At 38.6% G+C, this 53,297-nt stretch overlaps 3 protein-coding genes across 6 annotated transcripts; 1 reads left to right on the top strand and 2 right to left on the bottom strand.

Moving 5' to 3' along the window:
• The first annotated feature begins 7,874 nt into the window (after positions 1-7,874).
• Positions 7,875-20,304, top strand: hmgcll1 (3-hydroxymethyl-3-methylglutaryl-CoA lyase like 1). Of its 4 annotated transcripts, none has more exons than XM_068568546.1 (9): positions 7,875-8,132; positions 9,924-10,001; positions 10,496-10,603; positions 10,990-11,085; positions 11,257-11,405; positions 12,103-12,166; positions 12,375-12,563; positions 18,815-18,940; positions 19,331-20,304. In XM_068568546.1, exons 1-9 carry the CDS (start codon positions 8,037-8,039, stop codon positions 19,433-19,435), a joined length of 1,011 nt encoding a protein of 336 aa, XP_068424647.1. In that variant the 5' UTR covers positions 7,875-8,036; the 3' UTR covers positions 19,436-20,304. The 4 variants fall into 4 exon arrangements, with proteins under 4 accessions (XP_068424647.1, XP_068424649.1, XP_068424648.1 ...); XM_068568548.1 differs by having other exon boundaries at positions 9,284-10,001; XM_068568549.1 differs by lacking the exon at positions 7,875-8,132 and adding an exon at positions 8,196-9,388.
• Positions 20,305-22,872: 2,568 nt separating this feature from the next.
• On the bottom strand, positions 22,873-27,521 carry gfral (GDNF family receptor alpha like). Its single transcript, XM_068567134.1, has 9 exons — positions 27,485-27,521; positions 27,075-27,206; positions 26,537-26,692; positions 26,311-26,367; positions 25,024-25,336; positions 23,588-23,847; positions 23,421-23,501; positions 23,042-23,123; positions 22,873-22,939 (listed from the first exon to the last, which is right to left on the bottom strand). Exons 1-9 carry the CDS (start codon positions 27,519-27,521, stop codon positions 22,873-22,875), a joined length of 1,185 nt encoding a protein of 394 aa, XP_068423235.1.
• Positions 27,522-33,263: 5,742 nt separating this feature from the next.
• hcrtr2 (hypocretin (orexin) receptor 2) lies at positions 33,264-52,906 on the bottom strand. Its single transcript, XM_068568573.1, has 7 exons — positions 52,690-52,906; positions 44,865-45,043; positions 38,162-38,405; positions 35,135-35,250; positions 34,830-35,044; positions 34,468-34,589; positions 33,264-33,418 (listed from the first exon to the last, which is right to left on the bottom strand). The coding sequence occupies exons 1-7, from the start codon at positions 52,904-52,906 to the stop codon at positions 33,264-33,266; spliced, it is 1,248 nt and encodes a 415-aa protein (XP_068424674.1).
• Between the last annotated feature and the right edge of the window lie 391 nt (positions 52,907-53,297).

The following is a 53,297-nucleotide window of genomic DNA, read 5'->3' as shown; positions in this document are numbered from 1 at the left end:
TCATAATGTTGAGTGTTCACTTATGAATGCTTTACAAATTATGTCATTTTTTAAACAATGGTTATGTAAATCTGTTCCATAAACACTGTTTTTCTTATTCCTCTGTGGGCAAGCTGCAAATGTCTTTGCGCCACACTAATTCTATCTTATGTTTGGGGAAAGTATATCTTCATGTAGAGTGCTGTGTATTTTAATAAATGTACCACTTGAAAACCTCTTTTGCTTTGCCTTTACTTGACCTCACAGCTTTTCTTGCTCCATATATCACCCACAACTGTATGGCTTTAATCCTGGGGCTCTTTCCTGCTCCAGCTGCAAGTCTTCCGGCCTTTTGAAATTCAAGTTGTCTTTTTGTATTTCTGTGGATGTTTTACACACTGTTGCCAGACTACCGTCTCAGATTTATAAATGTTTGACAAGAACGATATAAACTAGAGGTCCACCAACGAGGCCTGTCGACATGCTCTTGAGGAGTGGTATTGCTGCTGGTACAGAGCGAGCAGTGCTGTGACCTAGACAGCCCAAAAAGGGTGATTATCATGAGGCTGCAAGCAGAGGGAGGTATATCATTTTGAAAGTAATCCTTTCCTGATCATGGAACAAAAATACCATCCATCACATGATTGTGAATGGCCTGCACTCTGTATCATATTTTGGATGCAGCCATCTGCTCAGAGCTAAGATTCACCCCTGGTAACAAAGTGGTGACCAACTAAAAATGAACTAAACAAAAATAAACAAGTGTTGCCGCTTTCCTTCCTCATTAAGGATAAGCAGAATTTCCAGAAATTTGCGAGCAAACAAGTTATTTCCAGAGAAGCTCTCTGGTTACACTGGGATTTTCAATGGTCTTGGAAATCGAGGGATTAGGTTAAGGATTAATAATTATTTACACAACTGTGTTGACCTTAACTGAACACAGGATATGTACTGTTGCACTTTTTCTCCCCTCCCACCCTCCCACTTCTAAAACATTTTTTTCTCTGACATGGCAGAACATTGAGTGACTGTATTTCACTTAATTAAAAGCAGTGGCTGGCCTGCCCAGATGTTATGTGGGCTCCATCTAAAAGGAGTGTTGACATTCAGTGAATAGAAGAGGCCACCTGCTAACTTAACTCCTGGCTTGAGGGGTGATTTGCATTCCTGCGGCCTGTTGCCTGGCATGATTACTCCTCGCACTTCACAATCCCATCTACTGTTTAATATTATGGATTCTTTCCAGTACAGCTATATTTCTTCCTTTTCTGTTACGCAGGAGCTGCTATGAATGAGCTCCTATTTAAGTTCTCCGAAACTACACAGCCCTCTTGACAGCGACCTCCTGACCACATGAAAGGAAAGCGTAACAATTGACATACTCAGGGCAGATAAATGTAGTGGCCCCTTCTCCTTCGAGACCCCGTGGTCAAAAAAACAGGCTCCAGTGAGTCAGAGGTGCTTTTACATTCATTAGATTAGCGCTTCCATTTCTGAAACATCACAGTTTATGTGAAAGGATTTTTTGTGAATTATTCATTAATCATAATCTCACGCTTATAATATATGTTATAACATACTGTCGGCTTTACATAAACACAGAATATCAGGATGTGTTTCCAGGGCTGATATTTTAAAAAATAAATTCCACCACAAACGTGTTTATTCTCGCGGGATGATTGAGAAAACTCGTCCACACAAGCGGCTGTGAAGAACTTGTTCTTTTGTTCATTAAATGTGGTAATTTCAGTGAGGAGAGTTTATGCTGAAGCTCTTAGCAGGCAGAAGCTGGCTGGCTTTTAAAAGTTGCAAATGCTTGATGATTCAAATCCTTTTTCAAAATCTAATCTAAACCATCACGAGCAGAAAATGTTGACAAATAATAAAAAACAAAAGGCCTAAGTAACAAGCCGCCCCCATCTTGTCGGACCACCGACTGTGGAGTTCGTGCTGGAGGCTTCTCAGAGATGTCTTCACAGATTACATCACAGAGGGCGCAGCATTTTGTAGTCTTTATCCAATAATGATTAAAGCCCCCTTTTAGAATAATAATGCCTCATGTATATCGAATAGTCTTTAAACTAGTCTTTGAAGTAACTCAAGATAATTCCAAGTTTCAGTTTCTACGTGTGTGAACGCAAAGCATGCAATAGTAATGAAATATTGAAAGGAAAAAGTATGTTTTACGCATTATGTACGGGCAACCAAAAATAAATACATAGTAATAATAATAAATAAACCTCTTTTGAGCTTCCCACACTTTCCATAATGATTAATTTATAGTTCTAGTAGCTAATGATTTTGTAAACATGTGTTCTGCATGTGTAATTGTGTTTGAATAAAAATTGAATGTTGGTAGTCCATGGAAGAAAAGTTGAATTTTACACAAACTGTTTTTACATTAACTGTGAAACTAAACATTTGCTCACAGTCTTGATGCCAGGTTCTGTAAAGGCACTCTTTTCGTTAAGTGTATTTGCGATGTCGACTGTCATTAATTTGCTCAATTAGAGGTACAGTTGGCTCTAAGACAGGCCTGTAAGATGACTGACATGATGCTTATTTGTATCACATTTTGGTCACTCTAATACAAGTACAAAGCATAACAGTTATGGTTCATTTGGTTTAGTCATTTTATGTTTCACAGATTTACCCTGAGAGAAACCTTTCTTTCTGAGGCTCAACGTTTATTTTTAAAGTGTCACCTTGCAGTCCATGCACAAGGCAAGTGAAATTGTAGCTAATAAAAATGTTGTGCAGTTTACCTAACTCATCCCCCACATATGGTTCTCCTTATTTGTATGCAGTGGGTGGGCTGTGACTTCCATACAGCTCAATCAGGCCCTCTTGAAGAGGGAGACCATATGGGTCGCAATCTTACATGCTGTTTGGTATCACAAGGCTGCAGAAGGACCAGCGAGGAATGTGTCCCGACAAATGGCAACGCAGACGCGCTGTGACGTTTGCTTATTATTCACATATGCACATGAGCTTCCTCAGCCAGAGAAGAGAGGGTTTGGGGCTTTTGGTGTTACAACGGACCGTTTGTGAAGTCGATTGTCACTTCTCATTAACACTAGAGGTGGCACCTGGGCATGTAAAACATTTTTATATTTTTAAATAGTGTATCTTTTGGCTGGATTTAACACGTGCAATAAGTCTTCGTTTCATCATTAAATATGTCGTTCTGCAGTGCTTTGCTGAGATGATTGAATAAATAAACAAAGATTGTGAATTCAAGCCCTCTGTTTACGTTGAACTGAACAACTATATAAAGTACATTTAAACGCAGTTGGTTTTAAAGTGAGTCGAAGTTGGACTACTTTTTTTTCAATTGCATGCAACATGTATAAAAAATATTTTCCATGAGAATCCAAAAAAACATGTGTTTAAAGATTATTGTCTGAGTAGAAATAAAGTCTTCTGACATGATGTGCGAACATTGTCTGCTCTCTTCTTTTTGTGCAGCTTAGTTATGTCTTCCTGTCACCCATAAATTGTCAAAGATTGCATAAAATGTTGTAATGGAAAACAAACCAAAGCAGATGTGCAAGATATAAACCTGTGTCTGTGGCTGAGGGTGTCTCTATCCTGTACTAATCGTGCTGATTTACTGCATCACCAAGCTTTCAAACTGATGTTTAAAATGCTACAAAATAGGGTACAACAGAATAATCTGGTCATATCTGGACACAATTATAAACTAAGAAAATAATAAAGAACCAATGCAAGACACAAAAAAAGCCCAATTCACTCTATATGGGTAAACCCTTTCTATTAAAACCTGCTGCTCTGAACAAGAAAATCAAAGTTAAAAGACAATTTGCAGAATCAAACCATTAAATTATAGCCATTTTGATTAAATGTTTATGAATAAATTGGTCAAAGTTTTGATTACTGATTACTCAGTAATCAGTGAAAGCACTTGGAAAAAGTCCAATTTTGTATTTTTAGTCTGAGTTAATCATCATTCCTATGAAAAACACTTACAGGTATCTAGTATTCATACAGCAGATTGGAGGTTATAGTTTGCTGAGCACTATGTCTGAGTGACCGCTCCAGCTGATTACAGAAAAACACATCTTTCAATTAGTTCAATGAACTGCTTGATTCAATAGCTCTTAGGTGGTAATTGACAGCCTCTAACATTATGCATACCCGTTATTTACCGCAATATTTGACACGATCTGAAGGTAATTTTTCAGATATGTTCTGATTTAACTGCACTTTACACCGTATGTATTGTCGGGAGAGAGGTATAAGGTGATACGCTGTGTTTGATGTTGTCAGTCTCAAAAAAGTAAGGTCTGAAGCATACGGTTGGATCTGTACTGAAACTATTGACTCGTAGTAACACAATGATCCTTGGCCTTCGATAAAGATGCTTGTGACTTTACCAAGTTTAACTTTCCTGTCATCGTCTTGCACCAACATACAAATAACGAACTAAACATACTTCTGGACCAATTTACAGAACAAATAGAAATGTCAACACATAACCCAGTTCATGTGCATTCTGGTTGTTGTAAATTTTGCTGTGAAATTCAATTTCTCCAACCAAGGATTGGGATAAACTGAAGGAAATCACTATACTTTATGATCCATTGGAGCAGTAATCCAGGCATGAAGTCCTCTGCGGTACAATATAAAAATCTGCACGATAAATATCTGGCTGCTTAGAAACATCCGCTTGAATGTATCTGTGACAAAGTGGAGTTAACTAGAGCATTGTGAAGAAGAAAAAATGAAGACCGTAAAGCAGAATGCATGAATGACAAGGTCATATTACAGGCAAATGATTAATAACTGGTGAGGAGTTTTTTCTGCTCACTGTATCTAATATCCAACAGACCGGTGCCACAGCATTACATGAGGCTACATATTCAGAGCCAGCGATATCGCATTTTATCCATCGATGCTCAACAGTTTTGATCATATGTGGACACAACACACAGGTCAGAGGCTTTTGTGACTGAAAGCCACAGGACGCTCTGTGGTGTGATTACTGTGAGGATAATCTTTAACACACATGCTGTCTCTGAGGAGAGCTGTGGAAAGTTGGCTCAGAGCGGCCAGCCTTCCTGAAGAAACTGTAAGGTAGGCGGCTATATTTAACAGGGCTTTACATTTTATTTAAAAAAAAGTGTTTGTGGTCATTTTTTTCTCTTGGTACATAGTTGAATATATATGGAAATGAGAAAGGATGGTGATGCCTTTCCTTCCACAAGGACACACTTATTTATACACATTTATTCTTTGCCCTTTTGTACAGAAAGTCATATACATGATTCAGTTTCAAATACACACAAGCAAGTGGTCTGTTTTTATAGGACTGGGTGTAATTATTCTAACTATACATCCAACAAACCCTTCCATCTTCTCTGGGTAAGAAAAACTATATCATCATGATTATTGCTTCCAGGGTGATGATCATGGGCTAGCTCGGCATCAGGACTCTCTTGTTGTTACAGTTCAGTTAAATCCATGATGGAGAAATTGAAGACGGATGGAGGATGAAAATTGATTTAATCTGGATCCTGTTTTCTTTCACCCACTTTGTTTTCAGTATATATCTGAGAGCTTAAAGCTCTTTCAAACCCTGCCGAAACCTGTACTCGATAAAGAACTGTTTTTCACATCTGTTTCTTTCTTAGTTTCATTACAGAAACACGTTTGTGATATTTGCACCGTTTGATTTTTATTTAATATTATCAGGCATTCATCATGTGCTTGGTTTCCCAAATCCTCATGTGTAAAATATATTGTTCTCAGGAGGCAGCTTAAAACGAGCACCAAGACATCCTTTTTCCTGCCGAGGCGTATCTGTTTGCCTAATCTAAGCAAACGTAAAGAGTGTACCTCTATAGTTCACTTTGCCGGAAACATCTTCAGGTTTGTGCAGCTGTTCTATTTATTAGTTGCCTGATAACGACCCTAAACACCGTTATGTTTCACTTCATTTCATTACACTCTTCTTCTCTGTTTCTCGGAACAAATCGAACATGTGGACAGGGATGACAGAGGGGTTGAACTGGGCTACTTTGTTAATGCTCTTGTGATACAGATATCCTCCATTTGATTTGATTGACAAAAGCCAAATACTCCATCCTGTGAAGACTAAAAAAAAACTAATCAAAAGTGGTCATAGTCACACAACTCCCTGATTAATATGTAAGTAAAGCCAAAATATATGTTATTCTTACACAGTATTAAAAAATCTACTACAAGAAATGCTTATTATCGATGCTTTACATGTCAAGGCACATTTGAAACAACACCCAACTTGAAATCTTACAAAAAAAATCTTATTTTTCTTCCAGATAGAAGTAAAAAGTCAAATTTTCCTCCCCTTACGTACGTACATACCATCTTAGACTTTTAATTCTCAACTCACCTGCAGTACATTGACTCATACACGGAGGAAAGGCCCTGAAGGCCTGAAAGTGACCTTCTGCAGCTGGTATTTGTCAAGATAAACCGTAGCTGCCGAGTTTCTTTGAAAGTATAAATGTTAAAAGGCCAGTCAGGGTTAATTGGTTGATGCAGTTATCATTGATTGAAAAAGAGACATTGAGAAAGCAACTTTTTTTGGCAATACACATCAAATACAAACTTTTTGTTACGGGAATAACAACAGATTGTTGTTCATTATTACTAGTTCCCCAACATATTCATTTAAAAGGTTAAACATACAGATAACCAACACTGTGCGCTATGGTAGCCCACTTATTATAGAAATAATTTGCACTGTAAGTGCTTCTGCAAAATAACAGCTTTCATGATTTCCGGGCTCTGGCACATTAAAAGCACATTTACAGACATCTGAAAATAATTTGAAACTCTGAAACAAAGAAATTATTTCTCAGAATCAAGTATGTAAGGCAAATATAACTGAACAGAAATACTGATGAATGCAGATTTAATGTAATGTAAAAATCAAATTAAATGTGTTGCAATTTCTAACTCAAAGTTAAGTTATTCCAAATTCAACCATTTCAGAAGGCTACATAGCTTTTCTGTACCTAAGAGGACCATGCTTGAGTGATTATAAGCAATACAACATATTTTAGGGGGTGGCAACTGATAGCCATCAACCTTGAAGTCAACTACAAAAAAGGCTTTTTCAGGGCTGATCATATGAGTCGCCCTCCTCCCCTGAGAAAGGGGTCGGTAGAGGTCTCTCATCACAGAGCAGTTTAGCGTGGTGAGATGGTTGAATGCTAGGACTTCATTAAGCTCCTCTATTGTTAACATCTGGGTTCAGAAGAATGGTTCTTTCTCTGGTAAATGTTGCCCTGACTTAACAAGGGATTCTATTACACCATGCAGTTGACATTGGCAGCAGTGGCACGTCTGGCAATAGAAACCCTTCAACTGTTGAGGTCACAAGAGATCAACCAAAGCAGCCTGTTTCCCCGACGCCTTCCAATATTAGAACAGGGAGTTGAACGTGTATCTAATCTTTTTACCCACGATATAACACATCAACTGGAAGACTATTTAGTAGGATAAGAAAGCACTAAATTCTTATCCTGTTTATCCATCATTTAAAGTCAAACTGCGGTTGTACAAACTCTTCTTTCCTTATCGTATATTTTTTCTATGCCCTGCCTTTCCCTGGATGCACCAATATGGTAACATTCCACAAAATGCTTCCACAAGAATTCCCAGTCCAAAGTGCAGCACTAATCTCCCATATCGCTCCATTTGCTACACACCAATTCCCCCCTCCTCTCTCTCTCTCTCTCTCTCTCTCTCTCTCTCTCTCTCTCTCTCTCTCTCTCTCTCTCTCTCTCCATCCCTCTCTCTCTCTCCATCCCCCCATCCTCCTCTGTTTTGACCCCCTCCCTAGTACAGCAGGGCTGTGGCTGCCATGGCAACTGCTGAATCACCATCTGCAGCCGTCCTCTAATGCCATCTCCCCATGCAGCCGGGCCCTCCATCATTGCTAGGCCTCTGCATTAGCATATTTGCTTCGATTTGCTATATTGGTTGCAGCAGTCTGTGCAGGTCTTGGAGGACCCAGAGGTGCAGCAGGCTGAAGAGCAGCCATCCGGATGGGTAACGTACCCACGACAGTGAAGCACTGCCTGAGCTATGAACAACTCACCCAGGACTACCCATGGCTGAAACGCTGGCTGCTGGAGGAGAAGGTGGGCGTTGTTTTTCTTGTTTCTAATCCGCTGCACATGCTCTACCACATGACACTGTCATGACAGAGAGGATGCACAGCAGCCAACCTTCAGATGACAGCGGGTATGCTACAGTGCATGCTGCTTATGCAATGTCCTCTTCAATGGACATTTTGCTCTACTTTGACTTATGACTGCATTTTTAAGGATACATTACAGCATTTTTAAGGATTAATGAAAAAAGATAGGTAGATTGCACGCTATATGTGACTAAGCATGCAGACTTATGATTTTTGTGTTGTGTAACTGTTAGGCTGCCTCAAACCGATTGTTAAATATGAATTTAACAAGGAGGCAAGAAAGGCTATGTGTTGCAAGTGTGAAAAACAATCTGCCCGTAGTGTTTCCATTCAAATACCACTGATCAAACACGAAAGTAGTATGAAGTGTATGAAGTAGGCTAGTACTTTTTAGCCTCTTATTACCCATTGTTTTGGTATTATGGGCTGCACATTTCTTGAATGGCTGAATCTGAGCTGTTCTAAAAAGCTGGAAAACATGTCGTCTTCGTTGTCAATTGAATTAAATGTACTTAATGTGCAGTATTATCGTTACTGAAGCAACAGTAAGCAGCATAATGTCATATTTTTAACAATGACAAATACATATACTGTTGGGTAGTTAAATCTGACAACAAATTAATATTTTACAAATAAATATTGTTAATTAAAAAGAGCAAAATTAAAAAGGAAATAAAACTACTGAAGCAGCTAACAAACAAGTAGCATTGGCTCAACGGAGCAGCTTACTTCAGTCACATGCTCCATATATATTGTTACTCGTTACATCGGCTATTGAAGATGCAGAAGACCAGCAAGTGTTTCAGAAATTGGGGAGAATGGATGCAAAGGACACTTCAGTATGTGATTTGACATAAAATACTGCCAATGCAGCTCCATTAGCTTGCTGCCTTAGCGTTAGCTTATTTGGTTTTGATGTACCCAAATCGATTCTAAGAGCTATTTACTCATATTGTAAGTTTATTTTTATTCACAAGTAAGTTTATTTAGATTAGATTTAGTTGATGTATTAGGATAGGATAGGATTTTTTCTTTGATAGTAGTTTACTTAGTCTTTAAATGTGTTAACTTGGTAATGCTGTTGGCACCTAGTGTATAGGCCGGTACAGGACCGTGATGCACCTGGATAGGCCTATGACTTTGTACCAGCAACGACAGCAGCAGCAGTAACAGCAGCCGCACCAGCAACAACCACAGGTCAGGACGGGGTAGGCAGCATGGGGGGGTATTTTGTTCGTTTGTTTGTTTGATTGTTTTAAGTTACAATAAAACATCAGTAAAACCGAAACTCCTCATAGGCCCTGCATTTTTTTTTTTTTTTTTGATTTTGGTTTATTTTGTATTCATATTTATTTTCTTATTATTCACGGGACAATTGGCCACAACATCGATCTTAAATCTCTGTTAGGGACCTATGTTTGAACTCAATAAGGATTTGTCTCTAAAAATACGAGGTGCAGATCAGGAAAATACCCTGATTCTCAGTCTATCCCGTGTGGTTTGTCTGGAGTTACCCTCACCGTCTGTCCCGGTCTTCCCTCGATGAGACATTCAGAGTTTGCATCCTAGTGTCAAGACAGGCCTGTGTTTTGGTTCTCGAGTTTCATCTGGCTTTGAGGTACACACTTGTTCATGTTAAAAACATGTCCTGGAGCATCCCTTGCCAAAAGGATGACTGACTGCTTGTGTTCTCCTTGTCCTCTTCTCCTGATCCTCTTTGATATTGTTCCAGACCGTTACTGGACATAAGTATCCAGAGTTTGTTAAAATAGTTGAAGTTGGACCGAGAGATGGACTTCAAAATGAAAAGGTAAATTATACACTGGCATTTTAGTCAAAGATCTTATTTATATTCATAAATATGCACCCTTTTTTGTAGTACTATGCATGATCACCCCGGGGAAACCCCCATTTTCCGAACATGAAACAATAACATATGGGTTGTGTGCCATAATTGCCAGGAGCATATGTTTCACATTTTCTTTGAAATTGAATAGGAAAGATGACACGACTTCTGGCTTAGTATACTATGCTTAGCGTGTCACTGCTTTATTATTTACTTATTGCACACATGCAGTTTTACAGATTGCACTGGATGGAGGGATAATTGTTCTGCCCACAATGTGTTATAAAAAATATTATATATTTTGAGAAACCTTAAAGTAAAGTTAGTGCAAGACCTTGCATCTGAATATAGATAGCAATGTGAATTGCAAGCAGCGCAGCAACAATCTGCTTGTTATACCTCCCATCTTGAGTGGAATCAAATCCAGAAAGAGCAGTTTCAGTTTCATTGTTCCCCAGGAAATTGTTCCGACAGGGGTGAAAATCCAGCTGATAGACATGCTCTCAGGAACAGGCCTGCCTGTGATCGAGGCCACCAGCTTTGTCTCTTCAAAGTGGGTACCGCAGGTAATAACTCTTCTTTGTGCACAGCAAAAGAGTGCTGAGTGATTTATTAAGCTCTCTTTCTTGTCTGCATAACTACTGAGGGAACTCTGCTCCTCTGGCATCCTTGTTGGACCCACAGATGCTTTGGGAAAGAGTATTTTAAGAGTCCTTCATATAGTCGCCCTCTCATTCCCTGTCATAAATTGTACCACTATTTACTTCCAGAAAAAGAACAAACATGAACCATTTTGAACCCATTTAACTGATACGTGAAATGAAAAAGTATTTCTGTCCATTATGGAACGTCTGCTGCACGAGCTTGTGAAAACATTTGAGCAGGATGATGTATTCTCAGATGACTTGAAAGGTTTATTTTTCTACATCATATGTTTCCCCCCTTGATTTAGATGGCAGACCACACTGATGTCCTCAGAGGAATCCAGAGAGAACCTCATGTTCGGTACCCTGTTTTGACACCTAACATGCAAGGCTTTCAGGATGCTGTAAGCATTCATTTTCTATCCAGTGTTATGATTTCTGCTGCTATAAATCCACTATTTACCCATGCTTGTCAATCAAGTTAACTGTTGACATTACATTAGTTTGTTTTTCTCCAAATAATTCATGCACTTGTAAAACAGCTTTACAAGTAAATTATTCTCTCCTGTTTTAAGGTTGCAGCTGGTGCTACTGAAGTAGCGGTGTTTGGATCAGCGTCTGAAACCTTCAGTAAAAAAAATATTAACTGCTCTATTGATGAAAGCATGCTACGGTTTGAGGAAGTCATTAAAGCTGCCAAAGAGCGACAAATTCCAGTCCGTGGGTTAGTACTCTGGATATCGATTGTCACTTACCATAAGTGAAAACATACATATCTAATGTTTTTTTTTTTACTATAAATGAAAAATAAACTGTTGAAATAACTATAGTTTCTATAAGGAGAAAACACACAATTCACTAAGAAAGCTTTATATCAGACTTGCAGATATTCACCAGGTTCTATACAATACATGCTTTAGTGAATGACAAGGGAAGTTGGACATTAAAACAAACCAAACAGGGCAGGCTACTGTATATAGTTTAATTGTAGTGCATGTTATCTTAGATGAACCTCTCCATCCAAAAACATGGAAACATCAGTCCTTTGGTGTAAACGATGTTGCTTTCCAAGTGTCAAAATCGTTTTGATATGGCATCAAATCAAGATCTGGAGCACCATCAAGAGCTCATCTCCCATCTGACAACCAAATCTCATGTAAATGTGTACGCCTTTCAGACATCTCACTGACAAAAAGATAAACAGAGAAAATAACAAAACATATCAGAATCAACAGCAATCTTCTTCCTACCAGGAATACAGAAACCACAATGACAGAATAATCAGCAGCTTGAAGTTCTCCATGTTGATGAGAACCTTTGCTAACTACACAGCACTTCTTTAGTTTTTTTTCATATAGTTCTTCAAATGTTATTAAAAGGTATATAAAGACATTTAAATGCTCACAAACATCATCTTTCAGATATGTTTCGTGTGCCCTTGGATGCCCCCTCGAGGGACACATTGAACCTTCCAAAGTCTCTCAGGTGAAATACATATTTTTACATTCCTGTTATGCTTATTAAAGCTTTCCTGAAATTTTCAGTTGAGAAAATATGAATGAAATGTTATCACATTTACAAAATACAGGTTTTAGACATATGTACTGTAAATTTACAAGAGTTGAGGTTAATTCTTTTCTTGGATGATTTCCTGTTAATTAGCTCATTTGACTACATTTTGACTATTCTTTAGGTGACAAAGAGGTTGTATGATATGGGCTGCTACGAGATTTCCTTGGGGGATACCATCGGCGTCGGTACTCCAGGTTCCATGTTTAAGATGCTGCAGAGTGTGATGAACGAGGTGCCGACCAGCGCCCTAGCAGTTCACTGCCATGACATGTATGGACAAGCGCTGCCCAACATCCTGACTGCACTTCAGGTAAGAGTCGTCTCAGAACTACTCCAACTACTTTGGACCACAATGATTTGTAATGTCGTGATCATTATTATTAATAATCAGTATCACTAGTAGCAAAATAAATAATGTGTTTATATATTATTGTAGTAGCAGAAGTAGTGTTGAACAAATATTCTTATTAATATTTCTGTCAACACTTACAAACATGGACTTTAAAAATTTAAATTTTTTGGACAAAGACACAAGACATCAGCCAAATTCCCATTTACCGTACTTGCCAAAAATGCACAAACTTATTAAGTGTTTAATATACATTATTGAAGAAGATTTATTACGTAAAGGATAATTGTAAAGACTAAGAAGAACACACTTCACAGCAACACAGCCTCAAGGATGAACACTGAGAGTGACCTCATTTACGAGAGGGCCCTTAGAAACAAAGACATAATAACAAATCCAAACTTTTTTTGAAAATACACACACAAACAAATAAGCGCTTAATCCCAAACCCAGACGAATGACCATCAATCCATCTTTCTAAATGAATTTGCGGTAAAGGTTTACAAGGTGCTGCTCTCTCTGGCAGAACTTAGCTGCCTCACTAATCGCTCAAGGCACCTGGCATTTCTGGAAGTTGTGGAGAAACGTGAATTCTGGGAAATGTAGAGGAAGGAGTTTGAAAATTCTCATAATCTGGCAGTCATCAAAGACGTCTTTAAAAATCAGAGTGAAACAGAGAATTTGCATCTCTGCAGATTTTATCAAGTAATGTTAGATCTCTGAAAAAGGAGTAAAACTAATTCTGGCCCTGTTAGAGGATGATGCCCATTTATTTCAATATTTCTCCTTTGTCCAAGCAAAAGACAGGAATGCATCATCCTCTTGATCCTGCATTCTCTCATGTTGAGTTGTTTGACAGCTTTACTTTGGCAGGCACTCTCTGGGAATCTTCTCCTTCACATGCACATCTATCTCCATATGATGATTATGACCACTATTGCGAAGAATCACAAGCCGATTGTGGATAAATGCCCAGCCTTTAAATAAATCAATGTTCTTACTCGTGATGACATGAAGAGGAGCAACCAGATGTGGAAGCAAATTAGAGGTGATGATTTGTGTTCCAGGATATCTTTCATCCTCCTTAAGTAACTTATTGTAGAGATCACAAATATTCTCTGAGGTATAAATCAGTGTGCCTACTTGGGATAATCCTTTATTAAGCTTCTCCCAATCCATATCTTTAGACATCGTTTGGTGCAGAAGTTGCAGTACATTGAAAAACAAGACAGCGTCTTTTTTTAATTTCCTTCATTCATAAGAGCAAAGGATAAGTAATGCTGTTTTTCCACTGAATCAGGCACAATTAAGTTTGATTTGACTGATGGCCATTTATTCTGTTCATTTGAAATCATATCAAGTATTTAAGAGATTACACATACAAGTGATCATCTAATATATATCTCAAAAATGCTGTTGACATTCTTATCTTACCTAAATACTGTAATTGTGAGTATGAGGTGTAAAACAATCCAAATGTTTATGAAACTGACTGTAATGCAGAATCTGGCCTGAGCTTTAAAGACAAAATGTCAGTTTACAAAATTATGAATGTATCCTCTGTTTTGGGGAGTATCAAGAACGCACAAAACAAATGTGCATGTCACAATGGGACACACAGAAACACAGGAACCATCAGTCAACAAGGAAGAGGGGCATTAAGAAACATGATCTCAGCCTCCCCACAAAGCAAGATGATTCACAAACTGCCCACTAAAAAAAACAACTGAATCTTGAACATAAGATATTTCCAATGGGAAATAAAGCACATGTCACAAAGCACATGTGTTGTAGTGGAGGAAAACAAACTGTGTGGACTATTACGGTGATAAACTCTGTTTTAAAAAGCAGCTCGCAAAAAAAATGTAATTAGGTTGTAAATCCCTGTGGAGGAGCTCTTGTCGGGGTGTTTTTCACAAATTTGCCGGTAGCGAGTGTAAAACTGCCAGAAAGCCACACATAAACTAGAGGTAACGCAGATATGGCTGTATCGGTTCTCTGGAGCACATTGTCACTGCAGAGGAGGAAGCTCATTGGGGGCTGGGTGGGTCAACAGATGTGAGGGGGTCAGCACAAAGGCTCACCTATTCAGTGTCTGTTGGACAAAGCCACTGAGAGCTAGGTGGATAGAAGGGCCCTGGGGGGCTCCTAACTCATCTGTCGCTTGGCTGTTGAACTCTCTGACAATGCTGTGCTTAAAGACCGGCGGAAAATGATCCTTTTATTCGTTCGCTGCTGAGCACGTGATGAATGGCGCTGCAGCTGCAGACCCAACTCCAGAAACTTTGATAGCACTTATAAATAGCTTGTGTGCAGAAGACAATTATGCTCTGTGACTTTTTAGTGTGTGTAAATTGCCAAATAATTACTGTGGTAATGTCATTATAACAAAGACCTGGAAAGGTTTAATTAACAAGAGTCCGACTCCCACTGAAAAAATAGCCCCTCATTGTTGATCCTGGTAAATACAATAATGAGTTACCAGATACGTAGCTGGTGCTTTCCACTGACTGTAACTATTCACCTTCTGCATTCTTGTCGACTAAATATATACAATATGAATTTACAGCAGTTCATAGTATTGTAATCTGATACTCGCAAACAAATATTTCCTGCACCAAAACATTTCTGGATACAATCCTAAAACATGACATGACATCTCTGTCAGGACACAAAACACCATTATTTACAGTATTTGGAATAATGGTTTCACTGGCTTACTTCATTATTTATGCTTCTCTCTTAAATATCAACCGTGCTATTCATCTGTGACCCTGCAGCAACAACAAGCTGAAGAAAAGCTTAACAATGGCCGTGTGTAAAGAAGGCAATGTTACAGAAATTATCCTTGATTTTGGATGGCGGAGTGAGAAAGCACAGAGGGATGGCTAAATTCCTCTAGATCATATTTAGAATGATTCATCACAGCTGCCCCGTAGGCCACAGAAAATAATAGAAGCCGGGGATATTTAGCCTACCATTTGCTCACCCATAAACAAGATGGAAATGAAAGATTTTATCATAGCTTTTCATTAGTGTGCCAGAAGTCCACACCACCAACTGGGAGAGAAATGAATTCCCCCAACGCTGTCAGCCTTGAGTCACCTCTTTTGTTCTTGATAAAGACATTCCTCAGTCTTTGTACCTTTTCTCTTTTTTTCTCAGGAGGTCCGATGGGGGTGAGGGGTGGGGGGGGGCTTTGTTACAAACCTACTCCTGGCAGGTCACACAATGACAACGTATGTACTTGGATTTCACAGGCTTGGCAAGAGAATTATGTATTCTTACCTGCAATTTTGGTGTATTGTGTACCGCTGCAGCTGGGGAATACAGTATAAACTGTGTGTTGTCTGTCAACGAGCAAGAAGCTCCAGCATGATGCGCTGTGCAAGGTCAATGACTTTGTTTTACAAACAGGAAGTAGTACAGTATAACGTTATGGCGTAATTCCTTGATTTATCGTTAGCAGATGTTGATATTATTATGTTACATAATATAACATTATTATGTTATGGCCATCAGTAAGGCCATTGTCCCATGTCAGTGGTGAAGTGCTGTATTTGAAATTCCACATAACCAAATTTAATGCGTTTACACTCTTTATTTCCTTTTATTTAATAATTCACAGAGGTCAAAACTTATTAATTCACATTTATATGACGTAGGATTAAGGCTAATTTTCACCTGCAACTCATAGGCAGGATCATGTAATACATTAAAAGAAAAAGCTTTACAACTTAAATAAAAAAACATACAAAACAGCATCAAAATGTTTGTAAGAGGATACAGCAAAAAAGGATGAATATATAGTATTTTAAAAAATCCTTACAGAACAGACTGATACAAGACCAAACAACAACCAAAGTATAATATTTCAAACCAAACAAAGGACGCATAAAGCAAACAAACACACACCCTTTTGGTATTTTTTTAAAGTATTTAAAATGAGAGCGGGTGCAACAGGTGCATTCAACAGTCTGTGTCAATGGCGATTTGTAGTTTTGTACTTATTTTAATCGATTGTCTGTCATTTCAACCAAGACATTTTCTTTTTTGGGATAATTAAGTAAAATGTGCTTTAAATTTGATAATATTCTTTACCTTTTACTGACACACAGCTTTTCTATAATAAGATAATGATGATTGTCGTGGTTTTTGTTGTTCTGCTGTTTATGCAGCCAGGTTATCCATGAAGAGTTTATATAGTGAATGATGTGATTAGACAGTAAAAATGTAAATTATTTATTCTGTGTATGTTTGTTTTGTATTTTTTCGAGCTGCCCTCTAATATCCCGTTGCAAGCTCATGCATTTGTTCCTGGAAAGATATGATAAATGTGTCAGCAGTGGATCTGTGACAGCTTCTTTCAGCCTCTCAGTTTATGTAGCAGTGGGTAAAGCATCACCGCTTCATATCTTTCAGTGAATGCACGCTCTCTCTTTCCCTTTCTCTCTGACGCAGTTACAAAACCAAAAATGGGAGCTTGTCCATCTGCAGCCTCGTCCATTCGGCGTGTACAATGTCAACAAGCTTATCCCAAATCATGCGAGTTAGAAAATGCACTGTGTCTTTACCCTGGAATGCATTGTTTTTATATGGCCGCAGCTCACTGAATATGGCTTTTTAACACCGAGTGCACATCTGGTTTCTGGGCAGTGTGAACCGAACTGAGCATTGGCAAGCTGAAGCTGCTGACCACCAATTCCTGCACGATTAGTGTCCAGAGGAACAGGGCCCGCTGCTGAAAGGTCCGTTTTGTTCCTCTCTGAAACAGTATGCTGAGGACCCCTGGCCTAGCAGCTGAAAGTGAGAGGATTGGCATGGTAGATAACAACTCTGTGTTTATACTCCCCCAAAAAATATGCCTAGTACAATATCCTGCTCTGGCCTTACCCAAGGTCTGGAAATCTCGTGCTCTGCACACACCGGAGTAGATCTCCTCCTCCTTCCACCCCACCTCCTCCTTCTTCTCCCCTGCCAACACAAACAGCAATTACGGCCGGCTCAGACGCCCTCTGAAAGAACTAGGTTCTTGTCTGGAGGAAAAGCGACCAATTAGCAGCATTGTTCGAAAAAAGGCAATATAGATTCTTTTAATTTAGCTTGCTTGTTCTGCTCCATTGGGGAGAAGGTCCTTTATGACCCAATGCCACTGAGGGGATCCGTGTGTTCATTTTGTCTCACTGTGGGATCCTCTGACATCTGGCTTTGCCACGGAAGCTGGAAAACATCTTTAATATTCTCACGACGATCCCAAGGACATGTGGAAAACATCCGAGACCTTAGGCCGTAATGATTGAACAACTGAAGGTCTGGCTTCATCGTTTTTGGTGTGAAAACAAAGAAAGGTTACATTTGGGGATAGGATAGACACTTAACTGGCCAGAATTGCAGTATTTATCTCTTTATGTATTGCGTGCATTCAGAGAAATTGTGAAATACATCTAAGGAATCAACTCTATTTAAAGCTTTGACATCAAAACAAAAGCAGTAAATTAAGCCGTCCAACAAAAGCATCAAATCAGAAAAAAAAAACTTTTGAAAACACATCATTAATTTTCCAATGAAAGACTCTATTGTTGGCAGGAGAACAACAAAAAACCCATAAACGTTTCCCACAAAATAAAACAGCTATGTTGATTGTAAGCAGCCAATGAGCCAAACATGTAAACAACCTTAAAATAAATCTCTTGCCGGCACAACCACAAGAGGACAGAATAATTTGTAACTAAGGTCATCAGTGAAATCATTCATGACATTTCTAATTATTTGCAAATTGTTGTATTTTATTTAAAATGCAACAATGTTTGTATTGTTGTAAGAGGACACCGTCCAGCTAAATAAAAAAAAAAGTCTTCTCAATGTGGCAAGAAAGTGAATCCTCATGGTTAAGGGTAGAGTAGTGCTGTAAAAACATGAGTAACCCGGAGAATCAGAAACATATGAAATATTCTGTCGAAACAGGGCCGTAATTATGTGGTTTAAGCTGACAAAGAGGATGACTAAGCCATACTGCGGGACATTCTGTGCCCACTCATCCTCAGGACATAAGCCTACAGTTCTTTACAGCTATAAAACACGACCGCAGCCCTGGCAGGGCACGCTGCAGCGGGCAGAACAATCCAATAGAACAAGGACCTTTGTTCCTAGGTTTTACCTGAGGTGAAGCCTGTGTGGAGGGGCTGAACGTCTCCGTTGTGTGTCCTTTGCAGATAGGGGTCTGTGTGGTGGATTCTGCAGTAGCTGGCCTGGGAGGTTGCCCATACGCTCAAGGTTCATCTGGCAATGTTTCAACCGAGGATGTCCTCTACATGCTTCACGGCATGGGCATTGAAACGGTAAGTATGTCTTCACAGTGTACTTTGTATTTTATGTCTCTATAATCCCAACAGCTCAACCTAACTCAACAGTCTTTCACAGCCTATTTACATAAACAGATCGCTCTGCAAACACACTGCCCTGTAAATGTTTATTTTATAATATCAGTGGTTTTACACAACTTGCACAAGTCCCACAGTGTTGCGTGCTGGTCACAGGGCAATTTGTATAACAATCCTTACCCCTGCTGGCGGGATATTCTTACTGCACTTTAATTTTCTCTCACCTGTTGCACATATTTATTTAAAATTACAAACAGCCTGCCTTAAAGATGAGACTTTTTTGTCATGAGACAAAATCAACTTGAAGACATTTCATTTGAACTAATGCTACAATATTTTTTTTTGTAGGGTGTGAACCTTCCCAAAGTTATAGAGGCTGGAGACTTCATCTGCAATGCTTTACAGCGTGAGACAAACTCCAGGGTTGCCCGGGCAGGAGGCAGAGCACTGTGATGTGTTTTCTTAAAGGAATATATTTACAGATGTGACCCGCTTTAAAGTGCTTCCCTTGTTGTTGCTGCCTTCAGATGTTGCCTTTGCTTTTGTAGTTGAAGTACATTGATCCTCGTATTAAACTGTCAGTCAGAGGCGTCTTGGCCAAATCATCTCAAGAGTCATCAGAACAACATTGTGTTTTATGTTCCCAAATCAGCCATTTGAGTTTAGTTCCCTACCTTTTAATTCATGTCCAAAATGTTTGTTTATTACTTTTTTTTTTGTTGTTGTGATATTTGGTTGGTTATTAAGAAAGCTGACTATCAAGTTTTTAAAACTTTTATTTATGACAAATAAAGCCAGTAAAAAGTCAGTCACTTTCTTTTCTTTGCATAGCTCAGTGACCTTATGAGGTAATGTCACAAAATATGATTTTAGTCTCTTTTGACAACTTGCTAAAATCAATGTATTATCGTTCTTCCTGCTTTTGAAATATGCATATCTCTTTATGCACTTTACTCTGAAAGATCTTTTTAGCTTTTTCTACCTGGGTCAGATCCCATATGAATAGCAACATGAAACAAGACACATTTCAAACGAAAAATGAAAATTCAAAAGCTGTCTTTGAACAGAGTTTGCCCTCAGGTTTGCCAAAGGTCATTTAAAAAGTGCCCCATGATCGTTTTTGCCACAAAAAGCTTTTACCATGACATAAGCTACTCTTCGGGAGGATCCTTTGTGTGAGTGTTTCCTCCTGTCTGTTTATATCCTACTGTGCTTTCTGTAAAACATGATCAAATATGAAGATTGAAATGGAATGTGACACTAAATGATGAATGAAATGTAATCTAAAGCCTGATGGCACATAATAAATGGAGTATATATTGTGTCATTATCAGGTAATGGGCTTTTCATGTCCTAATATGCTGGAGGATTGAAATGATCAAAATAAAGAGAGAATAACCCTTGTGGATGTTTCTAGCTCATCAGGATTCAGTTTATTTCTTGTTTTCTCTCTCTTTGTTGGGAACTTCAGGCACCTGTTCCCATCAATCATTTAGTCCAATTAAAATACCAGAGTGAAAGATGGACGGACCCTGATGGACCTACGGGTTTAGCAAAAATGTGACTTGAATGAATAGGTGAGTGCAAGAACTGGACATTTGCATAACTGTATTAACATGTGATAATAACCTCCAATTGTGGCTCATCATCAGGCTTGCATACAATAATGTATTCAAGTGCAGTCTTACATGCTCAGAGATATGTTCTGGGAAAAGAGCTGCTTGTAGACAAATGGAATTCACGATGTAGATATCTAATAACGAGTGCATTTGTGAGGGATTTAATATGTTGTTTATTTATCAGAGTGTGTTTCCTTTCTGCTCAGAAGGTTGTGTAAATGTCCTTGCACTTTTATCTTGGCCTTTTTTTACAGCCTGGAGATTAGCATTACATTACTGCAGGTGTGTTGACCTCGTGGCTAAAGCGGATACAAAAGGAAGGACTTGCATAACGGTAAATGTTGGAGGCTTTTTTAAATTGGATCAATACAATTGGGGCCGTTGTACTTCAGCTGTAAAAATGTGTAACTTTACAATGTACGTGAGATGAATTTATCTGACACTTGTGCTAAACGTCGAGCAACATTTAAAGCAGTATTTATATTTTAGACTAAAGCTATGTTCATACTACAAAGCAACAAAAGCAGCCGACCAACTATCATCCCCATCCATAGAGCCTGTCCGCATTCAGGTGTTTGAATAAGAAGTCTTCACTCTGCAAATGTAGCCCTTTGATATAGGTTGGAACTAGCCAAATACTATATATCTGCCTTCCAGCCAAAGGATTAAAGTGGATTTTATTACAGACCTCGTGCTGCCAGCAGCAGCCAGCATACAACATCAAGTGATGCAGAATCACAGTGAGAGTATGGCGCTGAAACCCTCCCAGCTAAACCAGTGTGAGAGGACGAACAGAGACCAGGGGGACTTTGAGAGAGACAAGAAGCTCTGAGAGAAGAGCAAGTTCACCTTCTCATACCAGAAGTCACCCCGAAGAGAGATGGTGGAAAAGATGAGTACGAAATAAGAGGCTTCAACAAAAATTGTTCATTGATGAGCAGAACACTAAAAGTCTGGAAGACAACAATGTGTCTAATTTAAACAACAAGGTTTTAATGCAGAACAGAATAAGTAAAAAATAACTAGAAGTATAAGAGGATCCCTTCTCGACCCCCTTCAATGTTCATCCATCTTATTTACAGCTCCATCTTCATGGTTGACTTGTGGCCTTCTACCTGCAGGGGTCTTTCTGTGTGCAGCAGCAGGTGCTTGTGTGTTTTAGTCACTATCTCGGTCGTCTGGTGCAGCTTCCTCTCACAGTCGTGACATACTGATTAGATGAAAGACTTCAAACAGTCAGTAAAAGTGAATCAATCCTGTCCAGCTTCTCTTTTCTTTCTCTAAATAGGATTTTCTTTTCAGCATAAACATGGAAACTTTATCCTAATTGCCAGGGGAGGAGGGGCGGGAGGGAGGTGGAGGGAGGGGGGGGGGGGGGGGCTGATGATGTCTGAAGCTGTTTATTACAAGGATTTTACCAGTTTCTCCCTCTGATTCTGTCCTTTCTTTCATTTATTTGGTTATAGTGTTATGTGAAATGTTTCAGACAGAGCACAAGAGAGGATTAGAGTTCACTTCACATGGATTTATTTGCAACGAATTACGTGACAAACAAAACAGGCTGGTCCCGGTAATTATTAGACGATAGCTCCCGCCATGATCTGTCTAACACAACCCCCGAACCACCACAAAAACCTATAATTTATAATACACATTACCTTCCTCATTTGATAGTTGTCGTCAGTGTTTACGTATGATGTCTTGCATTCGTCATAACACCCTAACTTCCCGCTCAGACCCCCACTGTTTGGGTCAGTCCTGGGACTTCTTAAGTAGCGGCCTATCACTAATCTAACAGGCTCGTGCCAAAATAGGTATTGTTTACTATTCTTAGGAACATTAGAGAATGTTTGTGCGCTGTGTATAAACCTTTTATGAGATATAAAACTACTCATAGGATTTGCTATTAAATCATGAGTATAAGACATTTCATTATATATGTTATATATGTTCGTGACGACATGATTACAGTATATCAAATATTTTCTTCGACACATCCAAACACAGTCACCTCAGAAATAATACAGCATGTTGAACAAACTACAACTGATCTGAAGAAGAAAGAAAAGTACTGATGACATGTGCAACATTTATAACTGTAACAATACAGGTGCAATATCCACCCTCTTAGAAAGATTCACTGCTAGCTGAATTCACAATGAGTATGCCTTCCTTCGACATCTGTCAACAAGACTAATTGTTATATCTCATAATGCTACCATAATGAAGTATCTGTGTATTATCATGTATTATTTAACAGATAAATGAGCATTAGAGAATGACAACACAGTGACTTTTCTGCGGATGGTGAAATTTTGTTTTGTCTTTTCTCAGCATCCTACAAGACAACAAAACAACAAATGAAAGTAAAAATGAATTTGTTGCATAATCATTAGACATCTGAGAGACATGATTGTATGTGTGTAATGTAATCACTTACCATATTTTACAGGCAACGGCCATAAGTATTAATACAACAACTGCAACGAGTAGCATGGTTACAAAAGGATACAGTAGATAATCTGAAATACAAAACATATATTCAACATTCAATATGTCAAAAACAGGATTAATATTAATCCATCCATTAGCGACTGTACATCTGATTCCCAGCAGACATTGAGTGTGAGGCGGGTTGCACCTTGCACAGGTCGCCAGACAATCACAGAGACACCAAGACACAGTCAACCAGTTTAGAGTCTCTAATAATGAATCCAACATGCATGTCTTTGGACTGCACTGCACTCTTATATATTGGATTTCATTTGACCAATTTCACAGTCAGTATACAAAGTACTGAATTTGAAAAGTAAATTCACCATGTGGCCCTGTGGGATCTTGCTCAGATTCATCATTTCCAGGAAGTTTAGTTGGACCACTGTTGCTTTTCCCAGGTGTCACTGGAATACACATGAAATGCTTCAAAATGGTTCCAACAAACACAATCTAACAAATTACTGGAATGTAAATCAAAAGCCATACTCACTGAAGTGTGATCTATTGTGAAACATATCATGAATCATGTTGCACGATAACAGATCATCATTGTGCATCCCTTTGCATGCACAAGGATAGTGTAGTGCCGTGCCCAGAGTGGCCAAAAAGGCAATTTTACATTCTGAATCTCCACCACGGATGAAGGCTGGATCCATTCGGGTGATACATTCATCATTTTGAAGGTCACTTTCGCTGCATTGGGCGTCTTCAGAGCTCCAGCATTTCGCTCGGAAGGTTTTCAAAAGGTCTCTGGTGAAACAAAAAGGAAAAATGTTTAGGTGTGGTTGCTGTGCTTTGCTTTCTGAGTGTTTAGGAGAAGACACAAAGTGCATGTACATTATCTTCAACATCCTAGTGTATAGAACATTATTTCAGGAATGGGCTGTGGGGAAATGAAAAACAGAGTCTTTTCAACAGCACCGGTGATATGAAGATTGTTAATGTGACATTTCAGCATTATTAAAATACAAATTATAGATTTGCCTTAAAATATCTACTGTTACAAGCCACGGTCAATGCATGTGGTAACGTCAAGGTTGGAAGTAAGTAGTCCAATTAACTCTTACTGAAACAAAGTTGTTGTTTTTTGTGTGTAGATTTTACTTTTTCTTGAATACTATGTATTGATGTAGCATTTGAAAAAGTCCCAACTTTACAGCTACAGTCCCAAGTATCTGCAGCCGCTGTTGCCATTGTATTGTTTACATGAAATGTTAAAATCATTTTCAGGCGCCGTTATTCCCATAGCTGGTCTTAATTATTATTAATACTTTTATTGTTTTGTTGTCTGAGTTTAGTATCTCTTCTGATCAACTCTTGTGAAGCCATACTGAGGTTGCTAGTTGTATTTTTATATAAATAAACAGACTGCAGAGTGCCTGTCTGTTGGTAGGGGTGTGGTTGCTTATGTCATTTGTAAGTTTTGTGAGTCATGTAATGGAATCTTCTGTTATTTGACTTAACATATCCACACCCCTTTAAAATGTCAAACAGTGACATTTGAGGAACATTTCCACTGACCTAATATTTTAAATTAGCAGCGCTCTTACCTGAGTGCAATAAGTACTCTGTGCCACCTTTGGGTGATGTGCTCTAAGCCATTCATGACTTCGATGGTCAGTCTATTACTTTGGTTCAGACGTATACAGTCGATGGTCCAGACTGAATTCTGGGATGGATTGCCATATCATTTTGTACAGTTGTGTGTTTCCCAGATGATGAATAATGACTTTGATGACCCTTTACATGTTCCTCCTCTGCTACCAAAACGTTGCCATTTCTTTTAAAATTGGGTACAGATTCATATACTTCATAATAATACTTATGTTATGATAATCCTGAAGTGAACAACACGTCCACACTCGTTTTTGTACCTTCTGTAGTATTTCTGCAGTGTTAGACACACCCTGAAGAGGAGCTACATACCTGCAGTTACTATCCTCAACACACTGGTTTACTGTCTCCTGGCAGATCCAGGTCTGGCCTCCACATGTACCGCTGTGCAGAGAAGTTTTCATTTCCAGGCAGGTGTGATCGGAAGTGGCACACTCACACATGGCCAACATCTCTGCAACATTGTGCGGTATGTTGCCATACAACTGCTGAGTTGCCAGCAGACAGCGGTCACGGTCGCACTGTGCCTGGCAAGCTTGTAAGACAGGTACTAGGTACCTATTGCAAACTGCATCACTGAGACAAACTCTCAATTGGTCCAAGCAGGATGCAGAATTATCGTATACTGCAAAAAGAAAAGTAGCGAGTGAGTTTTTAGACTACAGACATAGGAGCAAAATGTATCTCAAAATAGTCACAAATGTGATTTTTATTCACGATTTGTGAGTGATTTTAGGTATTCACATATATGTGCTTGAGCTATATGTTTAAATAGTAAGCTAATTGAACATGTGTAAAACAGTTTTACAGATGCACACATCACAACCTGTATGAATGTAAATATTTTACGTGCATATTTTTAACTTCAACTTCAACTTCATAGATATGTCAATTTTTGCCCTGAAAAAGCTTCCTCCGTATAGACATTTTTAAAAATATTTGTGATATTCTTTTGTATTTAGATACAGATTGTTAAATGTGTGGGCATGATGGAGTTTTTAAACTTTTCTCACTGTCTCCAGGTCCACAAAATCCATAAATACATGCTGCATATACTTGATTGTGGACAAATGGGACATCTGGGTTTTCGGTCAAGTCTTTGTGTAATTTAAAATATCGGAAAAAAATCGGAAAAAAAGCCCTTGATTGGTTTACATTTTTCCCATTGCTTAGTATTTGCGTGAATACCAAAATGTACGCACAAATCGTTGTGCATATGTACATTGTATTGGTCATTATTTATTATGTAATACAAATTGGTGACCTGTATGTCATATGTCTTTATGTCATATGGCTTTATGTCATGGCAAAGATGCAGTCAGAAAACTTTCCAGGGCAATAGTTGAGATAAAAATGAAGGTTTACCTTCGTGCCCCTTCTTGAACTCATGGCCCAATTTGTCTTCTCGATACGTTACGGCTGCACACGTGAAGTTAAATTACTGCATATTGCATGGTTGTGATAACATCTGTCCACAGACATGAAAACACCTGACCTTGTACTCATACCGTCTTGAGGTATAGTTTGCTGTGATGACACACACAGACTCACATGGGGAAACAATACCCGTGTCTCTATCACAGCTGGAAAAATAATTACCATAGCCTAATAAACGGCTTGTCTGCCAGTCCATCACGGCGCTCCTCTGCTGAGCTGCTAGAAGAAGAATTGAAAACATGATTATCTTTTCTCCAACAAATGCCAGTCTGTTGTTCATAGCGGCACAATAGTGTTCGTTCAAACAGTACATCGGATTGCCTTTGGTAAACAAAAATGCAATTTCACCAATAAATGCTTATCACAGAGACGACTGAGAATACTGCACCTGGCTTTTGCTGGCATTGTGTGGCCAGAGCTTGTATAGAGTCACAAAGCTCCTCCCCCCAGGAACACACACACCCACGCAAAGACGGGAATTGGTCTAGTGCAGTGTGGATGGTCAAATTACAGACTGCTGAGCCTTTTATTTGGCACCCTTCATCTTGAATAACACAAACACGAGAGGGAGGCAGAAAAACAGGATTTTTCCATGAGTGAGCGTTTGTTTCTACTGTTCTGATGGTCTCTCCTCTGATTTTACATGCAGACAACACACAATTCACTATCTTCATATGGTCAAAATAGACACTTGGTGGCCTATTTATTCTCATCGATTTACTTATTTATACAAACTCTGCTCCCGGCTATTGCCTCAGTTATTACATTCAAGCCTTACTCCAAGGAGTGCAATCCAATTAAGTAGCTTCATACCCTGAGGCTCCCCAGAGAATTATATTACTTTAATCATGGCAGAAACATTATGATAACACAATGTTCCTCTACCTTGCAGCAGAAATGGTAAATTGGAAATATGTCACTTTTACCCTGACAGACACCGTCGTAAAATGCCTCTTCACTCCACTTGCATAGATTTGACATGCAGGTGTCCACAGCAGCCAAGCAGTCAGAAAGTGGAGATGAATTGCTGAGATTCGAAATATGAGGAATCACAATCCCTGAAATACAATCGCATGACAATATTTTTTTTTTCTCTTGAAAACTATTTTTTATTGCATTAAGTACATCACTATTTAGTAGTATGTTTTAAATACAAATACTAATGCATGTTTAAACATCCCTGATCGTAGACACACTTTGGTTCACTGTACATGCGTGATACCTTCCAGACATGCAGCTTTACTTTAAGTCCTCAATTTTAGGTACAATTCCTGACAACACAGCAACATTAGGATAAATCAGGATAAATAGATTATTTTGTAGTGACTGTACTCACCAAATATGACCGCAGCTTCCAGATGTATCAGTTGCATGGTTGTTGATGTAAAGCTGTCAGTGGACAACTGAGGCTCTCCTGCAGCTGACCGGTGCCTCTTGGTGCCGTTGCTACTTAAGCTGGGAAACACCTCCCACAGTCAACAGGATGTAACACACTTACTGGAGGCTCACTGTGTGCCATGCAATGAATGCAGTTAAAGAGTATAACAGACTTGGAAAACAACCAAAACAAAGCTTTTGTCCTGATAAAGTCATAGTGTGTATTTTACTTAAATGTATCTGATGCTCTTACTTTTCTCATCTCTTTATAAGCGACTGAACATGCAGCAGTGGACCATGAGACAATAAAAAAATTAATAACCATGAATTTCCCTCAGGAGACCAAAAACTGTGACCAGGGAGGGTGAATTATATACTTTAGTGAACCGTTCTGCATTAATATCCACATTGAATTATCCATTGTCATTGTTCTTTTGTTCATATTTTTTATTTGATATATATATATATATATATATATATATATATATATATATATATATATATATATATACATATATACTGTACAAACTAGTTAAATGTTAATGTTGATGCTTAGTTTCTGTGTTCTTTAAGGTATTTTTAATATTTCTCTTGTTTATTTGTATAAAATATCAATCTGTATGACGAGAGCTACGTGTAACTGGAGTCACACTCTATGAATGTGTACACACACACACACACACACACACACACACACACACACACACGGCCAATAAAGCTGATTCAGATTTTTCTTATTGTTGGAAATGCAACGACTGGATGAGTAAATAAGCAACTTGTATATCAGTGTAGAGCTCAGAGCTTGTTTCTGTTGCCCATAAGTAGCCAACAATTTGCAAATTATTGCAAAATGAAAGCTTTGATTATTAAGTGAAAAGTGGACTGAATGCAACTGGATGACACTGATCAACTGGAGTACACCTCTTGCTTACACCGTAAGACATCCTTAGGGTCGTGGCAGTTATGGTGATAGTTTTTTCTTTATTGATTTTCCTGAATCACACTTTCTCAGTTTGTGGAGCAGACATATCATTTAACCTCGAGTCCAAACCTGCCATGAGCTAAAACACTACTGTTGCCTTGGTGGTTTTCCCATTTGTTATCCGTGTTTTTGTGAGAGATTAGACCCAAAGATAAAAGACAGCAGAAGATAAACCATATGGTACAATGTTTATTGGTAAAAGATGTGGAGAAATACACACAGTGTGAGGAACAAACAACTTACTAAAGTAAGTAAGTAAGCTTCATTTGTACAGCGCCTTTCACAAACCAGGGTCATAAAGTGCTTTATAATTACAACAAAACAATCACAGTTAAGAAATACATACAGATTTAAATCCCCCCAAAAATGAATACATTGTGAAAGCTCACGAGGACAGAAGCTGGAAACACACGATGGAATGAGTGGAGCTGTGCAAGATTTCACTGGAGACAATAATTATGTAAATTAGCACACGCAAGCACAAACTTATCTTAATTTCAGTCGGGAAGATTACAGCCAATCAACACTTTAAGCCAGAAGAACATTTTCTTCCTGACTGCAGCTGCCCTTGTCAACAAAGCCTTCAATGTGTGCACTTGTTTCTATTCTTATATTGTCCAATCATGGTCGCTTAAGTTTGCACATAATAATCGCCTGGGGGCGGCGGCGTGGCTCAGCTCTGATGGAGCTTTGAAAACATTTAGCCATTCAACATTTTACAAGTAATATTTTAAGTTAGACGTGTGTGAGTTAACATTTAGAAAAACAGTAATCATCTTACTATATATATCAAAATATTTAAAAAATATATATTTATTAGCAATGTCTCCTATTCAAACAATGGCTCCCATTTAAAGGTCTGTGTGTTTGTGTTTGTGCTTGCTGCGACAATATTACAGCATCTGACAGTATCTTTCATACCACAGTCCAAATAATATCCATAACTAAGGCTGGAACAAATAGTTTGACATTGAAATTATTATCATAAATAATTTACGTATCATTGCATGCAATAGTCCACCTTTTCTTCCGCTCTCTTTCTCTCTCTCTTTCATTTTCTCCCTCACACACTATCAGTGAGCGATGTGACACTCCTCCTCTCTTTATATGTCTGTCCTCACTCCAAAGATTGGAATTCTTTCAATTTATTGGAAAAAGATAAATGTTCTTCAATCCATATTTGTTGTTCTTGTTCTTGAGTTTTGGTGAGCAGGCATATGGATAAAGTAGATCCATGTACAAACAATTGGTTTGTAATGAGAGATTTAAAACAAGCAGGCGTACAGCTTCTTCTCACCAGAAATATCTCTAAATGTGCAGATTCTAGAGATTTATAAAATATCTAAGATACTAAGTTAGTAAATAATCCAGTTGGCAGAAGCCTGTTGCACATATTCTTTAAACTTTCATAATGTGAACATTTGCACATTTGTTGGTCAATAATGTGCTCATTCGATCCATTTTTGTTTATTGTTAAGCACCAAAATGGCAGGGCAAATCATTGTGTAATAAACCTCACATGCCGCTTTACTGGCAGATAAATATGTAGCATTGATTATAAAAAATTTAAAATGGCCCGCTGGTTATGCATAACATGCCATAGTAGTGAAAATACATTATCTGAATGTGTATCGAGCAGAGTTAATGATTCCACTTGCCAATATTTGCAATTATTACTGAGAATTTAAGTTATTATTAATCCATTTTCATGTTCATATCATTTCCTCTTTCGTTGCTGCCAAAATAATTTACAATGTATTATCATTAGTTTCTCACTGAGACTATAGTGCGTTGCACCTTCATCACAACATAACGCAACAGTACACAACTGCTGTAGACGAAAAGAAATTCAGAATGGTATGCAATTCATTTATTCAACAACATGCAATTGTCAAAAGCTTGTAAAATCAAAAGCCATAAATCATATTTAATCATTTGCAGCAATAAATTCGGTTTTATCAACAAATATATTGCTTATACCAATGTTACCATTTTTAAAGATACAAAAATAACATATTATCTAGTAACATTTAGATACAAGGTTTCTAAAAACAGGCAAATAAGCATTGACATAAAAAATGAAATTATACTGAAATCCATTACAACACATCTACATTTACAATACAACATTTATGCAAAACTGATAGAGAAGTTGGATACAATATATCTGTAGACTGGAGTGGAGGACTTTGTAAACGGTTCCAGTCTGTACAACAATGGACTGAGGAAGAGGAGTACATGAATGCATTGCATTGCAGTTTGCCACAGTGTCTTCTAGATGCCACCACTAGGGAGCACATGTCTCAGATAGTTCCTGAATAAGCAGGGGGCTTTAGAGAGTAACTGGAACCCAAAGTTTCAGCTGATGTGAAGTATCAACATGGGCAGGGCTGGGGTCAGCTAAGAGACCCCCAGTTGCACCCACCAGAGCAGCATTACAGAAGAGAAAAGAACGAGCCTGTTCTCTCTTTTCTGTGGCCGGGGGGCTAAAATATATACTTTTATGACCTAGACGTAAAGATGGATATAGTCACACACAGTATCCACATAGAATTTAATAATTACAAACAAGATTTCTTGAGCTCAAAAGATTTTATTGATTTAAATAAATTCCAATCACCGTTTCAACATCACTAATCCATCGATATGCATTGGTTTACAGCTGAAAATAAGTGGTTTGGGGGTGTAGTTGTTCTTTAGAGATGTTATGTTGTTGTTTCAATATATATAAATATAAGTAAAAGAGATATCACTCAATCAATCCAAGACAAGACAATCCCGTCAGACTAGCTTTTTGCCGGAATTGTGCCCTGAATGATGTTTACATGGAATTATGTTTTGAAATTTGTCATAGTTGACAGCTGAGATCGGCTCCAGCGCCCCGAGACCCTGAAGAGGATAAGCGGTTCGGATAATGGAATGGAGTTTAAAGAGGATAAAATATCAATTGGTATTAAAACTACCAAATGTAACAAATCCACAAATACAATAAAAACATTTGTTTAACAAGCAGACTTTTTACCAATAACAATCTCACATATCAGCAACCACAATTCACGAGTCAACAAGCGTTCGTTTAGTTTGGCCAACAATTTTTTTTCCTTCACGTTGCTCCTGTAATTTTTACTTACTTATTTGAGGTTAATGTTTTAATGTGTAAACACTATATGCATGGCTAACTTTTTTTCAGAATTTATGTTTAAAAATGTACTTTGAATTTGCTTTAACAAAATAATTGCACCCACATGCAAGTGTATAAGCTGCAATTACAAACATGATTTGAATAATTCAACGTATGTGCTGGTTGAGTGGTTGCTGTTCTCTGAAATGTGGTGCGGTTATCCTCTCAGGATGTCTCAAACAGATGAAAATTCAATACGCTGTATCACTGTTCTTCCAAACAACCAATAATTATCATAAAAGATAAACATTTTCTCGAGACTGGAACATTGCCATTGCAGGCCTTGGCAAAGAGGATGTATTTTAAAGGAGAAAGTGAAAGAACATTGCTTGATACTGTATTTAGCAAGGCCCTTAACCCCCAACTGCTCAGTGGCAGATAAGATTTGATATTGATATTGATTTAGGGCCACAATATAGTATGTGTCAAATGTGCTTGGCAAGATATTAATATCATAAATATATATATATATATATATATAGAGAGAGAGAGAGAGAGAGAGAGAGAGAGAGAGAGAGAGAGAGAGAGAGAGAGATTTTGTGTAGATCCTGAATATCATGAACAACCGCGTTTCCCGGTTTTAAAAGCTGAATTACAGTAAAACCATGTAATCTTCTGAACTCACAGGACTGTTTAGCTTTTTTTTCTATGTATACCTTTACCCACTTCATTATTATATCCACATATTGATAATTGAATTGAATTAATCATACGTATTGATGAGTTAGAAGCCTTAGCCAAGCTGTAATGAAGTACTTGACAAGCCAAAGCTTTTGTGAGAGTACATGCTTGATTTCTAACATGATTTCTATCACTAATACACTTTCAGAAGCACTTTCTTTTGTAACTTTTATTGAATGAAGATGTTGGTATTAGTATAAAATTACTTAGTTGTCATGACAGCCACTGTTTTTCTGACAGGACAGCGTGTCCTTGGCTCTGAAGCTGTCAATAGACGTGAATGACTAAAGTATTTCTAGTTTGCAGCTATAATGGAACATAATAAGATCCATTAATGCGTGTATCATTATGGTATTTAGAAATCTGATCAATGTTCATGGCGTTGAAGCATCATTCCCAAACTATTTGTGCACAGAACAAAAAGGGCATGACTGAAGATGGACATCTGCTAATGACGTAGAGGTAGTTTTAAAACATATTTTCTGTCGCACCTCTTCTCTTGTTGTAAAAACCCAAAACATTAAACCACAAAATATATAAATGTAAATAAATACTCCTAATTTTAGCCTTTGGCCACTTACAGTCAAAATATGAAATTTAAAATTAAATAAAGGCATCAACGTGCAATCAAAATGTTCCTTAACCTAAAATATATACAATATGAGTTAAAATACTGCCATTCAAATGGTGTCCAGTTTCAGTGAGTGACAATTGATTGCCATCTCCTTCTATGTTTAGGATTCTGTAAAAGAGTTCTTCATAAAACATGATGGTTGGTGCTCTAAAGTGTCCTTGTGAAAATAAATTTAAAACTTTTTTCTCCATTCAAATGTCACATTTTAATATCAACCTACAAGATGAATGAGGAAGCAGAATTCCCCACCTGGATTGAGACTACACTATGTGATCCGATATTCGCGACACATTGTCCATGTTGACTTGAGTTGACAGTGACTTCCGACTGTCGGTGCTCACTCTGGGCCTCGTCCTCTGGGTCTGATTTTGACCATTGCAAGAAAAGGCTGCTTTGAACTCCCCACGGAACTTCCCTGGTTGAAAAACAGAAAGACAAAATTTTCCCAGAAACCATTCATTCGTGGGGTGGGGTGAGAGAAATATACAAGAGCTGAGATAGCATATGTCATTATCACGGCCATAAACATCTAATCACTGTAAGTTTATATTTGTATACGCTAGGGCTGGGCAGATTAACGCATTAGTTTTACGTTAATCTGGCACTCCTTCAACGATGTAAATGTCTAAATCTCTCCAGACGGCGAAGTTCAGACCTCGGCGTCTTACGGCTCTCCCAGTCCGGTTCGCGTGAGGTCAATCAAACATGAAAAATAAATAAATAAGATAAACGCCATGAATGCAAATACGGCGACACTGCTTTTACTTTGAAGGCGATGTATGTAGGTGCGCCCGCGCGCTTCCGTAGCCTCGCCGATAGGCAGTGTTGGTGAATTGAGCCTGACGTAAAAACACATATTGTTTTGTAGTTTCAGTTCTCAACGAGCAGCGAGTGCAGCAGCGAGCAGCTTCGCCTCACAAAGCACTCACAGGCGGGCAGTCTACCGGATTGAAAGTTAATTGCGTATGCGAAAAGCTCCTGACCCCGCGGTCTGATCCACTATGACAGAGCACTTTAAGTCAGTATTATTTCGGGATCTTTACTCTTCTCATAAAGAGAAGAACTTACCACACATCAGAAGATGTTCAGCGCACTTGTTCAGGTCAACACAGATTGGATATATATATATATATATATATATATAAACTATGTATGTATCTATGTTAACTTGCTGTTGCTCTAGAGTGCCTGTCATATTGTTCTGATAACATTACTTTAAAATAAAAGCATGCAATACACTACTTTTTCTTTCATTATTGAATTTGCCGCATAATGCGATTAACCGCCGAAAAACCATGCGACTAATCAGTTAATTTTTTTCAACTTTGCCCAGCCCTAATATATACACAACATATATCGTATGGATTTTAAGCCTGTGAGCTGTACTGTTGTGGCCCAACTGTCCACTAGTGGGCAGTAATGAGCTCACACGACTGGTTTAAATGACGCAGGTTACAAACTTACCACTGAGGAAATTGTAGATGATGGGATTTGCTGCACTGTTGGCATATATGAGCCAATGTGAGAAGGTGAACCATGCATACACTGTTTCTCTGTCATCTGTTTTCTTGAAAGTCCCAAACACTCTGCAGGTAAAGTGTGAAATGTATCAGTTCAAGATACATTTTGAATTATTTTAATGCTTTACTATATTGCACATTATTCTAATTCAGCATTGCTTAAAAAAGAAAAGAAGCGACATGTCAGAGTGTGAGTCAATATTCAACAGGAAACTACTAAGGTTAGCTTCAAATGGAAAAACCCATCAGAGCATATTCATTTGAATAGCTTTTGATCTTTGAGGCAGCAGAGCTGGAGATATTTACCTTTTCATGACGTTGAGTACGCTGATGGGCAGGTAGCACAGGGCAAAAACAAAGAGCACCACAATCAGCATGCGAGCCGTCTTCCGCCGGGCTCGGACCTGTTTGATTTCAGCACAAACCGTGCTGGTTCTGACCCTCACAGGCTCTCCTGAAGCCGGAGCTGAGCACTGGATCGACCTCCATTTCCTTTGCACCACTGATGTGCTTCCAGGAATCTGTTAATTTAATGGGTGCTTACATCAGTCATTGAAAACTATATTTGCAAAAGAACTGATGTATAAGATATGAAGCGCTGGAAAACCCACCTGTTGACACCACAGCTTGTGACATATCTGGATATACGCCAGGACCATGAGGCATAAGGGTGCAAAGTATGTGACAATGAAGAAACAGGTGTGATACACTTTTGGGTAGATGTCAGCTGTTGAAGGAAAAGAAAAATCTGGATAGTGACTGATCCTATAATAGTGACATTCCGTTATTGTTGTTATGTCATTGTCGCTCTGCGTATACAATGATACTGGGGTAGATTTATCACTCATAATAAGCAGTACTTTTTCATACAATGTGTCTTTAATTTTAGATTCAGGTGATCAAGAGCAGGCTTCTCATGTCTAACCGAAGACTCTGAATTTCAGCCATTTTATAAATGAAACTTTATGTCCAGATTTTAAAAATGCATCTTTTAGAAAGAAAGGAGGATAACAGATCACTGACCAGCACATATTTTATTTGATATATTCATTTATAAATCTACTCAAGAATTTACAAAAATAAAAATATACGAATTAAAAAGGCAAAATGTTACTGTCACAATGTATTAACTCCAAGCCAATCATGACACATCATCAGGTTGAGACCGGCTAGCTCACGTTCCTTTGGATGTGGTGACAGAAAATGGATTGGTTTTTGAAACATAAAGTTTGTGAAGAACTGAAGCGTTTGTTACGTATTGAGGGTCATATTTTCTCACCAGTTTGATTCATAGTCGCATCCAGTGAGGGTCAGCAGAATATTTACTTTCGTCATTACTTTCAGCTGGAAGTGATTAGCACATATTTACAGCTCAGTTTATGTTTTCTTTTGATATAAATGTTATAAAAGGTCACAGTATAAAAAAGTAAAAAGTGTGTCATAAAATGTCATAAAAAAGTCGGGATAGTTTGTAGGGCTCAGGGTTGTGAAGGGCTTTGCAGGTGAGGAGGAGAATCTTGAATGGTAGTCTTTGGAGCTTTTGAAGGGCTGGAGTGATGTGATCTCCAGTGGGATATTGGAGCGCTCTAGATGTATTTTAGTTTTGTTGATGGTTTTGGTGGATGTGCCGTATAGGATGCAGTTGCAGTGGTCTAGTCAAGAAGTGATGAAAGCGTGGATGAGTGTTTCAGCGGCTGAGGAGGGCGTAGACTTGATAACAGACAGGATTAGCGGGCGGAGGGCCGGGAGACAAGCCATTACTAAAGTGAGTTATAGGATCGGATCAGAGTCTTCATGCCAGTCTGTGATTTGTTGAGATCTAAGGGGGAGATTCGGAAGAATTGGACGAGTGACTGGTCAGGCAGAGGGCAATTGACAGATACAGATTTGGCAACCCTGTCTCCTACAAATTACATTCCCCCAGAACTAAACTGCATCCTCAATTACGTTGACTATAGGAACGTATTTTCTCCCTGATTACGTCGGTGTTTGACATATTACAAATGCGTCTGTGAGCAACGTATTACAAATGATTATATGCATATACGTTGCTTATACACACATTTTAGTTTTGTTTATTACAAACACGTTTATAATTGTGTGCTTGTGTTATTGTTTTCTTGCTTTCCCGCTGGATTTAAGCACATTTGAATTTCTAAACTTTGCAGAGAAAAAGAAAAGGGCGGTGTGAAGTTGGTAACAGGGCCGGTCTGAAGACCCGCTGGCCGCGGGCGTGAGGTTGATGATGTGCCGGTAACGGCCCGGCGGAGGAAAAGAAAAGGGCGGTGTGAAGCTAATATATATATATATATATATATATATATATATATATATATATATATATATATATATATATATATATATATATATATTATCCTTTATTAATCTCGCAGTGGATAAATTATTCTCTGCATTTTACCCATCCTTTGTATTCAAGGAGCACTGTGCTGCTGTAAAGCACTGGGGTTTTAGTGTCTTGCTCAAGGCCACTTCAACATGCAAACCATGAGAGGACCAGGGATCAAACCGGCTACCTTGTGGTTTTAGGACGACCACTCTCCCTCTGAGCTACATGAGACCTTTTCATGGTATAAAAGTACAAAATACCAAAAGCCAATCTCCGTGAGATAGATAGATATGTACTTTATTAATTAGATCTCTGTGAGGTCAACTTTACTGCTGGTGCATCTCTCAAAACAAAATACAGATCAAGCTCAACATTGAGCATAAAATTGAGAGCGGCCGTATCAAATCTACAACCCCGTTTTTAAAAGATTTGTAGAGGAAAGCAGCTCATTACAGCAACTCAATACAATATGATGGCTCACATATCTGCACTCATTTTGTTTTGTTTTGCACAGGGTGCACATTATTGTTCTTATCTTAAAAATATATTGAGTGCAAAATTGCAGCCACGGTAGGCAATTTGTTTGTGTTGGGGCATAGACTTTTTTCTCCCTCCAAAGTCGGGCATGACAAAAAAAAGTTTGAGAACCACTGGTTTAATCCATACCTAAAACGCTTGCTATTGATTTTTTTTTTGGTTTTGAAGAGGCGATACAAATACGGCACTTTCCCATTCTCTAAGTAGCAAGTATCTCCCTTAATTTATGACAGTCACATGTGCATAATTTCAGTATGTGGAGGAATACAAATAATGACAGGCCTGCTGTGCCAAATTTTATTTACACATTTAAATATTGACTTTCCCCTTCATGTCAATGAAGAAAGCATTAAATATTTTATTGATTTAAAATCAATGGACTATCTCAATTATGTAACATGAGGTGAGAGGGTTACAAAGCGTTCTCTCTTTGCAAGGTTCTCCTCTTCCTTTTTGTAGGACACAAATCAGAGACACACTGTGACTATCTTATCTGATCTGCAGCAACAGTCATCCATCCGATTTTATTAGTACCCTGAACGATGTTTGGCTCATCAATTCAGTATCAAACATCAACTAGAGGAGATCTGAAACAGACACTGATTGTAAGGCACAGGGTAAATAATGCTCTTTGGAGGGTTGCATCCCTTTGAACAAATAGCAAATGTATGTAAATGTAATCCCTCCGATCTTTCATTTTAAAGACATTCGGTTTCGGTGTCAGTTTAAGCGTTTTTAATTTGGGTAAACTAACCTCCCCAGTGTTCATCGCACACTGTGAAAAGGCTGGTCTTGTTTGTTAGTTCTGGCACCAGGCGGCTGCTCTCCATCACAATGGCCTGAGGGATCATGATGATGCACGACACCACCCAGATGACAACAATGCTCTTGCGAGCCCTCTTGGCTGTGCTCTTGAACATCAGTGGGTGGCAGATAGCATACCAACGGTCTTGGGCAATACAACTTAGTGTTAAGACTGATACAGAAACAGAGATGGTCTGCAGAAAAAAAAGAAAAGACACACCAGTTAGAATAACACATTATTTTCCCTACTTTCAGAGAAAGTGGTTTGCAACTGTGACACATTATACATGCACCTCTTTATTGAAATTGATATACTCTGGAGAGGTTATGAACAATAGTAAACATTTATGAGAAACATAATGTATTTATTTTTACAACGTAATGTGTAGTAGCTGGAGATTTGCTTTTTATAGACAGTTGCATCAGAGCATACCCGAGGTATTCAAATATGATGAGAAACCAAAGCAAGTAAAAAAAGTATGGTTTGTCAGTGGCCGTGGCAAAGGTGAAGCAGATATAACAATGTTTACTTTTCAGGCTTTAATCATCACACATTTTATCTGCAAGAGTTCCAACAGACACATATTCAGAGTTTAAAAAGGCTCAATGATAAAACATCCTTTATTATCTTTGCAATACAACATTTCAATCTGGCCTTTGTTGGTGGCATCAGGTCAAACACTCACCACATGCATATAACACCTAAAGGACTGAGTTCATTGTTTTCATTACCAAGGCAGATCCAGATAGCAATCAATTGTATTCACCAAATTTACAGAGACAGGATTAAACCACTGTGGAGGTCACGCACACACACTGAGTTAGTCCAGTGGTAATGGCGTTATGGTCATCAAACCAGCAATGTGAAGTCCCAGAGTGAGTTTGCAGCAGTCAGTTAAGTCTTACAATCCCCTGCGTCTCTTTCCTTGTAACTACGAGTTGAATTACACATCTGTCTTGTAGTGATGCTTTGTATCCTAGATTGGAGTCACGGATCGGATCAACACGAAAGTAAAATGGCAGAAAATCTAACTTTTTATTTAAGTCCTTGACGATCCACATTGGCAGATAGCTTTGCTGTTTGATTATAGTTGCTGAGGCTCCATCCGTCCTGAAAATAATTTAAACTGCTCTCAAGTTAATGTAAACCACCAAACATTATACAATACATGTTATCCTGTTAATTTGTCATGACAGTGTTTTTTTCTTGGTAATACACAAATAAAATTATTAGAAAGTAATAGTATTTTTATGGATTAAAAGAAATCGTGTTATTAGTAGTAATTATATATTATAAACTCCTAAATGTATTGTAAATAGGTGTATGTCTATACAATGTATACATCAATATATCTATGTAACACAAAAATGTTCGAGATTACAGGTAAACACATCATGATAACGTTATAATTAACCTCCACCCAATAGTAATTTTCACTAAATAGAGCCTGAACGCATCATAATGCTGAACAGAACCTTTGTTCATTGGCCATTACCGGTGCTGCCAACCTTACCGGTTCTTTTCCTGTCAATTTAAATATGGATTGATTGTTTACAATTTAACATTATCAGAGATCGGTGCCGACAAAAGGATAAATATTGATGACCTGATCGTATATTTTATTGAACAATCATCAATCAAAAGTTTATTTCTCACTGTGATGGGTCTCCTTACTGTGTAATTAATCTGCGGTTTACATGCGGGTTGATGCGTGCGGATCACAGATTGGCAATGGTCCGTTACACACTACTGCGCTGCTATTAAGGAGACTTCGGTGAAGGCGGTTTTTGGTATAAATGAAGCAATATGTCAATTTTGGATTTGTGAAATTGGATCGACTTGAAAGTGGCATGTTGACGCATTAAAATGTCCTATTTTAGAGAAGCTTTCATCCAATTTCAGCGTGTTGCAAAAGGTTGTTTCCAGGAATCTCAATGAGTCAAATTGGTTCACAGCAGTACTACCAAATTCATCAGCGAGATAAAGATCTGTGTTCATGTCATGTTTGAAATACTCAGGTCCATCACTTTGAAATGTTCAGCCTCAGGATGCCTGCAGTGAGCTAAATCATCTTTTTTCAATCATTTCCTCCATCTATAAAAGGACAAATCCTCAAATAATTGTTCTCTGTCTGACAGAACATCAATAGCAGATTGACGTTAAAGTTGGTATTATAGCCTTAAAATTAATGATGGAGTTAAACGCTGAGTCTGATGAAAATGGTGATGGCCCTTTTATTAAAAAAAGGAGAATATATAAACCATACAATAGCAATAGTTCATTTTTATAGGAATTAGCTGATATACATCACAATGTGAGGGAGAGAAGAAAGGTGATATGAAAATAAAAGCTAAATCTGAGCAATCTTTTTCATGGCGTAGTGTCTCCTATCTATCGCCATCTCTTTCCTGTCTATCAACCACATTTTTTTTAAGGAACAAAAACAGATAATATATCAATAATGCTAGCCTGAGCTGATGATCTGCTGGTGGATTTAAGATTGATATTCCACCAGGCACAGCTCCCCTAGACCGCTTGGAATCAAGTTTATATGAATATATATTTGAAGAAGAAAAAAGCTTTTCTGGAACAGTTTATTCAGTCAATAAATGAATCGGTATCTTCTGCTTTATATTTGTATTTGATTGCATTATTTAGACGTAATAAGAGGATCCCACACCATTCTCATGATTGTTTTGTGGATTTACAATGAAATAGGTTCAACATACACGTAAAGTCAGGACAACCCCCAAAGAAAATCCTGTCTGAGGCATGTTGTTTAAGTGGGCTTTGCCTGGCTGAGTGTGATGCAAACATAGACACTATAGAGAGAGAACCAGCCTCTAGGCCCGCTGCTTTAGATCTGTCGATCAAGAGCCGCCAGTCTGTAGGCACACTAGTGATCCTTTGACATGTGACATGCTGGCTGGGCTGTGATCCTTTTCTTTAATAGAGAGGACTTAAACGATAAATCAGGTGATATCATACATTACATCATATATTGTTAATGCATGTCCACATTTTATCACACCGTCCACAGATATCTGATTATAAAACTGGTCAGATATTTGAGAAAATATAAGCACGGTGTGATCACAAGCAGCATTTCCACAACACATCCACACCTCCTGTATAAACAAATGAAACAACAATAGATGTTTCCTTGTTTACTACAATATTAAATTGCATCTACAAACCAAATACTTAAACTTTATAGCTGCAATTTTACAATGTTTCCTTACACAGTTTCCTGTTTTGTAATTTCTCTCAGGGATCAGTTATGCGATGATCCTCTTTGAGACAATATAGCACTCCAGCAATGAAAACCCTGCAGAATATCACATGAGATGCATGGTGACCTGGAATAATTTCTAAGTGGGAATACATCTGTGAGAAAAAAATTCTCCTGGTTTTATGCACTTAGAGCACAGCGCAGAAAAACACACAACAGGAAACAAGAAGGGCCAAGAAGGACTTCAATTGTGCCGCTAATGCAGTGCCATGAGGTGTAATATGGAGGCTGAATGTTGGCATTGTGTGTTTCTGCAAACCATAGGTACCTTGAATGCAACGTGTGGAAGGACAAATGTCATATATATATATATATATATATATATATATATATATATATATATATATATATATATATATATATATATATATATTCTTTACAGGTACTGTTCAGTAGTAAGGGTCCCAGTGAGGGACAAGCCACTCCTTATTTGGTCCATATTCAGTTTGTTGTTTACCTTAAAGATGTTAAAGACCAACAATTAATTAACTTTATACAAAAGCAATAAGTGCTTTTCATGTTTTCAGTTCAGTTCAGTTTTTCTTCCTCGGTGAGGAAAGTCCAGTCTGTGTTGGCTTGAACAAGTGCACTGACGTCTGGTTGAATGAGGTGGAGATGTGAAGGACAGCTGACAGGTATCAGCGGCGGCTTTGCGCATGCGCGATTAATGTTTAATCCGGATCCGCTGAGCTTGCAGCGCGAGCTGATTTGACCGCTTGAGAAGCTTTGAGAGGCAACTCGCTTGCGCGGGGCTCGTTAAGGACAGAAACTACTGAACGATACGTGCTTTCGCGTCTGGCTCAAGTCGGCAAATAGTCCATGTTCCGGAAGCCCGAGGGCAGAAGTAAATTATCGCCTTCAAAGTTAAAGCCCCACAAAAAAATTTTTAAAAATTTTAAAAAATGCAGGGAGTGTCAAGTTTAGCTTTTTGTGTGTGAGGTTTTCAGTTTTCTGTAAGCAAGTTTTGAAAAAGCTGTTATTGTTTTGAAAAATGTGTGTTAGCAATTGTGAAAAACTGTAATATTAAATCCAACCACACCTCTCTGCAGCCCCCAGGTGTTCTCTCTGCATAGTCTCTCAGCCAGCCACACCACTGGCACGACCACCGGCATGATGCCACCTGGTGGCTTGGAAAACATTACATTACACTTCATTTAGCTGACGCTTTTATCTCAATAGCCAAAGCAAGTTACAGATCTGGCAGCAAACGCTCTCCCAACACCTCCACGCCGTGAGCTAGCTTAGCTTAGCTCTCTGGAGGCAGGACCTAACAAAGAGCCAAGCAGTGTGAAAAAAAAAAACACAAAAAGCAGAAAAAGCTGTTCACTCAACCGATGCTGTTCACATATTAAAGACAAAGTCCATCTGCCTCTCTTTGTTAACACAGTTCAATGACGTGGTTGTTCAGTTTATCTGTGTGCTTCAGTTAGTATTGTCAATGCCAAAACATGTCCAACCCTCCATGAGAAAGGCATAAAGTAAATCCCCCACCAAGTCTGGTTCTTCTCCTTCAGCCATTAAGTGTTCAAACAAGCAAAACACTAAACATATCATAACCTTTCTCGTTTCAGTCTGAATTCTTCTTGTGCTGTGTAAGAACCCAATGGCTTTCTGTTGACACACTGACCAATCACAGCGGCATTTTAATGGTCATGCTGGGCCACTGACCAATCATATATGTCCACGACAATTACGCAGGCCTGGTACGTCAAAGAATGCGCCCAGCTCAACTAAAGATCTGATTATCTGAAGTCAATTACAATCAAACACAACGTCCACTCCTTGTGTGCTTTTATCTTTACCTGCTCAAACTGCTTCGCTGACAGAGACACAGGAGAGAAAAAATCTGATTAGATGAAACACTCCTTAAAACCAGTTGCACTGCGATGAAAGTTATGTCCAGTATGAAACAAAAGTAAACATTGACTTCATACATCTGACATTGCTTTGTTACATTTGTTAAATAACTAATGTGGCAAATATCCGTATGATCCTCTTAAAGCCTCAACGGCAAAATTTTCAGGGTCTGTGGAACAATCATGCATTTGTCACTTACTACTGTCACTATTACAATGACTTTTAAAATCATGGTCAGACTAATACAGCCTCAGTTTTTATGATAGCATGTTCGCTGTGATTGAATTGTGATAGACCATGAACACTGTCACTGTGTGCGTCAGTGTGTCATGTTTGAGAGAGACAAGTGATGGGAACTGTTAATTGCCTTTGGCTTGCATCCATGAAATCCTGCAGACCACGTTGCATATTGAATATATACGTCTTCAGCCCGATAAGGGGAACCCCCGATGGCCATCTGGGATTTTGCACACTGCATGTAAGGTTACATCAGAAAGTCCTCTTTGAGCTGCTTTTTTTTTTACAGCGTTAACCATGTGGCATTGTGCGTTTGTGCGAGCATGATATGATGTAACGTAAATGTGATTTCTGTCCAATGGATTGGATTTATGTGGTAAACTTGCAGAAAAATGTGTCTGTATTTCTGGAATAAATTGAGTAACCATAGTTGTTTGGTTTACAGCTGTAAATCATAACATGTTGTGTATATGGCACTGTACTATTGGATATGGTGGAGCGATTCACTGAATATATTGTTGAGTGTGTAGGATATGGGAGATTGTGCAGGATAGTGCAGAATGTTGGTTCACTTTAAACATGAATGAGGCCTGCAGTTCTTTTTGGGCAGATGCTTAAGCACAGTGGGGAGGATGCTGCAAAGGAATTTCCAAAAAGCTAAACACTTGCCAGAGGAATAAAATCACTATATTAGGCAATGAAATGTCTCACCCAGTGCACATCTCATGGGATGTTAAACAAGATTTCTTTGTAAAATAAAAAAAGATATATAATAATAGAAACAGAGGTCTTGGCTTTTGTCCTTACCCCTCCTTCTCCCATCCATCCATCCATTTTCCGCCGCTTATCCGGGGTCGGGTCGCGGTGGCAGCACACCCAGCAGACCGACCCAGGCTTCCCTCTCACCCGCAACATTTTCCAGCTCGTTCTGGGGGACCCCGAGACGTTCCCAGGCCAGCCGGGAGATATAATCCCTCCAGCGTGTCCTGGGTCTTCCCCGGGGCCTCTTCCCAGTTGGACGTGCCCTCCTTCTCCCCCGCTCTGCTTAGTTTGCGTGATCTCTTTTGCCTCACTTTTCACAAAGAATCCAAGCACAGCCTTTGAAGCCTGTCTGCATGTCCCCCATTTGTTTGATTTGTTTACTTTGTAGCATTGGCTGAACCATGAACCACTTCACAACACACATAATCATATTTTTTCATCAGTAAAGTGATTTGAATAAGGTCAAGATTTCTACAATCATGTTTGTCAAAGTCATACTCTTACCTGCAGGTAAGGCACAATTTTGCAAAGAGTGTTTCCAAAGAACCACGTCTCTGTGATGTCTACCACAAGACTCGCAGGCAGGCAAATGATGGTGACCAAGACATCGGCAAAGGAGAGATTCACGATGAAGTAGTTGGTCACGGTGCGCATGTGCCGGTTTTTCAACACTGCAAAACAAACTGAAAATGATGCACAATCAAAGACTGCCCAAGGACTCAATTAAGACAAATATGTATCACATGGCTGCAGGCTATTTTACTGTTTGCGACCACCGTCTTGAAGGCATGCTGTCAATCATAGACATTGAACAAAAAATCCACGGTAATCCAGTTTGCATATTTGTTTCTGTTGCAAAATATGAATAAATCAGAAATGTGTAAAAACAGATAATTAAATGTGAACGTGTTGGTGTGACATTAAATGCTGAGATTGTCACAGTAAAGTGTTTTCTCATTCCTAGAAGGAAATTATCAACAGTTTTGCAGCTGCATCACAAATGTCATGAGAAATACATCTATTCCAGTGTCAATGGTTTAAGAGTCACACACAAAGATTATTTGATATTTATCATCAGACCAACAACGAGAGAATGTCAAGTGTTAATCGATTATTAAAATAATCGTTAGTTGCAGCCATAGAAGAAACATAAGCAGTCAGACAATGATACATTTATTTTAAAATGTATATGTTAAATCATTTTGCTATCTCTGTGTTGTGTTTGTAAAGCTAAAATTGGAAGTGTCTTGTTTAATTTATTATGACCGTGAAGCATATCACTTTCTTGCAACTGACAAAAACTGTATTGTTAAGGTATTGTGTTTATGTGTTTATTGCACCCTATACTTGAGTCCTGTGTGCAGTTGAGTAACTTAAAAATATTGACTCACAAACCAGAAAAAAATGTTAACTCACAAACCTAACAAAAATATGGTCAGAAGCTGACCTAAGTGGCACCCAAAGAAACTAATCTTACAGTTAAACTGTATGATAATATTAAATGTAGTGTGTGGAAGAGTGAAAATCACTTCATTGCCAGAGAGCTGATGCAAGCCAGAGGACAGAGACCAGCCAGCGTGGGCTGTCGAGAGACAGAAGAGCCTTCTTGGGGTAAGAACGCCCCTATTTAATGGGTGTCTAACTACCACTCCTGGATCTGTACGCTGCATGACAGTTGCTTCAGATAGTATCCCCCAGTACAGATGACATTTTAAATATACCATATAGATGTGTTTTCCGGGACTGGGCTCAATTTGTCTGAGCTGATTTGTAGTGCAGGCAATCTTCTACACAGAATGCAGGCAGTGGTGGAGTACCTTGTTACACAACCTTTGTCCAGCCTGATCCAGACTTAGTCTGTATTGTTACCAATTCTTAGTTCATGTGGTATTTTGTGAAATGTTTTATGTAATGTGTATATTTAGTTGGCAACCAAAAGATGCGCTATTAGAAACTGAAGCAGCGTGGAATTACACAATGTACCATTGCTAATAAGTACAGCTTGTCCTACTGCGTTGTGACAAACCGAAATTGTGAGGCTAATAATGTGGCTCAATTTCGAAGAATATATTAATCAAAAACAGCACTGAGACGAGTGAACCGGTGCTCTACAAGGCACTGGCCCTGTCCTCTTTCATTTACATGTATTGGAATATTTAGTTAATCTCTGTGTACAGTGCTTTGTTTAATCATTGCCGTTGATCGAATGCTTTGAGACGCAGTGTTACTTATGTTCATAATTTCTTTTGGGTACATTCTTTTTCTTTGGCCAGACTGTGATTTTAACTACACACAATGTCAAAGACAAGATAAAGTCTGGTGAAAATATATATATTTTTAGCATACCCTTATCTGATCAGCATTGGCAATGAGATAAGCTTTTACAATGCCATGATTCAAACACTGAATCTGCAATGATCTACAGTCACTACAAACTAAAAAAGTGATATTAATAGCATGCGTTGCAATATAGACAAACATTCTGTCTGCACGTCATCAACAGTTTTGATAAACTACAGTATTGAGGTTGGATGCTGTCTCCCTTCCAGCTCCCCAGGCTGCTAGAGGCACCAAGCTGCTGCAGGCGTTTTCACAAAAACAGACAAAACTTTCAGAACTATGAAACTACACATTAATGTAGTCCCTGGAGGACAGAAGGATTCTCCAGTATTCCTTCAAGCTGACATTTCCTGGATGAAATTTCTGTAATTTATGGATACATACACATATATAGGTTTATATCCTGCATCTATAAAATGACTAAGAAGTAGGACTATTATGTATTGTGTCCTTTGGTATTACTGTTATAGATGAAATGCACCATTTGTAATGAGGTAAACCTGCTCTTCCTGTGATGACAAGTTTAAATGTCTGCCATAAGAAAGACAAGGTACAATGTCCTAACCACAGCAAGTTAGTATGTGCACTACACACTGCTCACTGTAGTTCAGATGCTGGGAGCTACTCAGGAATATATTGTATGTTAAGCTGCTTTGTGTAGCATTAAAGTCCTTGAGCTTCAGTGTTGCAGTCTCATGCGGAGAAGCTGTTCATTCATTCTCTTCTTGTAAGAGTTCTGTCATGTGTGCTGAGAAGTTGATAAATAAGTTGTTTTTAAGTTATCAATACTATATATCAATACTGATAGCTATAATAATCAAAATAGATATTAGTTTATAGCACCATATATTACAAAAGCAGTTTAGAGTACATAAATAGCAGAAAAAAATACATTAACACATTTCAATATAAATTGTAATGTACTACTATAAACTCTTATTTAGCCAATAGTCTGTGAAGACGTTGAGGTGAACTCTTTCGGCACTTTCCCATTCCCTCGTCGATACACCGTAGAAGCAACATGAGATTAAGACTTCTTCAACAGCACAAGAAAAGCACTGCTTTGTTTTTCTGTAAAGTGCATTTCTTGCACTCGGGGGCACCAAAACATTTTTTGGTTGAAGATTTGTTTTCCCCTGTCATCAACCTTCAGGTCTACAAAGCTAACTGCTAAATCAGCAGTAAAGTACGTCAGAAGTCGATATTTGAGGGTCAGTTTGTAGCAACACTGTCAACCACTTCTCTTTCTGCAGTCAAACTCTGAAATATAACAGGGCTGAGGCATGCCTCTGCCTTGATGGAGCAGATTAATGATCCTCAATCTTTGCCCTGCCTGTTGTTGGCCCCTTTATTTAAGTCCTCTCAATGGTAAGTTTGCACCAGTGTCATTTCAGGTCCAGGACCAGCAGAGTGGAGAGTGTGCACATCCCAAAACCCTTTGACAGGCACAGCATCTCTACAGCTGTCTGGTTTATTACTTTAATCGTTTGTCAATAGAATTCTGACTGACAGCATGTCTGACTGCATATTTACATGTTAGCAAACTGAAAAGGTACAAAAAAAAAGGATCAATATCAAATTGTGACAAGTAATTAATAAAAAGGTTTCTGACAAATGTTTCTCTAGTATCACCACAAGGATTAGTCCAACGGCACCCACACTTTTTATCATCAGAATTTTTTGGACTACAAATCCTCCAGTCTTGTTATCTCTAACTTCCCTGGTGTTTAATGCTGCTCGCAACGCTTTTGATGTGAATGCAGGATCGCACTCTGTGTTTTCTATGGCCGTGTCTTCCCAGTGTTTCCTGATTGTTTATTCCCCTTCACCTGTCCTCGTTCCAGACTCCTCCCTCCTCGTGTGCAGTTCCCCTGTGTGATTGTAAAGCCTCGCCCTCATTGTTTGCACCTGTGGCTCATTGCTTGCCTTTCCCTGCATAGTTAGTCTGTGTCTTTTCCTTGTCAGCTGTAGGAATGTCTTCTTTTTCTCCAATGTGTGTACACCACCTCCGAGGTGTAGTTGATAGTTGTCTGGTGTTTCTGGTTTCTCATCTCAGTCTTTTCCTTGTTTTGTAACTTTTTGAGTTTGGTCTCCTCTGCTCCTGAGACTCTGCCCCACCACGCCCGGTCATAACATGTTTTTTTTGTTTTTGTTTTGGCATAACTTTTACTAATTTGAGGTTTTTTTTGGGGGGGGAGAAGATCATGTTACTTATCTGAAGTTGTCTTCATTATTAACAGTTTGTGATCTAGTGGCTGCTCGAAATGTTGACTCTTTTCCTCTTTAATCTAAATTTGTGATAATATATTTGGAAACTAATGTTAAATATCACACAAAGTGATGGATTCACAAATATCTGATTTCACCCAATGCAGCTCTCTTTTTTGCAACACTAATTTATTGTTGTAATCTCAGTAATCTAATATAACATAAACATTCTCGTTTACAGTATAATAAGGGCTGAATTCAAAATTAAAATACACAACAAAGCTTTTGAAAAATATTCATCTGGAAATAAAGTACTTACTTTAGAAAAATGAATTGAATGGAATGTATTTGCTTTAAAGCTTTAAATTGTGTTCATCCAGGTGTGAAGTTATACCATATTAAAATGTCATGATATCCATCACATTCTCACCGCAGACCCCGGACACCCTTTATGTGGACCAATCCCCGCCCTGTCGATGCGACGCGGTTCAGGACAGTCCCTTCTTGGCGGGGAGAGAAGGCACCTTAAGCACATAGTCCACGGCCCCGGGAAGCGGCAAGGTCTGGGCACGGTCGCCACCTTCGCCCCGAGCCTTTCCAAGCCGACCTAGAGCCGGTCACGGCGGAGAGTGTATGTACATACTGTATGCATAGACTATCTCTCAGAGTGGATCACAACCTTGCGCTTTTTTGAAAATGGTACATGATTGTGTCAGCGATGCGGAGACGCTGCTAACAGTACATTCAACAAGTAAATGTTCAAATTAAATTTAAGCACTTTACATCCCAATGTCCGTAACATTTATTTAGCCCTTAAGAAACTTACGGATGTGTTGAAAGCATTCATAATTATATGACAGTGTTATTAGTACACCATACATATCATTATTGTAGAACGTGATGAAGGTGGACTAGTGATAAGAAGAATACAGAGAGTCACACCCAATTTATTTTCACTGCTTGATTGAATTTCTGATTATGAATAATACATATCCGCCCATACTCAAACTCCTATTATCAGGCAATACACACACACACACACATGTATATACACTCATATTGTACATGACACATGCATGCGGAAGTATATATTAATTTGTATATTATTGCATTATTGGTGATGAGGCTCTTCAAATTAGCCGATACATTTTCCCAACACTGACGCATTTAACTTGTTTAAAGTTTTGCAATGCTCATGTGACTCTAGTCCAACCAGTGGAAGCGGCGTTATGCTGCGTTCACAACAGGAAGTGTTGTGAATATTTGCTACACTTTGAATAGGAACACACCATTGGACTTTACCATCATTCTGGGCTTAAATTCATCAGATAGTCACGATCATTTCCTACTCCTCCGTGAAGAAAAGAGACGCTCTTTTTCTGAGTGTATTTGCCATTGTTATGTTTAAAGATCATGAAATCTGTGGTGGACTTTTCCCCCTTCTGAAGAGGAGCATGCACATGCAATTACCCAGATGACTGTTGCCTGGCTTAAATTAACAAGATACATTTTCTCTGCATGTTTGCTGAGACAGCAATTATGATGAAAGGTATTATTGATCGAGCAAGAAAAACTTCAGATGATAAAAGATGGAGGGATCCTGCAGTCAGATGAACAACACTAATTCGCACTAAAAGCCACGAGGAGTAAAGATTGAGAGGGATTAAATTTAGCATGTTGTACCAGCTGTCACATTAGAGGGGATAATAACATCGTGCCACACGGACCGTGTCAGCGTGACACTGACATTTCCTCCAGTCTTCACCGACCTACCCCTCTCGAAGAAATGGGAAAACACATTGGATTGGTTGAAGCCTGGGAACTCCTTGTGCAGATATTAATGATTTTCTTAGAATATCATTTAAATATGCCGTAAGGCAGTGGTTCTCAAATGGGGAAATAGTTGAAAAATAGTTATTTTATAATTATTCAATTCAAAATAAGTGTAAGTTCACTAACTGATTTAGTATAGAATACATTACATTCAGACACTGATGGCACAGGGCTGTGTATTTTTACTTTTTTCAACCCAAACTGCTTTGTCTGGTGAGGGGATACTTAACTAAACATTTTTTCCCACAGTCTCATTATTGAAAAAAGGTGGAGAACCACTGCCTGAGGGTATATGGCTGCTGACCGTACAAAATGTCATATTTTGATATACCCTATATCAACCACTCTCTCTGAAGATTTCAATTTGAAATTAAGCTCAAATGGTGCTACGATTTCAGCATTTTTAGGACAATCACATTGGCTGTCATTGACACAGTAAATGGTGGCCAACTTGACACAATAATGAGCTGCAGCTTTTTCTATTTTGGAATTCAGTGCACACCTATGACGATGTGGGGCATCTCACACACATGCTAAGCCTTGGGGGACTGAGCTGTGTGGCAGGATGGATGATTGAGTTGTCTGCGGCATTTGACATTTAGCATGTGTTAAAATGGCAATACTGATGAACAAACAGCTGTAAAAAAAAAAGGTCACTTTCTTTTTGTCTGACTCCTTTCAAGCAGTTACTTGACTGACAGGAGGTCTTTTAAATCATTTAGCTTTTATTTTCCAAACCATTATTAGTTAGAATCTTTGAATGAGGTTTTCCTTTTAAAAAGTGGTTGAACTAAATGGTGTGGCATAACAATAGGGAAAATAAGATTGACAAACTACTGTATTGACTTGATATACGTCAACCAAACACTGCATGACTTAAACATGCACTGTATTTTCTACAGGTATCGTTTAATTAACGTGTGTACTCTCACATACATCGCTGTCTCTGTCTCACAATCTGAAAATACACTTATTTTTGCAAACTGAGAAAGATTATTAAAACATTGTTCTCTTTTCTTTATTGTATGTTCTTTACAGAGATACATTTGCTCTGCATGTTTGCGGAGACCGAAATTATGACAAAAGATATTATAGATCAAGCAAATAGTTCCAGTGAAGAAAAACTTCAGTTGATATAAGAGGGAGGGAGGGATCCTGCAGTCAGATGAACAACACACATTTGCTAAAAAAAAATCCATGAGATTTTGAGAGTGAGATGGATCAAAAAGAGCAGGTTGTAATAACTGTCACATTAGAGGGGACCACCACCGGTGCCTCGCTACAAAAATGACAAAATAATAACAAAATTACAGTAAAATAGCCTAATAATTTGCTACCATATACATTTGAAGCAGTGGTAATACAAGTTGAAGAAGCAGCTACATAACACTTTAAATCCTCTTTTAGTTAATTGGTAATTGCTCCTGCTTATTGTATGTTTCTCATGAGTGTGAGTTTGCTGCTTTCTCAAAAACAGAAAACTACAAACAGCAATAAAAGTCCAATAAGAACAAATGATTGAGAACAGATAAGATCAAATTGACACAGAAATGACAGTATGGTGAGTTACGATGGCAACAAGTAAGCAATTCCCCCTTGTAAAGCAATATATGGCCATTCACAGTGTGAAAAAAATGATATATAATTTGCACAATCTGTATCTTCAAACACATCTGTTGTCCAATTCTGAGCATTTCAAGCTGCACTGAGAGACACACTCTCATGTATCCTTCATCATGCTCCAGCACTGATGCTCAAGAGCACATCAAAATGATGTTCAAGTTAACATCAAAAGAAAAACTGGACTACCTTATATTTTTCATCACTGTGGCATCAGGCGCTCTTTTCCCTGCAGCATCATAATGCTCAGGCACAGTCTCAAAAAGTTGTCCAAAGTACTGATTACGCATGAATGGAAATAAAAAAAGACATAAAATATACAACTCACCCAACGAGTTTCCAATGAGTGAGACGAAGAAGACAATAATATAAGCCACAATGAGAACCCATTCATACTGCTTGGGGTGTAAGTACTCTCTCCAGATGTATCTCAGAAGTTCATCGTCATCATCCACAACGGAGTGCGGTTGTAACTCCGTGGTGTTGGCCATATGAGCCGGAGATAAACAATCCTCGCAATCCAAACTCCCAGTTACCCCAGACATCTTTCGAACCGTTAGTGTGTCTGTTGTGTTCCCGCTGTTTGATCAGTGTCTGCCGTGACCGCAGGTTGCAGACTGCCGACAAAGACGCAACGCTGCGGTGCGAGGAGAAACAACGCGCTCCACGGACTGCGTCAGCGTGACGCGGACATCTCCTCTGTCTTCATGCGCTGCCACAGGGTCACACACAAACACACACCAACACACTGAAGACATCACAGTCTGAGTAGAGCAGTGGGAACTCCTTGTGCAGTCAGATATTCATAATTTTCTAATAAGAACATTTGAATTATCCCGTGGGGCAGTGGTTATCACATCGGAGTTCCGGGAAGGCACTCCAGGGGGTGCATGAGATTTACAAAATATATATTTAAAATGATCATACATTTAACAA

This window comes from Clinocottus analis, unplaced genomic scaffold, assembly GCF_023055335.1.
Source record: "Clinocottus analis isolate CAN_PGR_092001 unplaced genomic scaffold, fCliAna1.0.p SCAF_8, whole genome shotgun sequence".
In the NCBI taxonomy this organism is placed as follows: domain Eukaryota; kingdom Metazoa; phylum Chordata; class Actinopteri; order Perciformes; family Cottidae; genus Clinocottus; species Clinocottus analis.
This window is presented reverse-complemented; position numbering and strand designations above follow the sequence as displayed.

Excerpts from the sequence above, each read along its gene's own strand:
- hcrtr2 (XM_068568573.1), bottom strand. The coding sequence starts at position 52,906 with ATGTCTGGGGTAACTGGGAGTTTGGATTGCGAGGATTGTTTATCTCCG. Across the intron at positions 38,406-44,864 it reads AAATTGTGCCTTACCTGCAG|ACCATCTCTGTTTCTGTATC; the intron begins GTAAGAGTATGA and ends TTTTTTCTGCAG. Across the intron at positions 35,045-35,134 it reads ACAAGCTGTGGTGTCAACAG|ATTCCTGGAAGCACATCAGT; the intron begins GTGGGTTTTCCA and ends TTAAATTAACAG.
- hmgcll1 (XM_068568546.1), top strand. The coding sequence starts at position 8,037 with ATGGGTAACGTACCCACGACAGTGAAGCACTGCCTGAGCTATGAACAA. Across the intron at positions 8,133-9,923 it reads GCTGGCTGCTGGAGGAGAAG|ACCGTTACTGGACATAAGTA; the intron begins GTGGGCGTTGTT and ends ATATTGTTCCAG. Across the intron at positions 10,002-10,495 it reads ATGGACTTCAAAATGAAAAG|GAAATTGTTCCGACAGGGGT; the intron begins GTAAATTATACA and ends ATTGTTCCCCAG.
- gfral (XM_068567134.1), bottom strand. The coding sequence starts at position 27,521 with ATGCAACTGATACATCTGGAAGCTGCGGTCATATTTG. Across the intron at positions 26,693-27,074 it reads TTACGACGGTGTCTGTCAGG|ATGAAGGGTGCCAAATAAAA; the intron begins GTAAAAGTGACA and ends GTGTTATTCAAG. Across the intron at positions 23,848-25,023 it reads GTTGAGGATAGTAACTGCAG|AGACCTTTTGAAAACCTTCC; the intron begins GTATGTAGCTCC and ends TTGTTTCACCAG.